The 72,089-nt window shown below is 46.2% G+C and overlaps 3 protein-coding genes across 3 annotated transcripts; 2 read left to right on the forward strand and 1 right to left on the reverse strand.

Annotated features, from left to right (window-relative positions):
- Positions 1 to 11,108: 11,108 nt before the first annotated feature.
- On the reverse strand, positions 11,109 to 14,589 carry Lce6a (late cornified envelope 6A). Its single transcript, XM_078027869.1, is given in 3 exon segments — positions 11,109 to 11,132; positions 11,268 to 11,556; positions 14,081 to 14,589. Coding segments are annotated over 2 exon segments (294 nt in total). The 5' UTR covers positions 11,538 to 11,556; positions 14,081 to 14,589.
- Positions 12,812 to 53,305, forward strand: Smcp (sperm mitochondria associated cysteine rich protein). Its single transcript, XM_078027538.1, has 4 exons — positions 12,812 to 13,006; positions 13,167 to 13,403; positions 51,042 to 51,126; positions 52,459 to 53,305. Exon 4 carries the CDS (start codon positions 52,480 to 52,482, stop codon positions 52,699 to 52,701), a length of 222 nt encoding a protein of 73 aa, XP_077883664.1. The 5' UTR covers positions 12,812 to 13,006; positions 13,167 to 13,403; positions 51,042 to 51,126; positions 52,459 to 52,479; the 3' UTR covers positions 52,702 to 53,305.
- LOC144368510 (uncharacterized) lies at positions 35,609 to 41,496 on the forward strand. Its single transcript, XM_078027536.1, is given in 3 exon segments — positions 35,609 to 36,622; positions 36,625 to 38,642; positions 39,164 to 41,496. Coding segments are annotated over 2 exon segments (2,718 nt in total). The 3' UTR covers positions 38,329 to 38,642; positions 39,164 to 41,496.
- Positions 53,306 to 72,089: the final 18,784 nt, after the last annotated feature.

A 72,089-nucleotide genomic window follows, 5' to 3' on the forward strand; every position in this document is an offset into this window, starting at 1 on the left:
TACTGAGATAATGAAAAAATCACTTATCCCGACAAAAACTTTCTTGTAATAACTTTGGAAACATCACTTTAAGGATACTAATTTGTTTATCGGGTGCCTACTGTAGGCAGGGTTTTGTGAATTCACAGAGTAATATACGTTTTGATCTGAGGGAATGGTATGATATGAGGGAAGGAAGAAGAGCGTTAACATTTATCCTCAACCCCTCATCCATCAAATATGTTTGCATCGCCATGCAGTGTTGCACACTGGCTCTCCGAGCCTCTTATGGTTAATCACATTAACAGATAAAAAGTGTCTCAGACTCAGACACATCAGAATATCCATGATTCCAGTGCCTGAGCCCTGATTCCAGACCCATGTTCTTCCAGATTTTATGTGACGTGAAGACGTGGAGCCAATGCAGAGAATTGGAAGCAGCCTGGAGGGGGGGTGGGTGCCCGAGGACATCGTTGCCTGCTCTCCGTGGTGTGTCTGTGGAGGGAGAGCCTCCGGAGCTGGCCAGGCAGTGACGGGGAAGGGCATTCTGGGCAGAGATGGGAATGAGCGAAGTCTGTTCTGGAAGCAGAGTGTGCCATAATACGGGGTGCGGAAGAATAAGAGATGGGACACTGGTTGACAGAAAGGAAGGAGGGAACCCAAACATAAAGAGCTCTCCTTGCTGGTTGGGTGATTTTGGCCTATAGCCTGTTGGGTTGGGTGATTTTAGCCTATAGTTTCAAGGCTATTCCTTTGAACCTGTTGCCAAAGGAGGCTCAACTTCAGCCCTTCTGACAGCCACACCTACAGACAACAGGATTCACTGTCCTCGGATCAATCAGTAGGATTCCCCCTCCTTGCCTGCACCATGGACTATCGATTAGCCTTCCCGTCTTTAGTCTCTACGTGGTGTAAAAGCTGAAAGAGTCAGCGCATTGGTATTTGAATCATGGGCGTGTGTTATTTAATGTCTTTTGAGCTTCACTTTTTATTAATCTGTAAAATGAGATGAACAATAAGGAACATATAGACCTTTTGTATTGCATAATGCAAATAGTATTTGTCACATAGAAGGTGGAAAATAAATTTTAATTTCCTTCTTTTGCTCATATCATCTTTTTATCTGTTGTTTTATAGATGTACATGACAGGAGGGTATATTTTGACATATTTTACATACGTGGGGTGCAACCATTACTATTTTGATCCCACTCTTGTGGTTGAACGTGATGTGGAGTTACACTGACATGTGTTTCCATAACATAGGAAAGTTATGCCCAGTTCATTCTCCTGTCTTTCCTATTCCCATTCCCATTGCCTTCCCTCATTCCCCTTGGTCTGATCCAATGAACGTCTAGACTTTTCCACTTTCCTCACATCATCTCACAGGAGAGTCCCACAAACTTACGTTCTATTTTAAAATACCATTGATTTTTAATGTTTGACTATTCAGACAACCTAAAAGGGGGAGCCCCAGAAGACGAGAATCTGGGTTGGCTTCCTCTCTGCGGCCATCAGAGAAGGAACACAGATGATTTGGTTTCAGAATGGGATCATGCTGCCTTACAACAAATTGACCAGACACAATGGGCCGTCCCTGACCATTTAGGCGAGGGAAAGGGATGATCAGATTTTCCTTTTAGGGCGATTACTAGGTCAGGTGGCCTTCATCGCCTTAATTTGGGTACTTAACAAGCTGAAGTCTTTAGTGGATGGCCAGACTGAGGTTTGATTTGGGCATCAGAGCTGGGCTCGGGAAAGCTCTTTATTGATGAACTTCTAGGGAAGAGATGTGCTGGAAGGGGATGGAAGGGCCCTAACTGGCCAGGATGCTCTGGACCCGGCTGTGCATTCCTGGACTCCTCTCTCACCTGCTCTTGCACTTCCTCGCCATCTTGCCTGCCTGAGAAGGATTCAAGAATGTATGGATTCCTCCCTGGCTTGGGTGTGCCCCTTAATGGAAGGGTGAGGTCCGCTGGGCCAGCATGGGCATGCATGAGATTCTTATCAAGCTCATCCCTCAGTGATTAAAGACTGGCACACCTGGATCCTCCCTTTGCCTGAGCGGTTGGCCCCTGAACCGTCCTCCTACAGGCCAGAGGAACAGGAAGCACCTGTGGGTCTAACTCTGGCGCTGGAACAGGACTCGCGGTCTCCCAAAGGCAATGGGGACTCACTGGGGGACCAACGCTGCTTGTGCTTCTCTAGGTTTAGGGAATAGTGAACAGAAATCAGGACTTGTTTAATGTGGGTAGAAGAAAGGGACAAGGCTTATTCAGCAGAGCACATTCCCAGCATTTTTAGGAAATGGTTTGAAAAGCCAGTCACTCCAGCCTGTCTACACAGCCTGGTCAGAGTCAGGCTCATCATGTATAATGTGGGTGGTTAAAAGAAATAGTGTGAGCAAAAAAAGCTAGTGGTGTCCAGCACCCAGTGGGTGTCGTAGTTACACGCACAAACGTTATTGTCTTTTAGAGTCTTAGGTGTGCTCCAGCTGCAGAGTCCTATCTCTGTGGGACTCGTGTCTCTGTCTCTGTCCCCAGCTGCAGAGAACTTCCCTGGGAAGAAGGGGCAGGTCATCCTTGGAGCACAGACCTCCCCCTGACACTGACCAGCTGCGGGTCAGTTGCCCCCTCTGGGCCTCAACCTCTTCACTTGTAAAATGAACATTGCTGATTTATCTTGATCTCTGAGGGCTGACCAAGAGCAACAGCTAAAACATCCTCTTAAAAGAATATGTTTACGCATGTGACCGCAAATGATGCCTGTTAGTCCTCAAATAGGAGGGGAGGAGAAGGCGCCTTCTGGCTTATCTTTTTCCTCCAGGCAAAGACTCAAGAAGGTATCTCTGAATCTTCCCAGGAAGGAGATTCTACACTCTGCACTGATGAACCTTTCCTACTCCTGTGTGACCTCATCCCTTCCTGCGCTGTTGTGGTTGCACACACCTATGATCCTAGTGACCTGGGAGACCGAGGCAAAGGATGGCAAGTTCGAGGCCAGCCTTAGTAACTTAGCGTGACCCCCTGTCCCAAAATAAAGAAAATAAATAAAAAGACCTGGGGAAGTAGTTGAGTGCAAGAGTACTGGGTACGGGGTTCAATCCCCAATACCAATAAAATAAAATAAGGATTTCTCCCATGGAGGTGAGCTGAACAGATTCCGGCTGCACCCCTCCCCTATTCTTAGAGACTAATATCTCTGGCTCATCACAACTAACGACTTCCCTTCCCACTGTTCTCTCTTCTATGCCAAAAGGAGATGAACCCACTCTACTGTATCTGTCATCCTCCAATTAATATCTTTAAAAGAAAGACAAAGAAGGCGAATCCCTTCTGCCCCGACCCCTCACCTCAAAACCTGTTTCTAGTTGGGAAAGTAGTGTTATCTCGACCTAGGGGACCCAGCACTGTACCCTCTTAGGGAATGGGGGAGCTATTAAGAAGTCTTAGACATGTTGTTCCAACTTGTAGGGACGGTATCCTCATCTGTGACAGCAGAACTCTGTGTTCTGTCCTTCTGAGCCTGTAGTTTTAAGCCATTCAAACTTTTAGAGAAGGCGATCACACGTTTCCCATGTTGTGTTTCTCCTCTTAGCACTGTGAGTTGGGTATGCTGCACATGAAATATTGAAGGTTGGAGAGTTGAAACACAAGTGCATATCACACATTGTCTCCATTCCAGAGCAATTGGCCAAGCCAGCCAGGAGCTGCAGGAAGCCAGGAAATCGCCCTTCCAGTCTTCCTTCTTGTTCTGTTGTGGAACAGGGATTCCAAACTGGTGGAACTGAGCCGCATGGGAAGTACTTTAAAAATGCAGATTCCTGGCCCCTAACTAAAACCTACTGAATCACAAACTTCGAGGAGTGAGTCTAAAACTTTGGCATAGCTTACGTATCTCCTGTGTGGTTCTACCTAGTCTGAGAACCACGGCTCTAGAGTGTTCTGGTAGAACCATAGAAACCGAGTCAGTCCTTGGCTGGTGACAGAGGGACCTCAGGCTCCTGGGGGGATCTGGATGGAGGGTTGAAAGAGGCGGGAGGCACAGGCAACAGGTCATTCAGCCTTGGAGACACTTAGCAAACGTCTATCAAGTTCTCACACCCTGTCTCCCACATGCCTGATGATGAGCTTTGTCAACAGAAATGCTTTCAGTTGGATAATTCGTTGCCTCGAAAAACAGCACCATTTCTCCTTCTCCTTCTCCTTCTTCCCCTTTCTCCTCCTCCTCTCCCTCTCCCTCTCCCTCTCCCTCCTCCTCTCCCTCTCCCTCTCCCTCTCCCTCTCCTTCTTCTTCTTCATTGGGAATTGAACCTAGAAATGTTTAACCCCTGAGCCACAATCCCATCCCCTTTTATTTTTTTGACCTAGGATCTCACACAGTTGCTTAGTGCCTCCCTAAGTTGCCGAGGCTGGCCTCAGTCTTATGATCCTCCTGCCTCAGTCTCCTGAGTTTCTAGGATTCCAAATGTGTGCTACTGCCCCTGGACAAAGCAGCCCATTTCTATTCCAATTCTTTCTTTGTTAGAGTTATTTTCTCTCATGAATATGTAGGGTCAAATACTAAAGAAAGAATGACAATAATACCTTAAACATGTAGCTCGGCTTAATTTTTTTTTCTTTTTTTGGTACTGGGGTTTGACCCCAGGAGAACTCTGCCCTGAGCTACATCCCCAGTCTTTTTTGTTTATTTTTTTAAATGCTGGGACAGATTCTGGCTAAGTTGCTGAGGCCAGCCTCAAGTTTCCTATTTTTCTGCCTTAGCTTCCCAAGTTGCTGGGATGACAGGTGTGTACCACTGCCCCTGGCTAAAAATGAAGGCTTTCTTTTTTTCCTCCCTTCCTTTTTTTTTCAGTACTAGGATTGAACCCAGGCCCTTGTGAATGCTTGGCAGGTACTCTACCACTGAGCTATATTCCCAGCCCCTAAAAATGTTGGTACTTGCTAAAGGTTTGTTGAATGAGTGAATTCGTTGCAAATAAATTTTTTTGTTTGGCTTCATTATATGTCATCACTTGACAAATGAGGGTTGAAAACACAGAAGTCATCTTATCCAATGCTCAAATCAGGGGCAGAATCAGGATAAACCTAAGGCCAACTGATTTTCAACCCAATGTTCATGCTCAGGGCTGGGCAGAAGAACACAGAGGACAGAGGGTGACTCCATGCCAGTTCTGTGCTCTTGGGGACAGAGCATAGTGGCTAAGTGTCCAATGTTTGTGGTCAGATCACCTAGCTTGAGATCCAGGCCCCCAGATTCAGGTTTGTCACTCAACACTCTGCCTCAGGGGCTGATCTGTCAAAGGTGGTAACCGTTACCTCTGCTCCACAGAGCTGCTGTGAAAACCAATGAGTACCGTGCATGGACCTGAAAGAGTATGGATACATAGTGAACTCTGTATGAATACTGATGGTTACTGTTCTTACACTCCCTATCATCATCATTGCTATTATCACTTGGCTAGTTCATGTCCCTCAATGATGAGGAACTGCCTTTATTTCTCCAAAGATTTATGAATACCACGAATGCCAAGAGAGCATGTCGGTGACCGGGCAAAGCTGGTTTCACAACCATCTTCCCACCCTACCCACAGGAACTCCGTGATCCCCTATAACAATCCCACAAGCCACGCACGGGTGGAGGCTGTATCTGTGACCATGGATCCTGGGAATGGATCAGACAAGGATTCAAGGTTGATGGGAGTCAGATATTTGGGGAATGGTTCTCATGTGTGTGATGAACACAACCAACATCCGGATCCTGGCTTTTAACAAAATTTCCAATCAAAGAAACTGGGGCTCACTAGAGAAAAGGCTCAATCTAGGTCTAAGACAGAGAATATAAAAGACGGACCTGAAGCATCTTGTAGTTCCACAAAGCCACGAAGTGCTCCAAAAGGAACCAAGGACACTATGTCAAAGGGACACAGGAGCCAACTACAGAGCTCCCAAGGCTAGAACACTATCAATCACAACATTAATAATACAGTGTTAGATGATAACTCCAAGTATGGTAATTGTAGGCATCCAGTGTCCACGAGTCCATTCTGATATAAATAAATCATTGAATGGGTTAAAAGGGGGAAGAGGACAACAGGTCTCTCATAGAGAATTCCACCTGGTTTCTACAGAGAGTAAGCCCTCCCAGGAGTGGAACACTCTCCCACCTCCCACGGACTGCACATTGTGACTTTCTTCCAAGGGAGGGTACGGGAAGGGAAAGAGAAGGGGTGACTTTAGAGTGGAGAAACCTGAGGAGCGCGGTCCCAGCTGGCGGATCAAGTCAACATCCACGCTGGTGTCGCGTTATGAGCATACAACCTCGATATGGTGAGACGACAATGGCACCTGCCCTCTTTGGTCTTGTTACCTGGAAAGAAGGTTCTAGCGCTTGTTGCTCCACTAGAACCCAGGAGACGGAGGTTGGTGAAGGGAAATAGGCTTATTCAAAGCTGGCTTTGAGGAAGACAGAGGAGACCATTCCTGTCTCAGATTCCCACCTCTGGGGAGCTCTGGGGTGGACGCCTTTCACAGAGGAGAGGGGTGCATGGGAGACATGGCAGGGAACGTACACATGCGGACCTACCTAGGCTGTCCTGGTTAGAGCCTTCACGGTCTTAGTGTCCTTGGTACCACCAGGGCCAGGCGTAGCTTCTCAGTTTCCGTCCTCAGAATGCAGAAAAGCAGTTGCCGAAAAGTTGGGGAGCAAAACCCTTTTAGTGCTTTTAATTTCAAAGTGGCTTTGTTACAGTCTTTCCTACCAAAGTGAATGATCCCATCATCATTGTGAGAAAAAACAGGAGAGAGACCCTCCTGTTAAGGGAGATCCTACAAAATGTCCAACCCGTAGGCCTCAAAGCTGTCACGGTCTTCCAAAATAAGGAAAGTGTGGGAAACTGTCAAGAGGAGCCTGAAGAGACAGATCTTTGGATGTAAGATAGTATTATGAATGGGGTCCAGGAACACAAAACATTAATGGTAACAAACATACTGATAATGTAAGATCTTTTTTTTTGGTACCGGGGATAGAACTCAGGGGCATTCAACCACTGAGCCACACCCCCAGCCTTATTTTGTGTTTTATTTAGAGACAGGGTCTCGCTGAGTTGCTAAGCACCTTGCCATTGCTGAGGCTGGCCTTGAACTTGCAATCCTCCTGCCTCAGCCTCCTGAGCTGCTGGGATTATAGGCGTGCATACTGCGCCTACTTAATGTAAGATCTTGAAAGGGGAAAGTGGGTGAAAGTATACAGGAATTCTTTACTATATTTGCAACTTTTCTATAAGGCTATTCTAAAATAAAAGGATATTTTTTTAAAAAAATAGAGTAGACCCCAAATGTATGTTACAACTAACATTTATTGACTTTAAAATGTACTGAGTACAGCACCTATGATATCACATAACTGCCTGCACATTCTTCCATGGAGAAATTATTGACTAATTAACCTAATTTTTAGGTAATTTATCTAATTTTAGATAAAAACTAATTTACCTAATTTTTTGATGAGGAAACTATCTAAAGTCATACCAGGGCCCAGAAACTTTTTGTGAGGTCACAGAGTTCTGACTGAATACTTACTCTGCTAAGGTAGGTTTGGCCCAAGACCCTGCAGGTACAAATAAAAACAAGATGTGATTTTGTTCATTTAGTTTATTATAGAAAATTAGTACATTGACATGAAATGGGGTGAGTCTGCCATAACTTTCCTATGTACATATATGAATATACCACAGTGAATCTCTATATCACGTACAACAAAAAGACTGGGATCCTAATTAGAATAAGGTATGCTCCAAGTTCGTATACATAAGTCAAATTATACCTACTGTCACGTAAAACCAAAAAGAACAAAAATTAAAAATAAAAAAAACCAGGTATTCCAACAGGTTGAAATTTGAAAATCTTAAACCTCATTCTAAATAATCTGCAAATATATTTCTTTCCTTCCTGCCTGCTGGCCATGTCTAATACTTCCTCAAAGCAAAACCAGGGCTTAGCCGCATGCTCACTTTCCCTTCTTCACTTCTACTAATATATTTAAACATGACTTTATTTTTAATACTATAATTTGTTACCCTAGTAACATTAAATAAAACTATAAGTAAAACTATTTCTTTACCCATCAAGAAAAGGTAGTATTTCTTGACTTTCCAGAACCTAAGAGAAGTGATTGGAACTAAATATTTCTTTCACATTAGGATGATTTTTATTTTATTTGTGACATCTTCACAGGAATAAACGAAAACAATGACTGATTATTTGTGTTATGTCATGAAGGACATAGTATCAAGAGCACAATATTCTCTGCAGACATTGCAAAGTGAATGGTGCTTTGCAAGGTGTGCTTAGGGAGCGGCGAGGCCAGCCTCGGTAGAGTTCACCCTGGGCCAGGTGAAAGAGGTTACACAGTCCTGACTGGAGACGGTGAGCTGGGCAATGGACCATCTGGAGTGAGAGATCCCGGGACTCAGGTTCAGTTCCTGTGCAAGACCTTGCTTGCCCGAGGCTGGGTTTGAGACTTAAGGGGGGACAGAGCACCAACACGCTGGGCAACTTCACCCAGGGGCCTTTCAAAGTCCCTGGAGAGCTCTCTAAACCCCTAGTAACTATTTATTAAACTTTCACATTCTTTATTTAGTCCAAACAATACAACATTTAACATTTTCCAAAAAGCAAATTAAACATCAAATGTATGAAGTTTCTCTATCAAAATGATATTTTTTGAATTAGGAAATATTAAAAAGTTAGATATTTTATTACGAAAATTAAGCAATGGGGCCACTTACCTAGTTTTGTTGTTCCTACAAACTGTTAAAATGTTGTATATAGGACATTAAAATATGTGTATTTATTTATTAAGTTTGCAAATAAACATTGTATACATTTATCAGGTACATGTGAATTTGAAACAGGAGTTCATTGTGAAATAGCTAAAGCAAACTAATTACCATGCATTAACTCAATATCTATCTATCTATCGGGAATCCTAGGACTAAAGAAATTTGAATAGGGCCAAATATTAAGTAGTATTCTTGTTAAAGGAAAATAGTTTCTGTCAAACTTTTCAAAAACTATTGTTTTGGGCTAGGGATGTGGCTCAAGCAGTAGCGCGCTCGCCTGGCATGCGCAGGGTGCAGGGTTCGATCCTCAGCACCACATAAAAATAATAAAGATGTTGTGTCCACGGAAAACTAAAAAATAAATATTAAAAAATTTCTCTCTCTCTCTCTCTTAAAAAACAACGACTATTATTTAGTATGTGCCTTCAATAAAGAACAGAAATAAAATGTAGAAAAAGAAGATATTCTTATACAGTGAACTTAATCAACCAAATGTTGATATTTTGGGGATTCTTTCCAGAAACCTTTCACATAAACTTATTGACCATCTGAAATCATTATTTAAAAATCTGTCAGCTAAATAGAGCAGTTCAAACAACAGGGTATTGTACTTATAAGCCAGTGTTTATACAGTGTATAAAATGAGTGTAAACTGGTCAAGTCTCCCGGGAGTGTTTTGGATTGTTTCCCCTGTCAGCCGGGATAGTCCTTTAACATAGTACTGACTCTTGCTTTAGAAAAAAAGACATTCCTTCCCAAATGGAAGGAATGGAGCAGTCTTAATTGCTCCCCAAATGCAATCTTCCTGGAGAATTTTAAAAAAAATTCATGGTTTTTGACGATTCTAGAATTCCAATTCTAAAACTTTATCCTAAGAAAATTGAGAATAATCACCGGTGAGAATATTTACTTTCTGTGAGTTTTCAAATATAGCTAAGAAATTATTAATCATGATTATTTTTAGATGACAAGATTTAGATTGGTCTTGATCATTTTACTTATGCTTATCTGCATTAACAAATCCTTTCCTTTTTCTTTTTTGTGGTGTTGTGGATAGAACCCCCAGGGCCTCACACCTGCTAGGCAAGTACCCTACCACTGAGCTGCACCCTCAGTCCCCTGCATTAACAAATCTTCATACAAGTATGGGTCATTTGTTTAATGAAACAAATTACACATATAAAATTATAATTACAATAATTATGACACCTATCTATACATAGATATATGACAAAGGTAAAATCAGGTCCCGGCATTATTAGACTTGCTAAGCTCTGGAGATGGGCATGCATTATATTAGAAATGACAGGCTGAAATTGTTTTCTGAGACTGGTCAATAAAATCTATTGAGTTGAAGAACTGCCAGAAAATGTCTATCAGTGAAAAATCTTTTTAAAATATTTATTTATTTATTTGTTGTAGTTGGACACAACACCTTTATTTTATTTATTTTTATGTGGTGCTGAGGATCGAACCCAGGGCCTTGCACGTGCTAGGCGAGCGCTCTACTGCTGAGCCCCAACCCCAGCTCCTATCAGTGAAAAATCTTACCTGAAACTTCTATTGGTATGCCACAGAGTTAAACTGCAGCCCCCTTGCAGACCCCCTATAATATATGTCAGGTTTCCATTCACCAAGGCCTCTAGATGCTGGGCCTGAGTCCAGACTTTGCCCAGAGGTACAATCCTTTGGTAGATGGATTTTTATTCTTGAAATTCAGAAAGAGCTGGTTTGAATCCCAGGAGGAATCGTCATCATCTCACTCCAGCCAAACTGAGATTCACTCTATTGCCACGTGTCCGTTTGGCTCATCTTCCACCTGGAAGGTGCTTCCTCCTCGCACCACATCCCCTGAAAGTCCACTTCCCACCCTATCAGAGAATCTCTCGCTGCTGCCCTTGACCTTTTGTGTTTTTTCCTGCTTTACGTTCTTTTAGATGCACAATGAGGAATGACAACAACAAGTTAATCCGCTTAAAATTGTATTTATTGATCCTCTTGTTTCAGTCTGGAGGGTCCACTGCTGCTTCTACGGGGTGGCAAGCTTCTCTGTAAGCACGGTGGCTGGAGCACAGGAGGGGCTCGGTGTGGGGCTGCAGTGCTAGAACCCTGCAGCGACCTTGGTTGACATGAGAGGCTGCTGAGAACAAGGGCCCGAACCTCTGAAAGCCGTCTCTTTAGGACCTCAGCTGTCCTGGGGGCAAGGAGAGGCAGCACCTCCACTGAGGGGGCTCAGTGCCTCTGAGCAAGGACCACAGAAGTGCCAGCCGTGCTCCAGGCAGACAGCATCACTGCTGCGGGGGGCTGCGGGGCTAAGGGACGGGTGGGAGAGCAGCAGGAGGGAACCCTCTCGGGTGCAGGGGGCTGGGAGTCCCGCACCCAAGTAAGAGCCGGAGGCTGGGTTTCTAAGTGGAGTCAGAACCCCAGGCCCAGGAGGAGCAGCTGACCTGTGCCACCTCCTTGGCTGGATCTCCTCAGCACTCCTCCTCTTTGCAGGGGTAGGTAGTGCCGCCGCTGAGGCAGCGAGGCTGGCGGCGAGCCCTCCTGACGCGGGCCGGGCTCTGAGCTCCAGGCCTTCGGGACTGGGAAGGACAGACTCCTGAACTGGGAATCCCACCAGGAGCAGAGGAGAGGTGTCGCCAGGGGCTTGGGCCTGGGGCAGGGGAACCCTGAGGAGCACTGGGAGGCTGCGAAGACTGCTGCTTCTCCTGTGACATGGCTCAGCTGGTGTGGAATCTGGAAGAGAAAGAGTCAGGGTTAGGGCAGGGAACCCGTCAGCTGGCCCACAACGGAGCAGCACGCACTAACAACCCCTGGAAGTCCACCCCAGGAGGGCCGGGGTGGGGTGAACTGAGAAGGGCTCAACATCTGAGCAGTAAATCCTAATGGAAATTCCTAGGGGACTCCCTCACCCACAACCAAGCCGATAACTTATTCTTTCTTTTAATAAAGAAAAAAAATAATAAGTGAGCCACCGAGTCGAGCTGACAGTCTGCCTTTCCCAGGCCCAGGCCCACCACTGCACCATGGTCAGGTGTACAGGAGAAGGGAGTGTCGGCTCTTTCTCCACCTAGGCTGGTCCTGCCCCGAGACCCTGAGCTTACATGTCCCCTGGTTCTCCAGTTCACTGGCCTCTCTGATTTTTCTCCCAGGTTAGATCATTTAGAGTCTTTGGTAGGGACTTACACTTCCCTTCTTCTCCCCCAAACTTCTACCTGCTCATCAACTCCCTGGGAAGAGAATAGGAGAGGTCAAGATGCCTTAGCAGCACCCGAGTGACGGCAGACAAGTGTCTCTCCACCCAGAGATCACCTTAGCCTAGAGGAGGACAGGTGGACCAGCCATCCCAGAAGTCTGGAGGCCTTGTGGGTGGGCAGAGAAGATGCTATTCTATATATCCTCCGGTTGAACCTCCAGGCTCCCTGTTATTGGAGGTCAGATATGCAATGCAGGATGATGTATCCGGATGTTTCGCAATTCCCAGGCTGGATTCCTCAGCTACACACAGCTGGGATGTGGTTCAAAGGGATTTTCATGTGAGTGAGCGACCAGGTGGCCGGAGCATTCGGATTGGTCCGGGTGGAAGTGAGTACCCAGGCCAAGTCTTGCGACATCCCTGGTGGTGATGGGGTGTTGGGTAGGGTCCAAATCCTGCTGAGTTCAGTTTGGGCCCAGAGAAGGAAGATCAAGTTCAATATCACCCAGAGCCTAAAGAAGGCCATTTTATTTGTCCCACTGACCATGACTCAGCACTCAGGGCCCCCATGGGACTAGACTGGTTCCCTAGCCAAGTCAAAGTTCCACACCCTCCAGCTCCCTAGACCTCCCTCCCAGCCTCTGCAGTTGCTCTTGGTCCTGGTGACCTAGATACATATCTTATCTCCTACATTAAACTGCTTCTCGATGACAGAGACCTTGTCTTTATCACTTCTGCATTCCTACATGCTGAGGTTGTCCCTGACACCAAGAATATGCTCATTAATTCTTGTTGAAGGAAACTGTCTACATGCCATTAGAATAGGCTTCGTGTTTCAGAACTTAAAAATAGAAAAAGAAAAAAAAAAAAAAAGGAAAATAAAGCCCAGGTCATTTTTGTTTTGCAGATCAGATCTTCACCTGTCCTGTGCACCGTTCTCACCTAAGGCATTTGTGAACACCCTTCCATGACATCTTCACAGGGACACAGGTGGGTGGACCTCACCCTACACAGCAGGCTGAGAGTGGAGAGTAAACCATCTACAACAACCACTGTCTCTTACATGCAAAGTGGGAGCTGCTGGTGTGACTCTCAAGGGACCCTGTGGAGAAGCCCTTCGCAGAGTGAAAAACTTTCTTTCATGTTTCAGGAAAATCTCGTGCTAGTTGTGCTTTATGTGAGCATGCTCTCCACCTCCGAACCACAGCCGATGTGCACAGCTCAGCAAGGAGATTCTGATGAGCTCTCTGCCTGGCAGGGAGTCCTAATGCCTGGGACAGCACTGCATCTAGGAAACGACTGGCCAAGGGAGAAAGGACGAGCCGTTATCAGGGACGTTCTTGTTGTGGGAGGCCTCCGAGGCCTTCAAATCAGATACGAGACAGAGGTAAGCAGGGGTCAGGGGCGATGCGGATGAGAACTGACCAGGGTGGGAAACAGGACCAGGCTGGACAAGGAGCTGCGGTTGGACCCCCAAATCCAGCAGGACCGGACAACGGGCGGGGCTCACCTCCTTCTGGAACAGCTTTGGTGTGTAGTTTGGATGGAGGGAGAGAAACTCCCCATGAGCAAAACAGACGGTGGGAGAATGCTGTAAAGCCTGTGTCACCCCATTCCAACAGGACCCCAGAGAGAGAGAGAGCACCTGATCTGGGGGGCCTCAGAGGTCACACCCCTCTTCCTTCCTTCCCTTCCTCCTTATTCCTTTTTCCTTCTCCTTTTCCTTGTCTCCACCTCCACAGGTATCAAAAACAACTCCGATTGCTCCTCCAAAGTGCTCCCCAGCAGGCGGTCAGCATTGTAGGAGGCAGTGTGACTTTGACCGCCATGTACTAGTTGTTACTTTTCCCCACCCAAGACCCGCGTCACGTAAACCCCAGCTCCAGAGACCTCCCCTGTCTCAAGAGCACTTCCTTGAGTTTGACCTGTATGGCTCCCACCTAGGGGACGAGGGTTCTCTCTGGGGTTCAGCCCTGGGTGAACTAAGCACCCTGCCTCCTTTACATCGGCTCCAGACCACTGCTCACAATAAATTGCCTGCAGAAATCGCTAGGTGCCGCCTACCGTGAATTCTATCACTTATACAGTGCTGCTGGGAACTGGCTTCAGAAGAAGTCTTCTCGAGTTTCCCAAGAGGCACTGTCTTCCAGATGGACTTCTAAGTCCACCCACTTATCAGCCAGGATCCCAGAATGTTGAGAGCCACAGCCAAAGGGGCCCCAGCAAACTTCTAGCTGCCAGCAAACTTCCAGCTGCCGGCTGATGATCCAGCTGCCAGCAAACTTTCAGCTGCCGGCTGATGATTGGCTCACAGTGGCCCCAGCAACATCTAGCTGATTGGCTCCTCTGCGGTGATGTTCATTGGGCTGTTTCCCTGACCTTCAGACTGCCAGCTGATGATTGGCTCACAGCGGCCCCAGCAACATCTAGCTGATTGGCTCCTCTGCGGTGATGTTCATTGGGCTGTTTCCCTGCCCTTCAGACTACCAGCTGATGATTGGCTCACAGCGGCCCCAGCAACATCTAGCTGATTGGCTCCTCCACGGAGCTGCTCATTGGGGGACTTCTTTGGCTCCGCCCACACAACCCAGCCAATCGGCCTCAGGAGCAGGAGGATTGTGGGAGGTTGAGAGGCTGGTGTGGGGGTGAGAGGCTTGTGGAAGCCGGTGGTGGCAGTTGGGCTCTGAGGGTTTTTTCCTGAGGAGCTGTTTTGTTTGGCGTTTGTAGTTCTAAAAATAAAGTTAGTTTCTTTTGACAAGTGGCTCCTGAATTGTGCCCAGCCAGACTGCGGCACCAGAAATGTAAAGTTCTCCTTCACTTCTCCCCGCCCCTCTTCCTGGTTCAGACTGTAGGATTCTGTCATTTGGTATCTGTTAAGCACCTGCTAGGGAATGGGTATAAGGGGGAAAATAACCCCATGTTACACTCAGAGTTTTCACCTGGAGAGAAAAAAAAGACACATTCGTAGTAAGACACGGCAGGAACTGGCCGATGGGCCCACAGGGAGGCCGGTGAACTCTAGCTCAAACGGATCCAGTCAGAGAGTGACCACAGAGTCTCAGCTCCCACTACTGTGAGACCTCACCCTGGAGACAGGACGCTATCCCTGCTCATCCCTCGTCACCATCTGTGACCCTGTGTCTCAGAGCACCAGACACCTTCGGGTCCCATCCTCAAAGGGAGCTGCTCAGCTTCCTCACCGTCTGGACTTTGGTCCCTTGTTTTCTGGGACTCCAAATCTTTGAATCATCCTGAAATGACTCCCGAAATACTTTTTAAAAACTGTCTTTTATCTTGTTTAATTTTTCCACGAATAATTGCCCTGGCCGATACATGATCTTCCAGAACATTCCAGTGTCTTCAGGATACACCTAAAACCCTTTGGTCAGCATTTAAGACTCTGTATCCTGAAGCCCACCTGTCTCTGAGTCTCCTCTGATGAAGGGCTGGACTCCTGTGGGGTGGACTCCTGTGTGGGTGGACTCCTGTGTGGGGTGGACCTGCTTAGTGGGGTGGACTCCTGTGTGAGCGGACTCCTGTGTGGGGTGGACTCCTGAGTGGGGTGGACTCCTGTGTGGGTGGACTCCTGTGTGGGTGGACTTCTGTGTGGGTGGACTCCTGTGTGGGGTGGACTCTCTGTGCGGGGTGGACTCCTGTGTGGGTGGACTCCTGTGTGGGTGGACTTCTGTGTGGGGTGGACTCTCTGTGCGGGGTGGACTCTCTGTGCGGGGTGGACTCCTGTGCGGGGTGGACTCCTGTGTGGGGTGGACTCCTGTGTGGGTGGACTCCTGTGTGGGTGGACTTCTGTGTAGGTGGACTCCTGTGCGGGGTGGACTCTCTGTGCGGGGTGGACTCCTGAGTGGGGTGGACTCCTGTGTGGGGTGGACTCTCTGTGCGGGGTGGACTCCTGTGTGGGGTGGACTCTCTGTGTGGGGTGGACTCCTGTGTGGGTGGACTCCTGTGTGGGGTGGACTCTCTGTGTGGGGTGGACTCTCTGTGTGGGGTGGACTCCTGTGTGGGGTGGACTCACTGTGTGGGTGGACTCCTGTGTGGGTGGACTCCTGTGTGGGTGGACTCCTGTGTGGGGTGGACTCTCTGTGTGGGGTGGACCCGCTTAGTGGGGTGGACTCCTATGTGGGTGGACTCCTGTGTGGGTGGACTCCTGTGTGGGGTGGACTCTCTGTGCGGGGTGGACTCCTGTGTGGGGTGGACCCGCTGAGTGGGGTGGACTCCTGTGGGGAACCGGCACTGTCTTCCTTGATGTCTGTCTCTCTCCATGTTCCTCACCCTCCCTTCCATCCCGCTCGGCCTTTGTCTCCTTTTCTCCCTCCCTCCCTCCCTCCCTCCCCCTCTTCCCTCCTCCTGTCACCAGGCAGACATCCCCTCAGACCTGGAGAAAAGTCCTTTCCACAGTCTGTGTTCTGATCCAGACCAGCCCCCTCCATGCAGACCCCCAGGACCGCAGTGGCTATCGAGAAGCCGAGGGAGGACACCGGACTCCACCCTGAAGGAGGCCGTGGGGACCTGCCATCCACCCCCGGCCACTGCCCTCTCGTTACCTGGCCCCAACGGAGTTCCCCCTGAAGCAGGGCCACAGCAGGATCACAGAGAGCAGCCCCTCCTCTGCAGGACAGCCCCAGCCCCCTCCCCAGGACGTCTCTGGTCGTCCTCCTCCTTCTTAACTAAAAGCCACCTTTCTCCCCAACTCTGAAAAGGGACCCTCACTTCGTTCAGGGAGAAGCGTATCTGAGAGTTATTTCTCCTGGATTCTCCTGATTCTTTGGTCAAAGAGTAGTCTCTGCTTCACGGTGGAATCCGATGCTGGTTTTGTCATTGGTCCCTTGATTCTGAGAGGGAAAGGAATCCAGTTTGGGTCAAAGCCGGTATCCTACATCCCCCACCCCGTTCCTTCCTTTCTCCTCTCTCTCCTTCTGTGTTTTACTGTCTGTGTGTGTGCCAGTTCCTCTTCTGAGTAATCTGTCTTCCGGGGGCCAATTCCAATCCCCCATCCTCTGTAATTGGTTTGTTGGCAATGCCTGGCCAAGAAAAAAATCTTCCTGAGCATTTATTGTTTGCTATATCTGCAATTTATTATCCCGAACAATTGCTTTTTTAATATGAGTTGTAAGCACTTTGAGCATGGGCTAGGACTCCAATCGTACGTCCCCTTTCAGTGTATGTGATCATTCATTGTATGTATTAGCCATCAGGTTTTTAAAAATCTCATGACAAACATTTGCAAAATAAAAATGCACACTTTACAGCATACCTTCCAATCCTTTGTCCTGAATTTATTAATTCAGTAAAACATGGACTGAGGCCAAGAAAAAAAAAAAACCAGACACTTACAATGAGGTTGAGATGGTCCATATCACATTTGTGGACCCCTCAACTGTATTTCCTAAACACTGTGATATTTTTACATAGACTGCATCCATGAATTCAGTTTGTGAGGAATGCTCAGGAAATCTATACCACGACTCCTACAAGTACTTCTTATTTAAAAACTCACATTTTCGTAGGAAGAAGAGCTAAGAGATCGTTTGGCCCTAGCTTTTCCTTCAGATAGAACTGGACACAAACCATCTGGCTTAATCTGACTTTTTCTAAGCTATCACACCATGAGAACTGTCATCATATTATCATTGGCTTGTTATCATATATCACTGAGTTTCTAAATGGTTTCGTTTCTATTTCAACGGAAGAAATTGTCACAAGAAAAAGATGGGCACAGTATAATCTTTACTTCACCAAAGGGATCAGTCTCTTGTTCTCTCACCATCCAAAACAAGAAAGGGAAATCTTCTGAGATTTGGAGAAAAATAGCTAAAACTGGTGCCCATCCAAATCACCAAACAATTGGAAAAACCAACAACCCTGAGGACCAGGAGGGATCACTATATAGTGATACTACCGTGTAGTATTAAAAGGGACAATTTTTAAACAAAAAGCTTATTATGTGTGCAAATAAACAGAAAAGCATGACTATTGCATAAGAAGAAGCAGTCAACAGAAATTTTCTGTGAGAGACTCCAAAGGTTGGACTTAATAAACAAAGATTTGAAAGCAGCCATGATAGCTATATTTAAAGAATTATAAAAGTTGTGTTTAATTTGTAAAGGAAGGCATGGTCAAGTTATATGAAATAAAGGCTGTCAATAAACACGTAGAAATTTTTGGAGTTCCTTTTTAAAAAATTAAATGGAAATTCTGGAGTTAAAAAGGACCATAACTATAATGAAAAATTTACTAAAGAAGCTTAATTTGAACCACAGAGGAGAGAGTCAGAAAACAAGATACAACAACATAGATCGATCATACACTATAAAGAACAGAAAGAAAAAATGGAGAAAAGTGAGTAAAATCTTAGTAAAATGCAGGATGCTAGTAAGCATACCAACAGATATACAATATGAGTACAGGGTGTAAACATTTTGACTCTTTCACTAAAAAAAAAAAAATTATCTTTCAACAAATGATGATAAGGAAACTAGAAATTCACAAACAAAAGAATGAAAATGATTCCCACGTCACAACATTTAAAAAATTAACTAAAAATGGATCCAGAATCTAACTGGGGGAAATAAAAGAAGAAAACACACAAGAGTTGGATACAGTGGCACAGGTCTGTAATTCCAGTAACTCAGGAGGCTGAGGCAAGAGGATCACGAGTTTAAGGCCAGCCTCTGCAACTTAGTGAGACCTTGTCTCAAAACATAAAGAGGTCTGGAACTGTAGCTCAGTAGCGGAACATACCTGAGTTCAATGCCTAGTACCAAAAAAGGAGAGAGGAGGAGGAGGAGAGGAAGAGAAGGAGGAGGAGGAGGAGGAGAGGAAGAGAAGGAGGAGGAGGAGGAGAGGAGGAGGAGAGGAGGAGGAGAGGAGGAGGAGGAGGGGAGGAGGGGGAGGAGGAGGAAGAAAAAGAAACTGTACAAGAAAATCTTTGTGATCTTGTGGGGAAACACAGTCTTGACTCTCATGGGACTCTGTTCTGACGTAGGGAGCACCCAGTCTAAGTGGGTGAAAGACATACCTTAGAGTGTGTCCAGTCTCATCCCAAACATTACTTCTTTTTTTGGAATGTCGGGTTCTTCTGTTGGGCAATTCCAATTGACAGATCACAGTACTCCTGGGTCAGCCACTCGGGCGGGGCAGCCGTCGGTTCCACACCTGTTGGGAGTCAGCCGAATTCTTTGGAGAAGATTTCCAGTGTGTGTGGTGGGTGAACTCCCTCTTATTATGACAACCCAGGCAAACAGATGCCTCCTCTAACTTCCTAGAGCGGTCCAGGAGCAGGCGTAGAGCACAGGATGGTGTTGGGGACGGTTCCTCCTGGGACGCTGAATGTGGAGTGGCAGATCAAAGGCACAGGGACATCTAGAGGCCATGTTAGTCATAGCAATTGAGAGGTGAGCACCAGTCCCTTCCTGGGATGTGCCCCTGCTGGTCGGTGGTCGGCCAGACACCTGGGTGTTTTTCTCATGGATTTAAACATCAGTGCAAAGAGGAACAGAGGCGACGGGTGCAGAAAGGCTGCACTTCTCAGCGGCTCTGGGGCTTGAAGTCAAAGCAGCAGGAACGTGCTTCTCAGCAAGGGGTGGGGGGGGATGCTGAGGGAATTCACTGAAATTCCACACTGGAGAGTTGAAAACTCAAGGGGATCCCGAGATTTTGTACAGAGGACAAGAGAGAGTCCTCTGGGGCCAAGCTGGGTGCAGCAGCAGAGGTGGGTCACCCCAGAAGGGGGGGGGGACAGAAAGAAAGACAAACGCAGTGGGCAAACTGGGCCTGGGAAAACCTGTAGATCAGAAAAGAAGTCTGAATTCACCCAGCAGAGATCAGCATCTACACGGCCCTAAATGGGTGTGGATCACATCTCTCCTGAGCAGGTGCGACCTGGCAAAATTTCAAAGTTCTGATCAGAGCCTGACCAGAGCCACCCGAGAGTTCCACTTAGAACCCTGCATCGGCCCAGCCCTGGGAGCACAGGGATTGCCTCCAACTCACAGCACTTCCTAGCATCCTGCCTTGCGCTGGTGAGCAGGCCCCCCCCCCACCAGCTCTTCAGCTTCACACGTCGAATATCCTAAGCTTCCTTTTGCCTTCCTATCCAACTTTCTTTTTTCACAATGAACTCTATTTTACCCTTTTTTTTTTAGAACTATGTAGTTTAGATAACTCTGCACCCACCGTTCATGTTGTTGCAGTTGTGAGTACAATGGATGCTGTAGTTGGCACCTGCTGTTCACTTTAATGCTAGATCCAGTTTGCTGTTGCTGTTTGCTGACTCCGTCATTCCTGTTTTTGTGGTTAACAGAGTTGTAGGTATTGTAGTAGGTACCTGGTATTTATTTTAATGCTGCATATTGTTTGATACCAATGTTGTTTATCCCCCCCTCTTCTGTTAGCTGTTGAGAAAATAGCATGACATTACGATTTCATGGGGTGGATACTCTGCTGCTGCGCTTTCCCCCGAGCCAACTAAGAGACAGCACACTTTGCTCCACACACAACCTGACCCCATCAGACTTCAGCCATAATTCAACACAAAGAATACGGGAGGGACTGGGGATGTAGTGCAGTTGGTAGAGCGACTGCCTCACATACACAAGGCCCTGGGTTCAATCCCCAGCACCACCAAAAAAAATTTATATATATATATATATATATATATACAAAAACCCCAAACCAATAGTGAGTCCCCAGGTAGGAATGGTTGAGGGCAGGTGGCACTCAGATCCACTCAGGGACATCTGGGCTTGTAGCAGCAGTGTAGAGAACAAACCACAAATACTGTGGACACCACGTCTTCAGGGGTCCTTCCTCTAGATTTCTCCCTTTTAGAATAGACACAGTTGTCAAGTCTAGAAAAGGAATTGCAGAGGGTGGAACTAATTTCAATCCTCCTCAGATTATTGCATGGAATTAAAAAGAGTGAACTCTCAAATTGGTTCTATGAAGCCAATATCACCCAGTTACCAAAACCAGACAAGGCTACATCAAGGAAAGAAAAGTACAGGCCAATATCCCGATGAACCTAGATATAAAATGCTTAATCAAATATTATCACAGATTGCATTCAACAATTCACTAAGAAGGTTGTACATTATGATCTAATTGATTTTATCCCAGCTATGGAAAGACGGTTCAACATGCACTAACCAATAAACGTATTTTGGGCTGGGGATGTGGCTCAAGCGGTAGCGCACTCGCCTGGCATGGGTGCGGCCCGGGTTCCATCCTCGGCACCACATACAAACAAAGATGTTGTGTCCGCCGAAAATTAAAAAATAAATATTAATAAAATTCTCTCTCTCTCTCTCTCTCTCAAAAAAAATGTATTTCACCCCATAAACAGAATCAACAAGAAAAATCACATAACCATCTCAACAGAAACAGACAAGATCTTTCACAAAATTCAGCACCCACTCATGGTCAAAACATGGGGGAAACAGAAAGCATTTTCTCTCAAGGCGGGAGCAAGACGAGGAGGTCCACCGTCACCATTCCTATTCAAGATACGAGGTGACATTTTGTTCAGAGAAACCAGACAGAAAGGGAAATAAAGGGGGAAAAAAAGAAAAGGAAGAAGTCAAATCATGACTGTTTACAGATGACAGGATCCTACACTGGATCCCAAAACTCCACTATTATGTATTTCTAGAAAATAAACAAATTCAACAAAGTAGCAGGATACAAACCTAATTTACAGATATCAGTACTTCTCCTACATTCCAATAATGAATTCTCTGAAAAAAAAAAAAAACCAGGAAAACAATTCCATTTACAATAGCCTCAAAAATATTAACAACCTAACACTAAATCGAACCAAGGTAGTGAAAGACCTATAAACTGAAAATGGTAGAATACTGACAAAGAAGTTGAAGAAGGCTCAAGCCCAGGGTAAGACGTCCCAGGTTCATGGATAGGCAGAATGAATAAAGGGACAGCTACAGATCCAGCGCAATTCCCATGGAAATACCAATGGCATTCTTCACAGAACTAGGAAAAAACTGTCTAAAATTCATATGCAAGAATAGACCCAGAATTTCTAGAGATGTTGGACTTTTTAAAATATATTTATTGCCCATTCATATTTCCTCTTCTGAAAAATGTCTGTTTAGTTCCTTTGCCTGTTTATTGGCTGAGTTATTTTGTTTTGGTGTGTGTGTGTGTGTGTGTGTGTGTGTGTGTGTGTGTGTGTGTGTGTGTGAAGTTTTTTTAGTTCTTTGTGTATTTCTGGAAATTAGGGCCCTATCTGAGATGCAGGTGGCAAAGATTTCTTCCACTCTATCTCTCTTCATGGTCTTGATTGTTTCCTTTGCCACGAAGAAGCTTTTCAGTTTGATGCCGTAGCGTTCATTCAGTACTGATTTTACGGCTGGTGCTGCGGAGTCTTGTTGAGGAAACCAGTTCCTAAGCCAACCTGTTGGAGTGTCGGGCCTACATTTTCTTCTAGTAGGTTCACGGTTTCTAGTCGAATTCCTAGGTCTTTGATCCACTTTGAGTTGAGTTTTGTGTAGGGTGAGAGACAGGGGTTAAATTTCATTCCACTACATATGGGTTTCCAGTTTTCCCAGCACCATTTGTTGAAGAGGCTGTCTTTACTCCTCTGTATGTTTATGGTACCTTTGTCCAGGATGAGGTAACTGTATTATTTGGGTTTATTTGTGTCTTCTATTCCATCAGTTTTCATGCCTGTTTTGGTGCCAATACAATGCTGTTTGGTTACTAAGCTCTACAGTATAATGAATGTCTGATATTCTGATGCCTCCTGCTTCGCTTTTCTTGCTAGGAATTGCTTTGGCTATTCTCAGTGTCTTATTTCTCCAAATAAATTTTGTGACTGTTTTTTTCTGTTTCTATGAATAATATCATTGGAATTTTAATGGGAATTGCATTGAACCTGGATAGCACATTTGGTAATATGGCCATTTTGATACTATTAATACTATTAATTCTGCCCATCCAAGAACAGGACAGATCTTTCCATCTTCTAAGGTCTTCTTCAATTTCTTTCTTTAGTGTCTTGTGGTTTTCATTGTAGAGAAAGACAGCCTTTTTCACAAATGGTGCTGGGAAAACCACATAGCTATATGCAGAAGAATGAAACCAAATTGCTGTCTCTCATCCTACATGAAAATCAGCTCAAAATGGGTCACAGACCTGAGAATTAGACCAGAAACTTTGCAACTTTTAATAGAAAATGTAGCATCCACAACTCAACATAGAGGCACAGGTTATGACTTCCTCAATAGGATTTCTAAAGCTCAGGAAATAGTACCAAGAATTAATAAATGGTTGGTGTCCACTTAAAAAGCTTCTGCATAGCAAAATAAATAATTAAGAACATAAAGAGAGAGAGCCTACACAATGGAAGAAAATCTTCACCGGCTACTCTTTCAACCGAGGATTAATATCCAGAATAGAGAACTTACCAAAAAAGCCCCAAATAACCCAATAAATAAATGGATAAATGAACTGGACAAATACTTCTCAAAAGATTACAAATGGGCAACAATTATACAAAAACATTTTTAACATCCTTAGCAATTAGGCAAATGCAAGTCAAAACTGCACTGAGATTTCATCTCACCCCAGTTAGCATGGCAGTCCTCAAGAGTATAAGTGCTAATAACTGTTAGAGAGGACGTGGGCTAAAAGGTACACACCTATAGAGTGTTGGTAGGATTGCAAACTATTACAACTGAGGTAGGATGGAAGAAATAAGGATAGGTAGGAAGGAGACAAGGAAGAAAACCAGAACGATACATTTAAAAATATAAATTTTTAAGTTTATACATTCCATTCATGCCCTTACCTTTATCCCATTTTCCTCCAGGCCTACATTATTAAAAGGTCCAATAGATCTCACAGTAAGTCTAATTAATATCCCGTTTGGTTCCAGAATGCATTTTAAACTAGAAATAACCTCACACATGATATAAGCAAAGTCCAACTTCTACATACAAACCAGGTGACATCCCCCTGAGGATGCTGACCAGAACCAGATCACTATGGCCAGCTCTGGGCTCCACAGCCAAAGGCAGTGAGCTCACTGGGCTGATGCACTCCCTCATGCTTCCCATGTTCACCATTAACAAGGTCTCCTTCCAAAGAAGAAGCCTGAGACCCCCAGTGTCTGTCTTACCCTACCCCCTGCCGGTGCCCCTCCTCCCTGTGGGTGCATGTCCCGCTCTGCTGCTTGGTTTCCTGAATCAATCTCTACTTGTGTCTCTTTTGACTTCTCCCCAATTTCCCTTCTATGTGCACCGTATTTCATCACACGATCATGGCCACCACGTTAACCGCACATTCACGAGTATTCTGTGCATCCTGATCTTACACCAAAGACAGGTTAGCAGTAGATGATTTTAAAGTAATACTGTCACAATAAAAAACATAGTTCACATAATGGTCACTCTCCATTTTTTTTGGAAAAAAACTGTCATAAAATCTGCAACAATCATGCTGTGAAATAGAGTAAATCAAGAATGCTCCATGTCTGGGTTGAGGTCCCCCTTTTTCATTCTGGGACCTCCTCAGCCCTTACCTAGATTAGTGATATGACCAACATGGAAATCAGTGTGTATGTTTCTCAAAAGACTGGAAATGGAACAACCATGAGACCCAGGTATACCACTCCTTGGTACTTGGCCCAAAGAGTTAAGGTGTTCATTCTATGGCATGTAATCCATGCACATCCATGTTCACGGCAGCACAATTCATAATAGCCAAATTATGTGGCTACCCTTCGTGTGCGTGAATGGATAAAGAAATATATGTGTAATATGTATGTGAGTGTATGTTACATATAAAATCATATAATATTATAATAATATATATATGAAATTAAGCTATATTTGGCCATAAAGAAAAGTGAAATCATGTCATTTGTAGAAAAAGGGTTGGAACTTGATATTAAATGTTAAACAAAAGAAGTCAAGTTCAGAAAGTTAAGGGTCAGATGTTTTCTCTCCTATGTGGAAGCTTGAGAGGAAAAGGGTATAAACGTGGGGAGAGAATCTCTTGCAATTGGAAGGGAGATTGGTAGAGAGGAGGAAGGGGACCGGGGGAGGGAGGAAGGAGTGAAAGGGGACATAGGGGGGAATAAAATCCATCAAATTCTGTTGTGTGCATGCGTGAACATGTGACAAAAATCCCACTAATATATATATATATATATATAAAATCATAATGTACCAACAAAGCATTAAAAGAAAGAAATCCACTGCATGAAGAGATTGCTTACAAACAATAAACGCAAAGTAAAATTAAAAATGATAAACCTTGTTTGGAATATGTAAATGAAAAAATTTTGCTGAAAAATCAGCACTTTGTTACAAAAATATAAAGATAAAATATTTAACCTGAATATTGTTCTTGGAACTTGGGAGAGACAAGGAAGAGGTGGCTTAATTTTAAGGTCTTGATTTTTTATGGATTTTTATTTTTATCATATTTATCATGTTATGTTCATATTTCTTGTTAAAATTCATTCAGGTTTATGGTTTATTTGCAGAAAGTTCATAAATAATTTTCTAAGAAATTTCTAACAGGGCTAGAAATTTGGGATGGAGTACCATAAATGGCAGGAGGGACAGATCAGCACAAAGCAAAGCGACATCGGGATTTATCTGACAAAGCAGATGGTGGCAGATTCCGGGGCAGAGGACCACGTTCCTTTCTCCTCAGCCTTAACTCCGTGACTGTATATCTCTGATCACCATCACCTTCAGGTAGCAGGACAATGACTCCCAGTGAAAGGAACATTGGACACACAAACAGTCCAGAACAAGATGGTGAGGAGGCGTCTTGCTTTATTGAGGATGTAGACAGTAAGGGATGAGCAGGGGAAGGAGGTGGAGCCTCATAGACTTGGGGGTCCCAGAAGAGAGAGCACAGTTGGTGTCAGAGGTCATCCCCTAAATTTCTGGGGGAAGACTCAGGCTTCTGGATCCAGGACAGAAGGATCTACGAGGCCAGGATATGTTAGTGCATGCCCAGGAGGAGGAGGATGAGGAGGGAACATTTGTCCGTGTGGCTGGCCCCAATCTTCTCTACTGGGTTCAGGGTCCCTTTTTAGCAGCAGCCTCCAGACTGCTGGCTGCTGCCCCCTCCACAGCAGCCCGAGCCCCCTGAGGGCTGGCTGCAGCAGCCAGAGCTCTGCCTGTGGCGGTGGGACCTGCGGGGCCTGTGGTGGCTCAGGCAGCAGCCCCCACCCCCAGAGCTGCAGCAGCCCCCAGAGCTGGAGCCACAGCAGCCCCCACCCCCAGAGCTGCAGCAGCCCCCACCCCCAGAGCTGCAGCAGCCCCCACCCCCAGAGCTGCAGCAGCCCCCGGAGCTGACACTGCAGCAGGAAGGGGCTGGAGGGCACTTAGGGGGGCACTTCGGGGGGCACTTAGGGGCCTGGCACTTTTGAGGGCACTTGGGGGTCACTTGGGAGGGGGCTGGCACTGCTGCTGGCTCTGCTGGCAGGACATCCTGGCAGGCGGGTGTTCAGGAGCTGAGGGAGGGACAGACACAGTCAGACCAGGACACAGAGTTCTCCTGTCTTGTCTTTTTACCCTCATTTTCCTCCTTACACTTTTCAAACTTGTTCAAGTTATGTCACAGAGAACGACCCCTAGCGTAGTCTGTCAAATGCTTCTACAGCATCTCATTGGAAACTCAGGATGCTTTCAGAGAATAGAAATGGACTCTCTTCTTTCAACACAGCAAGAAAAGGAGAACAGCTGAATCAACACACTGGCCCAGAGGGACATCCTTTAAGTGGAGAAGGCAAATTGATAGCCACAAAACTGGCTCACGCCTGCTACTGTGCACCTCTCAGAATCTGAAAATAGCCTATCCAGGAGCAGTTTAGAGATGCAATTCTCTCTGTTTAGGAAAAAGGAAAGGATTTCCCAGACAGCCCTGTTAACAGACACATGTTATTATCATATATGTGAGTGTATACATATGACATATATATTTCATTGTCCTACAGCTGACAATATATACACTGCACTACAGTCAGAACTGGAGAGGGCCATTCTTGGAAAGCATGGTCCCGAATCACTTTATAAATGGAGGAAGTGGGACTCCAAGCTAATTGTGGCCTCCAGGTCTGGTGATGCCCACTCTGCAACCCACAGCCTCCTCCATCTATCTCCTTGGCATCATGAACTTCAGCCCTTCCTCACTGTTCAGCTTTGGGGCATGCGACATAGATCCCAGGTACCACTCCTGACCAACTGAATGTTACCTGGTGAGGGTGGGGGTCACAGGTGTCTGAGCTCATCAAGCCCCAATCACACCTCCCCTGGCCCCCAGTATTTGAAAACAACAGTGATCCCTTCCAGGCTTGGGGAAGGGGTTTGGCTGATACCCAAACCAGCTCTTGTGAATGAAGAATTAATGTGACCTCTCTGGAATACGAGAGTCAAAGGACACAGGATGAGTCTAGAGCACGGAGCACAGACACACATCACCAGTCGTCCCGTCTCTCTGCCCCCAGCTCCTCCTCCTCCATGAGAGTTTCCAGACATTCTCTCCTCTGTCCTCGGAGCCATCCCTCTCCTGGAGGAGCTCCAGCCTCCCTCCTGCTCTGGGCTGAGCCTCCCTCTGGGAAGGTCCTGCTCCTCTTCCCTCTTACCTGGTCACAGGCAGCACAGGGCCGTGGGCACCTCAGGTGAGTGGATGAGAGGCTCCAGGCTGGGGCCCTTTTATCCTGGCCTTGGGCTCTGCCCTCAGCCTGTGAGACAGAGCCTGGGCATGGGAGGGCGCCTCCTGACGCCCACGTGGCCCTGGGGCAGTGATGACGGGCGCCGCTCACTGCCTCCATCCATGGGCTCAGGGCAGAGGCTGCGGCCTGGAGCCTGAGCTGGAAGAGGGAGGGCGGAGGTGACTTCCCTGACAGCCTGCCCTGCCTGTCCTCGGTGGGGCCTGCTTCTCAGCCTCCTCCTTGGAGTGGGGTCCAGGCGTCCCATCTCCCCCCCCCCCCCCCCCCCGCCCCAGTGCTGATTCTTGAGCTCCAGGGCTGCAGGCTCTCTCACAGGGGCCTTCCCACCTTGCCACTGGGAGTCAGTTTGACCCCGTATTGTGCACCTTCTTGTTTGTGTGTCTGGAGTGTGGATTAGGGTGATGTTGTGTGGACCAACCCTCCAAAGGAGACCTTTTCTGAAGATCAGTTTGAGTTTGCAAAAGTTACTTAGAAGAAGGTTTTGGGGACAGACATCCTTAGGAAGTTCTGTTCCTCAGTTTCCATAATTGAAAAACGGGGATTTTGATAACTTCCACTTCACTAGCTTTTTAAGGAGTGATAAAAGATATAGGTTGCTTAAAGCTCATCTCAGTTTTAATTTAAAAAAAATTTGCATTAAGGTTATATCATAGAGGGGTTCAATCCGATAACATTTCTAAATGCATATCACCTGATTTTCTCCATTTCAATCCCCAGCCTTACCCTGTTTCCTCTACTCCTTCCTTTCCTTATTCTACTGGCTTTTCTTCTAGTTATTTATTTTTAACCGGTGCGCTACAGCTGTGTGTAGAATTGGAAGGCGTTGTGACGTGTTCCTGTGTGCACATGGCACCGCTTGGTCCACTTCACTTCCCAGTTCTTCCCCTTCCCTCTCCTCTTCCTTCTCTCTTGGGCCCCGGCTTCCACTTTACTGATCTCCGGTTTCACGCACACTAAAACCTGCTGCTGTTTCTCTTCTCCTTCTCTGTCCCCTTCTTTATTTATCATATTCTATAAGCATGCTGGGATAGTCCATAGTTAATTTTTTGGTCAGGTGTGAAGCCCACATTTGCAGAGTTCTTTAGAGTTTACAAATAGTTTCCCAACCTGTCAGCAGGAGACCTGGAGCACACTGGTGACGACACACCCTGCAGAGATCTGCCTCGCGCTGCCAATGACTCTTCTCAGGGAGAGGTCAGGACACCAATTCCTTGGTCCTCATAAGTCAGTCTTAGGAGTGGAGCTCACTGCGAGCTTTTATGGCTCCTGCCTCCAGAGGCACAATCAATCGGCTCTAGATTTGGAACCTCATGAAGATTGGTGTGCTTGTCTTGACAGCCTGATGTCAGTCACTTGAAAATTCAATTCAGTAAGATTTTTTTTCTTTTTTGAGAGAGATAATTTTTTAATATTTATTTTCCAGTTTTCGGTGGACACAACATCTTTATTTTATTTGCATGTGGTGCTGAGGATCGAACCCAGCGCCCTGCGCATGCCAGGCGAGCGTGCTACCGCTTGAGCCACATCCCCAGCCCCAGTAAGAAAACTTTTATTAAGAAAACGACTGGCTTTCTTGGTCTTCTGTTATCAACAATGAGAGTGAATGTGCTTGAGATCTAGAATGAAAAGATGAGGCAAGTCAAAAGCAATGTGTGGGTCCCACGTGGTAATATTATAGAGGTAACTGTGAGCATTTCTTTTCCAGGTGGGTTTGACTATGTATACCTGGTTACTAACTGACAAATTTTTGAAAGTGTTTAAATTATTTTAGAATCATCCTGAATTTTATACTTAGGGATATTTTACTTTATTCTCTAGAACCAGTGCCAAAAGCATTAGTGAATTATTTTCATCTATCAAATCCATTTTTTTTTTGGTTGGGTAATATACCTTACTAAATACTACTCTTAAAGTAATAAAGAAAACATAGTTGATTATTTCTTAGGCATGGGAACTTCCAAAACCATTATAGAAAAAAATAAGGTGATTAAGTTTTATCCACTTCCAAATAAAATATTCACATGGGACATAGGAGTATATAAATAAATTTGAAAGAGAAATGACTCATTAGAAATTATATGACATTTCAAGGGATAAGATTTAAAAAGTTCATATACAAATATTTTCTTCAAATTAATGTGAATAAAGCATGAAAATAATGTATAAAAGAGAGAAATATAATACAAAATATTATATTTATATATGACCCAAAATATGTGGAAAGTTAGAAAAACAAGGACTTATTTTTATTTTCTACGATCACATGCATGAGTTCATATTATCATGGCAATGATCTAAAAATCTATCAACCAAGAGTGTGGAAGAAAATGTCATATGGTTAGAATTGTTTTTTCTGAAAGGCAAAGTCTATTCATCCTGGTAATTTTTATTGGTAAGTAAAACATTAAAATATTAAATGTAGATGTATCTGTACCAAACAAGTCCAACTTTAGAGCTTTTATTTTGTGGAGATTGCCACAAAAATGTGAGAATCTGAATACCAAGGTTATTAATCATGATATTTATGAGAAGTTGGAAACACCTTAATACTTATAATAAATTGTGACACACACATACAAAGAAAAGTGTGATTGTGTTAATTAAAATTATTTTATGGTTCTATGGTTATGAAAATATATTTCTTGACTGAAGCTGTTATGCTATAGAACACTTATTAGCAAAACAATCAGAAAATGTTATTGAAGCATAAAACCATATCTAGTCATACATGGCTTAGAAATGGGAATAAGTTAAAAGAACTGCATCCTCAGGTCCATTGGTGACTTCCTCTGTTCCAACATCACAGAGTTGGCACAAATCTGGATGCGATAGCCTACTGCACATCGAGGCTGTGTGGTCTAGCCTGTTGCTTCTAGGCCACAAACCTGTAGACCCTAGTGCTGTACTGCACACTGCGGTTAATCATAACCAAGGGGCAGTACAAAGATACGTAAGAATATTATACAAAAGATTAAAAAATGGGAATCTGCACGGGGCATTTCTATGAGTGGTGCTTGCAGGATGGGAAGTTGCCCTGGGTGAGTGTGGGTGAGGTGGAGTGGAGGACTTTACTGTACACTACTGTCGGCTACACTGAACGCTTGGGCTACAAGTGGAACACTTGGGCTTCCTTTTCTCTTCCTCTTTTTTAAATGTATTTTTTTCTTCAATGAAAAATTAATTTGAGCTTACTGTGACCTTTTTGCTTTAAAACATTTTAAAAAAGGTTTTTAATTCTTTTTTTTATTATTATTCTTGGCTTTAAACCAAAACGTGTTGTATAGCTCTAGAAAACTATTTTCTTTCTTTATATCCTTATTCTTAAAGGCTTTTCTCTACTTAATTCTTTTTTTAACTTTTAAACTTTCTTATTTTTTGAAGGACTAGAGATTGAACCCAGGGACACTTTATTATGGAGCCACCACCCCAGCCCTTTTTAAATTCTGTTTTGAGACAGGGTCTTACTCAGCTGCTTAGGCCTCACTAAATTGCTGAGGCTGCCTCAGATCTGCCACCCTCCTGCCTCAGCTTCCTGGGTGGCTGGGATGACAGCATGTGTCACCATTTTGGCTAAAGCCACTTTGTTAAAAGCTGAGGCACACAGTTTAGCGTAGGCCGACACAGGTCGGGCTCCTGGACACCACTGTGGGCCCCCTCCACTCCTTGCTCCACTGGAAGGTCTTCGGGGGCAGCAATTCACAGGCAGCGGTCATCTCCTATGGTAGCGACACCTTCCTCCGGAATCTCTCCTGCAGGACCTCCCTGCTCTCTCCTGGAGAAGGCCTCATCCTTCAGAAACACTGTTGTTTGCCTGGTTTAATTTTTAAATCATAGATTTGTTTGTCAGCAGGTGAAGCACCGTGAACATTGACTCCTCTCTCGCAATGAGACCTTTCTGGTGCTGGGGCCCAGTGTGTCAGGAGCCTGTTTAGGTCTCCAAGGGCTTTGCTAGCCCCTCACCGTGAGTCTCTCTGGGGTTCCTCTTTTTCTTCTTGGGCAGTTGCCTTTTCTCTTCCTCTTCCTCGGCTATGTTTTCCTGTTCCACTTCCCACAACTCCTCTTAGTCAACTCCTCAGGGACACCTCGGGAGTCCCTGCCTGTCATCCCCATTCACTTGAGTGTCTTCTTCTAGATGCCACTTGCATACTCCTTGGTGACGTCACCCGAAGCCCAAGCAGGGTTTTGGATGCACTCATAGATGCTGTAATCCTTCCAGAATTGCATCAGTGCCTTCCTCTGATGTAGCCACAGCCTGGGCCAGTGTCCTCCTCAGGGGCAGGCTCTGGAGTCTGCCATAACCCCTTGATCCATTGGTCGGATCAAAGAAGTGGTGTTTAGAACCATTACTTTTCTATTGGGACGAAGATCTCCAATATGAGGAGGGTGTGTGTTACCAACAACAAGAAAAACACTGAACGGTGTTATTCTCCAATAGTGCTTCACTGGCACCGCAATCCTAGGCATCAAGGAAGAGAAGCTGGGACATCCGTGACTTCCTTTTGCTCCTGAGGGACACGGCAGTGTGTGCTTATCGACATGCTTGAAGGCCCTGGGTTCTCACTGGGCCATACCACGGTGGGTTTCTATTTGTATCCTTCAATATTTCCCCCAAGCAAGTCTTGAAAAGTGGCCCTCGATTGGTATCCCTCAGGACAAAAGTCCATCCCACATCTAATTTCCAGAATACGGAGTTTTCCCTCCATGGTGAAGATTTGCTCTGGCAAGCAATTCTCTTTGCCCCAGTTTCCAAAATCCTTCAGCTTCCGTCACATGAGCACGTGCAGACTGTCTCCTCCCTTTCACAGTGTATCATGCACAGCATTTCCAGAGTCACTTAAGCCACCCAGAGCCAGCAGTGACTCAACATCACTGTCAAGTTCAGCCATTTCCTTCAAAACCACAAACTTTGCTTTCACTGTGATGGTGGTGCTGAGCGGGATGTGCTTATGTGTCTGGTCTCCTATTGAAGTCTTAGAAGTACCTCCATGTCCGCTAGAGAACCTTCTCAAAGTTGTCCATCTCATTCAATAAAGCAGGGCCTAACAGTCTCTGTCCCCTAGTGTTTCCCGATTCAGTTCATAACTGTGTGAAATCAGCGCCGCCTGACCAGTGAGCAGGGACATCACGGATGTCCCACCTTTATACTCCTTAATCCCTTTTGATTTCTTTTCCAGTCAGTCACTCCATGTGGCTTCTTACTGATAACACCACCAGCGGATCTGGTGTGCTTAGCAGCCATTCCGAGTAGAAGAGCTGGAGAATGGATCAAGCATATTATTTGATCCATTCAGGAGATTCCTTAAATATGTAAGAACAACATCCCGTTGTACAGTAAGATATATATATATATATATATAATTAAGTATAAGGAGCATGAAGTTGAGAGGATACTGATTACCAGAAGCTGGGGACGGTGGAGGAAGCAACGCAGAAAGGTTGATTAGTGGGGCACTAAGTTACGGTTAGATGGGAAGAAGGAGTTCTGGGGTGCTATCACACAGCAGATGACAACTGATTAGGGACTCTATACTTTTTAAAAGCTAGAGGAAAGAATAGATTTTTTAAAATCATGAATGATAAATATTCGAAGAGGCAGCTATTCTTAATTTAATTTAGACATTACATGATGTATTCATTTATTGAAACATCACATTGGTATTCCAAAAATGTATGATTTTTATATATCAGTTTAAAATGACAATATTTAAAGTGGTAATAGAAATCAGAGTATAGTAAATATATAAACCTGTAGCAGAGTTATTTATCATCATTATCTTACTGAATATGACTGTATATACTAGAGTTTTTTATTTAAAATATTTTTTGCAGTCTAGGGCTATAGCTCCCTGATAGAGCACTTGCCTGGCATGTGTGAGGCCCTGAGTTCAATTCTCAGCACCACGTAAAAATAAACAAATAAATAAAATAAAGGTGTCCATCTACAACTAAAAAGATGTTTAATTTTTTTTTTTTTTTTTTGCAATACTGGGTATGGTAAGCCAAGGGTGTCCAATCTCTGAGCTACATCTTCATCCCACTCCTTGGCTGTTTCTGATAAGGACATTGCTCCATTCTGAGGCTGGCCTCAAACTTGCAACTTCCTGCCTCAGCCTCCTGAGTAGCTGGAATTGCAGGCATGTGCCACAACACTTGGCTTACACTCAATTTTATATCATTGGTAGGCTCTCCTGCATCAGCAGCACCACAAGTGTCTGAGTAATGCAAGGTACTATGAGGTTATAATGGCTATGACTTCACTAGACCGTAGTAACTTCTCAGCTCTAATATTATGGGATGTCTGCCACATACCTGGACTATCACTAACTAAAGTATCATTTGTTATATAGCATATGATTGTACATTGACAACAAAAATATGAGGTATCTAGGAATAAATATCTTAAAAGGTGTGCAGATGGAGAAAATTAGAACTCTTCAGTTAAGGTTTTTAAAGTAGTTTGCAATAAATGGCAAACCCTGCCACCTGTGTTGAAGATGCTCATGATCTCCAAGTCGTCCTCTGGATCCCACTCAATTCCCATCAAACCACTAAAGGAAATTTACAGGAACATCACACACGGACTCCACGACTGATGTGAAATAGCAAAAGCCAAAAAGAGACCAGAGACTCATGGGGAGGAGGAGCAAAGCATGGGGACTCACCTCACAAGCTCTGAAGCAAAAGTACAAAGAAATCGCCCTTAAGACCCTGGTGAAGAAGAATGGAACAGCCACAGGAAGGGACAATGAACTCACGTACAAGAGAACATTGGAATGTGCTGGAAGAGGATCCCACCAGGGTGCCGTGAAAGCTAGCTCATTGAAAGGTGCGGTGGCAAGGCCTCCCGGAATTTGGCTAGGTTCTTCAACAGTTTTGAAATATTTAACAAACATAAGAATCAAAATATGCAGACTTTCTCTTCAATTGTATTTGGTGATACATTTGTCAGTCAGAAAGTTAAGGTGCTTAGAAATTGAGGCTGGGGATGTGGCTCAAGCGTAGCGCGCTCGCCTTGAAAGGTTAATAAAATAGGTACTTGTCACTCTGTTTTTCCATATGCTTAACAAAACACTGTTGAAATCTTGTTCCCAGGATGTGTTGTCCCCAACTGTGAACTCTTTGCTAATCTTGTTCCCAGGATGTGCTGTCCCCAACTGCCAAACTGCAGGATGCACTCCCTCACTCGGTTACAGGCAAACTGCCCACTCACCCTGACCCATCAATGAACTTCCCTCCCTGCCCTCTCCAAGAAAAGTATATAAGCTCTGCTTGTTCCCAGGATGTGTTGTCCCCAACTGTGAACTCTTTGCTAATCTTGTTCCCAGGATGTGCTGTCCCCAACTGCCAAACTGCAGGATGCACTCCCTCACTCGGTTACAGGCAAACTGCCCACTCACCCTGACCCATCAATGAACTTCCCTCCCTGCCCTCTCCAAGAAAAGTATATAAGCTCTGCTCAAGCGGTTCTCAGGGCTCTATCTCTCTTTGCTATAGAGAGAGCCCCAGCATGCTGGTCTCCAAATAAACCCACCCTTCTGCTGTTGCATAAGAGAGTCTCTTGTGGTCTCTACTCCGACGTTTCGCCATACCCTTACATTTGGTGCGTTGGCCGGGAACTGCGCATCGCCGGACAGGGAGACCTCAACAAGACTCCTTTAGGGGGGGTAAGTATGGCGCCTTATCTCCTTCTTCTTCTCCTCCTTGTTTTTCCTTTGTGATTGTCTGGCTTCTGGTTTCTGGCTTCTGGTTTTTGGCTCAGAGAAGAGCGAAAGCTCTCAGAGCTTCTGGGGGGGACGGAGGTGCCCCCATCTGGGAGGGACGGAGGTGCCCTCATCTGTCTTCTGGTTTTCTGGTTTTGGGTTGGCAGAATGTGGTTGTCAGCGGAGAGCGTAAGTTCTCCCTGGCGGTGGTGGATAGACGTGTCCCTGAAGCCACAGACCACGTCTCCTCAAGGGACGCTTTGGGAGACTCTGGGGGGGACGGAGGTGCCCCCATCTGGGAGGGACGGAGGTGCCCTCATCTGTATTCTGCTGCCAACCCGTCTGGTTTTGCCGGCAACTATTCTTTCTCTCAGGTTGAATTCACTGTCTGTTTTTAATCTTTGCCTCTGGATTTGTGTTACACGTTTACTGTTCATTGTGTGTTCATTGTGTGTCCGTGTTGGTGTCACATTTGTCATTTGTATTGTCCCTGTCTTTGTTCAAGTAACTTTCATTATGGGACAGAGTCATTCCACGCCTCTGTCCCTGACCCTTGATCACTGGGCTGAAGTCCGCATAAGGGCTCAGAATCTTTCTTTTTCAGTAAAACGTCGGACCTGGCAGACTCTTTGTGCCTCAGAATGGCCTGCCTTTGGAATTGGATGGCCTCCAGAAGGATCTTTCTACTCCCCACTAATTCGAAAAATTAGAGATATTGTTTTTCAGCCGGGGCCACATAGCCATCCAGATCAACAGCCGTATATCTTAACTTGGCAGGCCCTTTGTGAATCTCCTCCTCCCTGGGTGAAGGCTTTTCTTGTCCCTGTTCCTGCTCCTCCCCCTCCCCCTACGATTCTATCTCTCAAACCTCCTCCTCCACCCTTTGTTCTCCCTGAGTCTCAAGATTTGACTCTGCTGGACTCTCCTCCCTTTCCTTATCCCCTGCCTTCATTCCCCAACCCCCAACACCCTCTAAGAGATTCCCCTGCTGCTGACTCAGCTTCTCCACCACAGGAGGTTAAGCCAGCTCAGTGCCCTACAGATGACCCCCCCACGGCACACATAGCCCCTCCTCCCCTGGAGGAAGCTGGCCCGGCTAAAGGAACTCGCCGGCAGCGAATGATTAAAAACCCTGAAGCCCCCGTGATACTTCCCCTCTGTCCTTATGGGCCAATGATAGAGGATGAAATGGTGGAGAAATGCAAGCCTACCAGTATTGGCCTTTCTCCTCTTCAGATCTATATAATTGGAAAAATAACAATCCCCCTTTTTCCGAGGACCCCACCCGGCTCACAGGTCTGATCAAGTCATTGATGTTTTCACACCAGCCTACTTGGGATGACTGCCAACAACTCTTAGGCATTCTCTTCATGACAGAGGAACAAAAGAGAATCCTCCTGGAAGCAAGAAAAAATATCCTTGGACCAGATGGGCGACCAACACAACTTCCCAACATAATCGAAGCTGACTTCTCCTTGAACCAACCCAACTGGGACCCCAACACCTTTGAAGGTAGGGAGCATCTGTCCACTTATTGCCGGGCTCTAATAGCGGGTCTCCGAGCAGCCGCTAGACGGCCAACTAATTTGACCAAGGTAAGAGAGATTATTCAGGGGCCTAATGAATCACCCTCTATGTTTCTGGAGAGAATTATGGAGGCATATAGGAGATATACTCCTTTTGATCCTCAGGCAGAGGATCAAAAGGCATCTGTCATGATGGCCTTTATTGGGCAAGCTGCCCTGGATATTAAAAAAAAGTTACAACGCTTAGATGGATTACAAGATATGACTTTGAGAGATTTAGACAGAGAAGCCGAGAAGGTATACTATAAGAGAGAAACTGAGGAAGAGAAGGAACAAAGGAGGGAGAAAGAAAGGGAGCAAAGGGAGAAAGAAAGGGAGCAAAGGGAGGATGAAAGAAGCAAAAGACAGACTGAGGCATTGACTAAGGTCCTGGTCACAACAACAAATAGGCCAGAAGTTAAGAGACAGGGAGACAGAAAGAGATACCTGGGTCCACGCCAGAAGCCACATCTGGCCTCAGATCAATGTGCCTACTGTAAAGAAAAAGGACACTGGGCCAAAGACTGCCCTAGAAAGAAACAGCCACGCCAGTCAGCCATTCTAACTCTGGAGGATGATTAGGAAAGTCGGGGCTCGGATCCCCTCCCCGAGCTCAGGGTAACTTTTGAAGTAGAGGGGACCCCAGTAAACTTTGAAGTGGACACAGGGGCAGTATACTCAGCCCTCAAGGCCCCATTGGGCCCTCTATCAACTAAAAGGTCTTTAGTTCAAGGGGCTAACGGCAGTAAATATCGGGCTTGGACAACTAAAAGGACCATGGACCTGGGAAAAGGAAAAGTCCATCACTCCTTCCTAGTGATCCCAGAATGCCCAGCCCCATTAATGGGCAGAGATCTGCTCACCAAACTCCGGGCCAGAATAACTTTTAACCCTGAAGGCCCCCAAATGGAATTTCTAAATCCTTCAGTAAAAACTCCTATAGTCATGGCCTTAACTATGTCAGTAGAAGATGAACATCAACTCTTCACACCCCCCAAGACTGATCAAACAGGCAAGCTATCCCAGAAATGGATAACAGATTACCCAGATGCCTGGGCAGAAACTGCTGGGTTAGGCCTAGCTGTAAAACAACCTCCAATAATGGTGGAATTAAAAACCTCAGCCTCCCCAATTAATATTAAACAATATCCTCTGAGCAAAGAAGCTAAAGATGGGATAAGGCCCCACATTCAGAAATATTTGGCCTTAGGGGTCCTAAGGCCCTGTCAATCGGCCTGGAACACTCCCCTGCTACTATTGCCCCATTCAAGACCTAAGAGAGACCAACAACAGAGTGTAGGACATTCACCCCACAGTACCTAATCCATACAATCTGCTTAGCACCCTTAACCCCGAACGAAAATGGTATACTGTCCTGGACTTAAAAGATGCTTTCTTTTGCTTGCCTCTGCATAAAGAACGTCAATTACTGTTTGCTTTCAAATGGGTAAACCCAGAAACTGAAACGTCTGATCAACTAACTTGGACCAGACTCCCACAGGGGTTCAAAAACTCCCCCACTCTTTTTGATGAAGCCCTCCACAGAGATCGCAATAACTTCAGAACCATGCACCCTGAAGTCACCCTACTCCAATATGTGGATGACCTGCTACTGGCAGCAGACACCAAGGAAAACTGTAAGTCTGGGACCCAAGCACTATTATCCGAGCTTCTGCCAAAAAGGCCCAAATTTGCCAGCAAGAAGTAATCTTCCTGGACTATTCCCTTAGGGGCGATAAACAATGGCTCACTGAGCCCAGAAAACAAACTGTTGTGCAGATACCACCCCCATCTAACAAGAGGACAAATAAAGAGGCTAAATTGACAGCCCTAAACAGAGTAACCATGTTAACACTTTCCATATGGGGGAACATAAGTCAGGAGATTTAACTACGTCGGAGCACCCCGACAACTTAACATCTGAGGACACTGACACTGAACTCCTTGACAACACTGAACCCAACTTGCAATTTCAGAAAGCCCTACACTACATTAAGGATGTACATCAACTCACTCACCTTGGTTCAAAGAAACTGCAGGCATTCCTAAAAGATCAAGAACAGATTTTCCACTAACCAGCTCACAGCGAAAAAAATTAGCTGAATGAGTAACAAAAGCCTGTCGGGTCTGTCAATTGGTTAATGCTTACCCCTTCAAGCTTCCTATAGGAAGGCGCCTTCGAGGAACCAGACCAAGACAATTCTGGGAAGTGGACTTTACTGAAATTAAGCCAGCAAGGTATGGACTTAAATATCTCCTAATCCTTGTAGATACATTTTCAGGATAGATTGAAGCCTTCCCCGCAAAAAAAAAAAAAAAAAAAAAAGAAACGGCGCAAATGGTGGTCAAAAAGATCCTGGAAGATATTTTTCCAAGATACGGCCTGCCTAAGGTAATAGGGTCTGATAATGGACCGGCGTTCATGGCCCAGGTAAGTCAGGGGTTAGCCAGGACCCTGGGGATTAATTGGAAGTTGCATTGCGCTTATAGACCCCAGAACTCAGGACACGTAGAAAGAATGAATAGAACCATTAAAGAGACCTTGACAAAATTAAGCTTAGAGACTGGCATAAAAGATTGGACTATGCTCCTGCCTTATGCATTGTTTCGTGCAAGAAATACTCCCTTTGTTTCTTTGTGTAACCTTACCCCCTATGAAATTCTCTATGATGCCCCTCCTCCAATAAGGGACCTGACCCCAACTCTAAGACCTAACGATTCCTTTCACACCCCCTTGCTTGACAGACTTAAAGCTCTTGAAAGAACCCAGCGATACCTGTGGAAACAGCTGGCCACTGTCTACCAACCTGGGGACGAAGGGACTCCACACCGATATCAAGTGGGAGACTTCGTCTATGTAAGACGACATCAGGTGTCAACCCTAGAACCCCGCTGGAAAGGACCATACCAGGTGCTACTTATCACACCTACAGCGGTAAAAGTAGATGGAATCACTTCCTGGATCCATGCCTCTCATCTCAAGCCTGCGCCTTGTCCAGACTCTGGCTGGAAATTAAAAAAGACTGAGTGAAGTCAACCCCTTTCCCTGGAGGCTAATTGAAGGAGCCTTTGCGGTGCTGAATTTCACACAGCCAGACCTCACTCAGTCCTGCTGGCTCTGTCTCTCCTCTGCTCCTCCTTACTATGAAGGGATAGCAATTGATGGGACTTATGTAATAAAAGCGCAGAGTTCCTCCTGTAATTGGGGTGAAAACCCTAAACTAACCCTCCCAGAAGTAACTGGGGCAGGCTTATGTATAGGGTCCCCACCTAAAAGTAAACAACACTTATGTATCCAGACAAAAAATATTGACATCACACAGGGCTTCCTTACTCCTGATAATGGAACTTTGTGGGCCTGTGACACAGGGTTGACTCCTTGCATTTCAGCCCAGATATTTAACAACTCTGTAAATTATTGTGTAATGGTGCAGATATTTCCCAGAGTGCTCTATCATGATGCAGATTCATTTGAAGATCAAATAGGGGGGCATACAACCCGGTTTCGCCGGGAACCTGTATCCCTCACTTTAGCCATCTTATTAGGAATGGGAATTGCTGCAGGGGTGGGCACAGGGACCACCGCCCTGGTCCGTGGGACACGACAAATGACCCAATTAGAAACAGCAATGGACCAAAACTTAAAGATATTAAAAACCTCCATCACAGCTTTGCAGGAATCTTTAACCTCTCTCTCTGAAGTTGTTTTACAGAACAGGCGAGGGTTAGATCTCCTCTTCATGAGAGAAAAGGGCCTTTGTGCTGCATTGAGGAAAAAATGTTGTTTTTATGCCGACCATACTGGAGTTGTAAAAAAATCTATGAGTAAACTAAAAAAACGCCTTGAAGAGCGCCAGAGAAAAAGAGATGCCCAAAAAGGGTGGTACGAGTCTTGGTTCACACAATCCCCCTGGTTAACTACACTTTTATCAGCCCTGGCCGGCCCTCTAATAATTCTTATATTGTTGCTAACTCTAGGACCCTGTTTGCTCAATCGTGTAGTTTCCTTTCTCCAATCCCAAATTGGACAAGTCAAACTTATGGTAATCAGACAACAATATACCCCACTAGCAGACACAGAAGGTGACACCCCCCAATGATCACTTTTATGATTAAAAGTAGTCAGAAGAAAAAGTGGGGAATGAAAGGTTAATAAAATAGGTACTTGTCACTCTGTTTTTCCATATGCTTAACAAAACACTGTTGAAATCTTGTTCCCAGGATGTGTTGTCCCCAACTGTGAACTCTTTGCTAATCTTGTTCCCAGGATGTGCTGTCCCCAACTGCCAAACTGCAGGATGCACTCCCTCACTCGGTTACAGGCAAACTGCCCACTCACCCTGACCCATCAATGAACTTCCCTCCCTGCCCTCTCCAAGAAAAGTATATAAGCTCTGCTCAAGCGGTTCTCAGGGCTCTATCTCTCATTGCTATAGAGAGAGCCCTAGCATGCTGGTCTCCAAATAAACCCACCCTTCTGCTTTTGCATAAGAGAGTCTCTTGTGGTCTCTACTCCGACGTTTCGCCATACCCTTACAGCCTGGCATGCGTGCAGCCCGGGTTCGATCCTCAGCACCACATACCAACAAAGATGTTGTGTCCGCCGAGAACTAAAAAATAAATATTAAAATTTAAAAAATAAAAGAAATTGAGGGTGTCAACTCTGTGACTTCAGGTTAATTTGTCTAAGGAAGTTTAAAGTTGTTAAAAGGATCAGTCATTTCTCCAAAGTTCCTTGAAAAAATGTTAAAGTTTCTACACTTTAATTAAAATAATAATATAATACTAATTACTTGAAGTATTAATCATAGTCCACAAAAGGCAATGCTGTCATTTGTAAGTTTAATAGATTAAATATGGATTCTATAAACCAAAATCGCCTTCCACCCCCCTTTGTGATGCACAACCAACATTCCAAGACATAAAAGCCACCTGTGGCCATGAGGAGAAATGGACAACCAGAGACACAGGAGGGGTGGACAGGTGGCCGCGGGTCTAGAGATCAGCCCAGACCCTCTCAGGCAGAGGACCCAGAGAGGAGGAGGAGAAGGAGGAGGAGGGAGGAGGGAAGAGGTGACAGGAAAAGGAGAGGACGTCATCAAGGGCTGCACAGAAGGTGGCTTTAATCCTCAGAACCCATCAGCCTGTGGAGATCCCGCCCAGGACCACAGGGGACTGTACCCTCCACACCCTGCTCTCCCCACTCAGAGGCCTGTCTCCAGCTCATCCATCCCACCTCCCAGGGCGCCCTGCCACCCCCTGAGAACCGGCTCTGCATGTCCTGCTGTGGCCCAGGACCCACAGGCCACCTAATACCCCCCTGGCTGTTAGGGACAGAGAGCTCTCAGAAGTGGGGAGACAAGGCCTTGTGGACCTCTCAGGGGACATTTCTAATGGCTGGGAAGGTCCCAGACCCACAATCAGGTTATCCACCTTTCATGACCTTGACAGTCACCCCAGGTGGGGGACAGACCCTCCCTCCTTTCACAAAAGGGTGCTTTGCTGAGGAACCTCCAGACTGTGGCTGGTCACCTCTCACCTGCACCAAGTTCCAGCATTTTTGCTCCAAGAGCTGAAACTCTTCAGTGCACCTTGTTATGTGAGGTCCCCAGGCGACTAGTTCCCCAGAACATTTGCAGATAAGCGACATCCCTCCCCCACCTTTTCCCAGCAGTCCTGGGACTACCTGAAAGACAGGTGTGTGTTCCATCCCCAAACTCTGAAACGCAAATACAGAGTCAATGACACCTAGGGCCACTCCTGGGTGGGGACTGTGGACATTGAAGATTCCTGGGTGCAGGACCCCGACTCCCGTTCTCCTCAGGTCCGTCTGTACCCCTCACAGGCTGGCAGTGAGCCCTGTGTAGGAACCACTCACCTGCTGGGCCCCTGAACCTCCACTGCAATGCGGACTCCCCTCCTGTGCCCCCACCCCACCAGCTCCATCACCACGGTGCACGGCTCAACCTTGTGCTCCCTTTTCCACTGGAGAGGGGGCAGGTACCACGCCCCACATTTGGATAATGAGAAAAGTGACCCCAATCCTTTCTTATTGATCCCTAGGGAACAACTACCCTCCACTTCACCAGTAGCCCAGGTGACACTCCCCTCCCTGTGGGACACTTATCAAAGTCTTTCTTTCCAGCTGTTGGTGGCCCTGTGAGTGTGGCTTTCCACAGTAGGCGGCACAAGGCACACGCATCACACAGGAAGTTAGTGGTGACCTGAGCTTCCCTAAGACGACCTGTGCCCTCTTTGTCTCTGTCCAGTGACCTCTGCTCTTCCTCCCAGTCCTCAGACGCCCCGTCCCTGCCTTCCAACCCTCTATATCCACGTCTGCTCCTCCATCAGTCCCCACCAAGGACTGGCTCCTGCTGTCCTCGGTGACTTGTCACCTTCCTCTTACTCTCAGCTCTGACCACCACCCCCTTAAAGTCTGTGACCCACACCTCCAGGCCACAGACCACCCTCCAGCTCCTCCTGAACCCACAAAACTACTGACAGCCAAGAGATGGGACAGGAGCTGACTCCACTCCCCCTTCCTGGTCCGTCAAGGTCCTGATAAAACTGGTCTCCCATCAGAGTTCCTGGGCTGGGAAGGCCTGTCTACTCTCCAGACGCCCCGTTACGCTTTTCCTAACGGCTCTTTCCATCCAGGTCCACAGAGGTCTCTTCTGGGGGCACCCACCACGGTTCACAGCCAGTCCTCAGGCTTGCTCTTGGATAGCTTTAGAGCTCGGGAGGCTCAGGTCCTGCACCCCCTGCCCTCCGCCTACCAGCCCCTGCACGTGCTCTGTCCCCACCCAACAGCTCGGCCTCCGTGGCCCCTTAACGGTTCTCTACCACCCAGGACCCAGGGGCACTGTGGGAAAGGACCTCCGCAGCCCCTCCTCAGGCTGCCTCCCTGAGGAGCAGAACACTTGCTGGAGGCCGGTTTTAGGCCCTTTGGGTGTGTACCAAGGAGGGGGTGACTGGTCACATGGTGGCTCCTTCCTAGTTACTGAGGACGCTCCACCCTGCTCTCCAGAGGGGCTGCACCAATTTGCAGTCCCACCAGCAACGTGTGAGTGGACCTTCCCCACATCCACCTACACTTATGGTTACTTGTGTTCTTGATCACTGCCATTCTGACTGCAGGGAGACAGATCTCATGTGGTTTCAATTTGCGTTTCTCTAATTGCTAGGGATAGAGAACATTTTTGCATATATTTGTTGACTGATTGTGTTTCTTCTTCTGAGAAGTGCCTGCTCAGTTCCTTTGCCCATTTATTGATTGGGCTCTTTTTCTTTCTTTCTTTTTTTGGGGGGTTAATTTTTTTATCCTTTATATATCCTGGAGATTAATTTTCTGAGGGGCAAGTGACAAAGGTTTTCTCAGACTTAAAATGAGCACACTAGGGTAACACAGTTACATCAATATTTATAGAAACTCAGTTCACAATAGTGAAGCTATGGAACCAACTGAGGTGCCCTTCAACAGCAGAATGGATAAAGAAAATGGGAGAACATTACTTGATAATAAAGGAGAATGAAATTATGCCATTTCCCATTACATGGATGGAAATGGAGAACATCATGTTAAGTGAAATAAGCCAGTCCCCAAATCCAGAGGACAGATTTCTCTCTGATATGTGGATGCTAACACACAAAAGTGGAGGTGGGGGGAATAGAAGTTCATTGGATTAGACAAAGAGGAATGAAGGGAAAGGAGGAGGGAGAGGAACAGAAAAGACAGGAGAATGCGTAAGACACCATGTTCATATGTGAATGAGCCACTAGGAATCTCCACGTCTGTACAACCACAGGAATGGGATCCTAATTAGAATAACCTGAACTCTCAGGTGATAATCTGTCAAAATACACTCTACTGACCTGGGTATCTTTATCTAGAAGGAAGGAATAATTTAAAGAGAAAACTTGTAGTAACTCAGCCCCTGCCCAACTGGATATTTCCATACAAAGAAGTTGGACAAGTCATTTTAAAACCTAGAGGGAGGCACCCAGGAAACAGGAAACTGAGGGGGAACCCCCTTTTTTTTGGAAGCTGGACTAGGCTTGGGATCAAAGGTTCAAGACTGAGCCCCCTTTATTCATTCAGTCCCCTCCAGCAGGAGGCTGAGTGAGAGACGGTGACCGAGATCTCTCTACAAGGAGCAAGACCCCTGAGTGCTGGGCCAGCCCTCATCTGGGCTGGAAGGTGTGTGGCGAGGTGGAGAGGGACATTGTCTTCAAGTGCAGTGTTAGAGGAAGAAGTCAGCTGGGCATGGAGACAGGTCAGCACAGTGTGATTCCAGGATCAGCTTATGAATCTTGAAACAGGATCTTGAAGAAACATCAGAGACGAAGAAACTGAGTCGTGGGGACGTTGGATGACTCTATCCTGACTGCACAGCTGGTGTCAGGGTGAATGCAACGTCCAGGGCTTCGCATTTCCATCTCATGGTCTTTTTCCACCAAGAAGCTTTGTTTATGAGGATCTGAGGCCAAATCTGAGATACTTGGACACAACAGAGAACAAACTTCATGTGAGGACCCAGACACAGAGTTTGCCTTAGGGTTGGCACAGGAGGCTGAGGCAAGATGATCACAAGTTCAAGGCCAGCCTGGGCACCTTAGAGAGACCCTGTCTCAAAATTAAAAATTAAACGTGTTGGGGGTGCAGCTCAGGGGGAGAGCACCCCTGGGTTCAACCCCAGAAGCAAAAAAGAGGAGGAAGAGGGAGGAGAAGGAGGAAGGAGAAGAAGAAATAGTTTCTGTCCCCAGGAACCATCCATATTTGACTCTCTCGACTACAGCTGCACCCACCAGTGTTGGACAAACGGAACCGCTGCTGGACCCTCCTCCTCTAGTCCCCAAGAGTCCTCTTGACCCTTGTTCAATGTCCCCTAAGAGGAACCAGAACTAGACACCAGTTTCTGCTCAGCTCTGACCCACCCACAACCGTGAGCCACAGGAAGAAGAGCAGTCACTCAGCCTAAAGATGGTTCTTTCTCATGTTAACCCCAAGGTGTGTCCTGAGGGCTAGGAGGTGACACTGAGCAGAGAAGCTGGGGCAGTGGGCAGTGCTTAAGAGCCCTGCATCTGGAGAGAGGGACTTCGACCCCAGTCCTGCCGGTCACCAGGCAGTACCCTCCACGGGCATCATCTGGCCTTCTGCCTTCGTTATCTATAAAGTGCAGGTGATCCTGGTGCACACCGCACAGTGAGCCTAGGTGGTCCCCCGGCCCTCTCCCCAGCAGGTACTGGATGTGGCCTGTCCTGGGGAGGTGTGCTCCTGAGCTCTCTGCAGCTGAGGCAGATCCTGGAGGAACACACAGCTCCCCAAACTGGGGAAACACACCATTTCTCTAAGGGGAATCTGGGCAGAACCTCTTTGTTTTGCTGAACTGATGGATCCTACTTGATAAGGATCTTCATTACATCTCAGAGTTTTATGGGCCAAATACTCAGGGGAACTTGACGTATGAGGCCCCAGGTGGGACTGACTGGGACCACGTGGCAGTGCTCCCCTGGCCGCTGGTCCATGTGAAATGCTCACGATGGGGTCACCATGCACCTGGTACTGGGCAGGGACAACCAACAGGCCAGACACCTCTCAGAGCAGCTCAAGGTGCCAAGAGAAGGCAGTGGAACTGACCTGGTGTCACTTACGCCATAGTCTATGGGTCAAAGCCATCACAGGACTCCCCAGATTCCAGGGGACAGGGTGTAGACACCCCTCAACCTCTGCACGAAAGACTGTCCAAGAGACTGTAACCATTTCAATGCCCCATCTGCCCACCTAGGGCCCCTAACTGCTGTCCCCCTTCTCCTGAGTCCTGTCTCTTCAAAATCTGGCCATTGCCTCCCAATCTCTACGCACCCTGACCTCTGCAAAACCCGGAACATGGACCTCTGCTGTCCACATGTTCCTGAGCCTCACCCTTCCCAGACCTCAGACTCCGCCCTCCATATAGCCCTTCCCATTTCCCCAAGGATTCCAGCCCCGCCCTCTGTAAAACATCTGCCTTGCCCAAGAGCACACCCTCCCACAGGGGCCACATGCAGGGCTGCTCAGGAGGGGCACAGTAACGTGCCACCTAGCTCACTGTGAAGGAGAACCATCACTGAACCCACACGAGAGACGACGGAAGGAGGTTTAGAAAGATAATGTACATTAGGGCAGCGAGGGCTCATGGAATTGAGGCAAATTTATTGGTGCATTGTTATACATAGAGTAGAACTCACTGTGCTCTGTGCCCACATGCTCAAAACATCTGATGAGTCTCTTCCCCAGCACCTTTCCTTTCCCTCCCTGATTCCCTTGCTCTACCTACTGATCTCCTACTGTGATGATTGTTTTATTTTAGTGTCTGATAAATAAATATATATGTGTGTGTGTGCATGTGTGTGTATATATGTATATGCATGTGTGTCTATATATATATAAATGAGCAGGACTCTGTAGCATGTTAATAAATGGGTATAGCATAGTTATGTAGATTTATATCCCAGTATTTCCCCACACCCTCCCCTCCTCCCTCTCTCTTGATCCCTTTCCCAAACTCTGCTCACAATAAAATATACAGAGCTTACAGTTTAATGAATCATGACAAATATTTATGCCTTATCTATGTTTAAGTGAACACCTAAATTTCAAATATCCCTTTAACAGCAAATATTGTATTATCTCTACCTATACAACATATCAATATTTATCATGTCAATCCCTCTGCACACATCTACAAATTGGCCTCCCTTCTATTATTTTAAGATAACTTTTTAAAATCATTTTTCTCTCTTACTCTCTAACTCCCACTAGGAGAGAAAACTTCTGGCCCTTGACACTCTGAATCTACTTTACCAGCAAATGACACGGCTTCACTTATCTATGGCTGAATAGACCTCCTGTGTGTGTGTGTGTGTGTGTGTGTTTGTGTGTGTGTGTGTGTGAGTGTGTGTGTGTGAGTGTGTGTGTGTGTGTGTGTGTGAGAGACGTTTTCTTTATTCATTCATCTGCTACTGGACACTAGGCTGGCTCCATAACTCGACCATGTGAACTGCAATGCTGTAAATACTGATACCCTTGTATCACCATAGCATGCTGACTTTAGTTCTGCTGGATAAATACCAAAGCATGACGTAGCTCGGTCACAGACTGGTTTCACTCCCAGTCTTCTGAGGAGTCATTTCACTGCTTTCCAAAGTACCTATTATTAATTTACAGTCCCAACAAGAGTGTATAAGTGCACCTTCCCCCCAAGACACACACACACACACACACACAATTGTTGCTCGCCAGCAATTATTGCTCTGTGTATTCCTAATGATTGCCACTCTAGCTGGAGTGAGATGAAATTTCACTGTAATTTTGGTTTGCATTTCCTTGATTATGAGGGATGTTGAACACTTTTTTTTATATGTATTTGTTGGCCATGTATCTGTCTTGATGAAGGGTTTTATAAAAACTGTTCATTTCCAAATCAAGAAAATCCAAAAAGTGAATGTCATCAAAGTTGAATAGGCGTAGGAACATAAGAATGCTCCAATGTCACCTGCTGTGTTCTCCAGTCTTAGGTCCATTTCCATAGCATAATGAGGGGAAAGACTGAAGCAAAGAGGAGCTGGACTTCTAGTTCTATACCGACCGTGAAGTCACCATGCGACCTGATGTCTCTGAGTTTCCAATTTTTCTCTAAAATATTTTATCTCATGGTATCATTAAGTTTTGAAATCAAGGGATAACCTGTTCACAATAAAATACACAGAAATTAAGTATATACTTTAATGAATCATGACAAATATTTATGCTTTATCTATAGTTAAATTAACACCTAAATTTCTAATATCCTTTTAATAGCAAATATTTTATTATTCCTACCTTTACATCATATCAATATTTACCATGTCAAGTCCTCTGCACACATCTATAAAGCAGATTTGGAGTTCAAACACCCAAGGTCCTAAAGTCCCCAGGAATTTGAATAGGAAACCCAGGGGCCAGCTCACTCAACCATCTGCTGCTGTCCTCAGAAGATTGAAAGCATAAAGAAGGTCCCAGTGTGGGTCCTTGGACTCTGGACTCAGGTCAGATGGAGTTTCTGCACCAGGGTATCCCAGGACACGTTTTCTGAACTCATGTGTCAAATTCCCTCTTTGCAGTGAAAACTTAGAATTGACCCCATTCCCCCAGCTTTCTAGTAGAGAGCCGTGGGGAAAATGCAGGAAAACTATATGATGTCTCCAAGGGTCTGATGGAGACGATGCCCATGCCCCTCTGCCATCTGGGCAGGAGCAAAGATGGAGAAGTGAATTCACCCGTCCCTGACACAGTGGGGCAGGGCTGCCCAGAGCAGAAGGCGTAATGCTAACCCCCTCCCAGGGACTTCTGGTTCCTTCCACTTCATCTGTAACCTCCTGCCACACAAGAGCCGCCCTGACTCAGGAAGGATCGAAGTCACTTGAGGAGCCATAAAAAAGAATAACCAAAAAGCAGTCTTAGGTTCAGAGAGGAGAATGACTGCCCTCAGTCCCCAGCACCCGGTGTCACCCTGTCACCAGCACCAGGCTGAGGAAGCCAGTGCTGACAACAGCTAACTGCAGGGTGACTTCCCTACAAGATGGCAGCTATCCCACATGGTGACCTTAATCCCTTCCCATTTCACCTGGGCCTTCCTGCTGTGGTGGGAGCCAGGAGGAGCACACTCCCGCCATTTTGCCCTCAGTGAGACTGAGAAGCAGCCCATTCGCTCCCTCAGGGGGAGCCTTCTCCGGTTCTTCTGTGAGCCGCTCTCTGAGTGGCCAGCAGTTTGGGGGACATTGGCTAATTAAGGGTCAGGGGTAACTGCTGGGACTTTTAGGCAGATGGAGACACACAGGCAGCAGCCAGAGCCCCTCTTTCTTCCTCTGATACTTGACTCTGCTCTTAGCCCTAAGCCACAATCAAATCAGCCTGTCCTCAGGATGGTAAGGTCACTACGCTGCGTTTTCCTTAAAGATGGGCTTTCACTGCACCCTGAGATGTAGGTTCCTTCAGGACTTGAACTCTGGACACTCTTGGTCTGTTGCACTACAGACTCTGCCAAGGCATCCTGAACTACTAGGTAGGAAGAGATGGTGCCAGGACTCCAAGGACCAGGTCTCTCTTGCTGAAAGGACCCCCTCAAAAGGCACAAAGACTCATGGGACCAAAACATGGGGGTCCGGGACCAAGGAGAAAGTCCTCCTCCTCCTTGGATGTGTAGCTATGACGTGAGCTCTCCCGTGTCGACCAGTCTTGGAGAGGGGAAAGAGAGGGGCAATGCCACTTTGCAGATGGTGGCTCAGGAGAAGGGTGGAGGCTGGTGCAGGAGGACTGGGTCAGGCCCAGAGCTCAAGACGGCTCTGGGACAATACCCACATAGAATCCTGGTGGGACAACCCCTCCACGTCACCTCCCAGGTGGAAAAGCGGCAGCCCACTGAGGGTGTCTGCCTCCTGCCACTGTCCCTTCCCTCTGGGCACTCTCACGGTCCCCTGCACCATGAGCTCTCCTGGGCCTGCACTGGGCCTCAGTGACGTTGACCTCCCACTCTCAGGACCTGGTCACCCAGCAGCCTGCTCAGGGTCTCTGGGTAAATGACCTTAGCTTCCCTGACCCCACACGTCAGGGCTGGAGACATTGTGTGTGACGTTTACTCTGCATAAAACGTGAGGGGAAGCCTCGGGTATGGAATATGAATGCATTAAGATCCATCCCTAAAATCCCTAGAAAAAGCCACAGCTACAGAAATCCAGCCCAGAAATTTCTTTCTCTTGTGTCCTCATCTCATCCCAACTCCAGGAAGCCCTCAGGTACGCGAGAGGAACATGGATCTGACCTCACGTCCTCCACCCTACCCATCACACACACACACACAAATCCTTCCAGAGGAAATAGGAATACTGTTATCCACCAAAGAGCTGCAAAACCGGACTTTTCAGTGCAAACAGGGAGTTGGGCAAGATTTTCAGGAACTGGGTGCAGCATCAGGACGCCAGGAAACGGTGGGGAAACCCCTTTGTTTCCTCCTTCCCAGGCTGAGCCCAGGATAAAAGAACCTGCTCCAGGCTTCTCCACTGCCTCGTGGATCCCTGAGGACAGAGCAGCCGGGAGAGCAGCAGGTGAGTGGGAGCCGGCGCTGGGAGGGAGAGAGCCTCACAGGACCAGCAACAGGGTCCCGATGGGCGTGACGAGGAGGCAGGGTAGAGCCTGGGTTGGGTGGGATGGAGAAGGGACAGAAAGATCCTCAGAGCAGTAAGATGAACAGAGGCACAGGACAGAGAAGAAAATAAGGACCAAGGGGGTCAGCAGCAAGCAGGGAGAGAGAGGAGGAGACACATCCAAGGTCAGTTGTAGTCCAAAGGCCTTGGCAAACCTACGTCAGCCCCAGGCCACTTGCCACCAGTGTGTATGACACCAGGGTTTCACTGGGACACGGCCCTCATGTGGGTTTAGGTACTTTCTGTAACTGCTTTTCTCGACAATGACAGACGGGAGGAATTCTTACAGACATTGGGCTGCCACGCCTACATGTCCCCTCTCTGGCCCTTGACAATAAATGTTGGCTGGCCACTGTCCTAAACCTAACGTGACCTTTGAGATGGAGGAGGTTAAGGATTCAGTGGAAGAGGACAAAATGCCGGGCCACTCAGTGGACGTTGGGGAAGCTGAGGCGTGAAGCAGCTTGTCCATCACGTTGAGTGTTTCTCACTCAGTGACTGAGCTCGGGACCCAAGATAAAGCCTAATGAAACCCAGCGCTTAGGATTTGGGGTGCCCCACTGGGGCTCCCTACTGACCCAGGTGTGCTCCTGGATTCTAGTGCTCACTGCGGGCCACCCCAGGGAGGCTGGTTGTCCCTGAAGGAGCAGGATCAAGTGGCAAAGTGGTGGGAGACACGAAAGGCCTGGGGAGTCACCAGAAGGCCGCTGAGTCAGGAGAAGAGACGACTTAGTGGAGAATGGGGGTACAGCCACCCAAAAAGGGAAAATTACGACCCAGCCTCCCTCCAAGTTGGCTCTGCCTCCACAGATGGTTAAATGTCACCGTGTCCTGCTGTCCCCAGCCTTCTTCTCCTGAAGCCAAATTTCCAAAGACATTCCCCCTTTTATCTCAAGGCCCACCTTCCAGAACTTTCCACATTTCTTATTTCCCTGGTTCCTTGGAGGGTGAGAAATGTTCAATTAAAGAAGAGCACACAGTCCAGGCACAGTCTCCTGGGAGGGGGAGGCCGAGGAGACACTGGCCACCTGTGGGCAGAGCCACCAAACTCCCCATGGTTGGCGGCTGAGGTCCAGGGAGGTCCCTGTAGGGGACAGTCTTAGGAACAAGGGCAACGTGTCTCCATTGATATTTTAAGGGTGAGGGGAGAGGACGCTTCTCCCTTGTGGTCACTTGGGGATCGCTTCCTTCCCTAGTGCAGTCTCAGTCTAAAGTGCCTCTTCTTTCTTTCAGTTCACCTTCAACTTTGGAGAAATGTCCTATCAACAGCAGCAACAGTGCAAAGTCCCCTGCCAGCCTCCTCCCCAGGTCCCAGAGCCCTGTCCTCCCAAGGTCCCAGAGCCCTGTCCTCCCAAGGTCCCAGAGCCCTGTCCTCCCCAAGTCCCTGAGCCTTGTCCTCCACCCTGCAGCCAGCCAAAGTGCCCCCCTGTCCAGTGCCCTCCGTGCCAGCAGGACTATCCCCCAAAGTGGAAGTAGCCTCAGGAGCCAGCCCTCTCACCTGGACATGCAGACCCTGCCCCCTGCCCACCTCCTCCAGCTAATTTCCAGGAACTACAAGGATCACCTAGAAGAAGCTTCCAGTTCAGAACCAAGGAGAAAGTCAACTGGCTTTTCCTCCCCAGATCCATGCCTCCCTCCACCTCCTCTGCCAGGAGGCGGCAGGGTTAGACAGGAGGGTCACCTTCTCCGGCCTGTGACCCGTGGTTCAAATATGCCATTATTTTCACTGCGACCTCCTCCACCACCCAGCCTCCTGCTGATGCTGTGGATCACGGTAAGAACTCAGAACTCGCTCCTCTCTCCACCTCCTCGGGATTCAACAACCTCATCAAGGTTTCCTGAGCAAGGAGGACTTGAAAATGAACACAAGGAACTGTTTAAACCCATGGGAAAAGGCCTAGAGCCTCACAGCCCAGCTCCACGCCCTGTGAAGTCCACGACGTCCTCTGGTTCTGCTTCCTACTAACAATCTCCACCAACCCTGACGCGGCTCACCCCTTTCTTTGAACTCTGATCTGGAATATTCTGAGACCTAAAAGGTTTCTTCTTCTGTGACCCCAAATTTAAAAAATCAAATCCATGGTTGACCTTGTGCCTGTTCTCTTGCTGGGGATGGTGGACGTCACACGGGGACAAAGGGCCAGTGGAGGGCAGCAGAGACTGAGTGGGAAACCCTGGGTAGGACCTGGGGAAACCGGACCTTGATCAGTTCCCAGCCCCAGTATCTATGGTAGCAGTAGTAGAGGCAGCAGTCGCAAAAGAACAAGAGAAGCTTCCCTTTATAGGAGATTTACCATATTCTGGACATTGAGCGCTAAGGGCAGTAACCTCTAATTACTGCTTTCCAGGAGGAAAAGGACATGAAGACAAGCATGTGTAAGTTACAGCTGAGCAATGGTGCATTCTTCAGAACAGGGGAGTTGATGGGGAAATATGAATGACTAATCTTAGAAGAGAAGTTGGAAACAATTCCTGTTGCATCTTCAATGCAGTTCTTGAAAAGCACAAGAAGAATAGCTTTATTCTGTAAAGACCATGGTTACCAGAGGTGGAATGACAAGTTGAGATGTGTGATATAGGAAGTGTGTTCAGGAAAGAAGGAGAGGGTCTACTGGAGTGGGAGGAGGACGAAAACCAGGGTTTGCTGAAAGATTAGTGAGAGAGGAGTGCTTCCATGTGCATGTGTCTGGAAATAAGTCCATTGCAAAAAGAGAGAGTGGGAAATATGTATTTTCAAAATGTATTTAAGGGATGGATGTAGGTCAGGGGTAAAACCATGAGCTCACAGAGGGGCAGGACACAGAGAGGCAGGTTACAGCCCTGAAGGGGACCAGAAGCAAAGGGGCTTGTTATCCAAAAGGCATTTCAAGCAAAGCGGCGTGGGGCTGATCACACAGGCAGACAGCACTGGGGCATTTATCTTCCCCACCCTGCTCTCCTTCCTCCCCTGCTCCTCCCCCTAAGGCTCCAAGGCCACCTGTAATAGACGACAGAGGGAGGAGAACAATGGCCGCCCAATAACAGAGTCTTTCTAGAACAAGATGCTAAGCAGATGCCTTGATTTATTGTTTTAATCAGTAGCTACACTGTAAGCAGTAAGACGCAGAGTGCATTAGGATCTTCAGCATGGAAATGGGGGGTAGCCACAAAGACGGAGTCTGAGACCCGTGGATGCATTCAGGAGACTTCTGAGTTTCTGGGTCTCAGGAAGGATGCACTCATCCCAAGGTCAGAGACTTCTCCTGGACCTTGTCTGAGGCAGGCCTGCGGGTGTCCTCTGAGGTCTGCAGTCCTCAATTCTGCTCCTCCAGGCTCAGGGTCCACTTCAGCAGCAGCCTCCAGACTGCTGGCTGCTGCCCCCTCCACAGCAGCCCGAGCCCCCTGAAGGCTGGCTGCAGCAGCCAGAGCTCTGCCTGTGGCGGTGGGACCTGCGGGGCCTGGGGTGGCTCAGGCAGCAGCCCCCACCCCCAGAGCTGCAGCAGCCCCCAGAGCTGGAGCCACAGCAGCCCCCACCCCCAGAGCTGCAGCAGCCCCCGGAGCTGACGCTGCAGCAGGAAGGGGCTGGAGGACACTTAGGGGGGCACTTTGGGGGGCACTTAGGGGCCTGGCACTTTTGAGGGCACTTGGGGGGGCACTTGGGAGGGGGCTGGCACTGCTGCTGGCTCTGCTGGCAGGACATCCTTGTAGGCGGGTGTTCAGGAGCTGAGGGAGGGACAGACACAGTCAGACCAGGACACAGAGTTCTCCTGTCTTGTCTTTTTACCCTCATTTTCCTCCTTAAGTTTTTCAAACTTGTTCAAGTTACATCACAGAGAACGACCCCTAGTATAGTTTTGTTAGGGTCTGTAAACAAGTCAACATGGCGCCTGGCATTTTGCAGAGGGAGTGGTTTGTGAAGTAACACCAGCGAGCCATTAAGTGTGGAGATTCCTTATTGGTTGACTGCTGTATCTAGTTTATGTTAATTAAGATAAGCTGTGTGGAATGTGTATATACCCCTCCTGTCCTGCAATAAATGGCTCCCACTCTTGCTGTATTAATGTACACAAGTTGCTCATCACCCCCTGGTTATTTTGCTGCAGCCGGACTGCAGCATAGTCTGTCAAATGCTTCTACGGCATCTCATTGGAACCTCAGGATGTTTTCATAGAATAGAAATGGACTCTCTTCTTTTAACACAGCAAGAAAACGAACAGCTGAATCAACACACTGGCCCAGAGGAACATCCTTTAAGTGGAGAAGGCAAATTGATATCCACAAAACCTGGCTCACGCCTGCTACTGTGCACCACTCAGAATCTGAAAATAGCCTATCCAGGAGCAGTTTAGAGATGCAATTCTCTCTGTTTAGGAAAAAGGAAAGGATTTCCCAGACAGCCTTGTTAACAGACACATGTTATTATCACATATGTGTGAGTGTATACATATGACATATATTTCATTATCCTACAGCTGACAATATATACACTGCACTACAGTCAGAACTGGAGAGGGCATCCTTGGAAAGCATGGTCCCGAATCACTTTATAAATGGAGGAAGTGGGACTCCAAGCTAATTGTGGCCTCCAGGTCTAGTGATGCCCACTCTGCAACCCACAGCCTCCTCCATCTATCTCCTTGGCATCATGAACTTCAGCCCTTCCTCACTGTTCAGCTTTGGGGCATGCGACATAAATCCTGGGTACCACTCCTGACCAACTGAATGTTACCTGGTGAGGTGAGGGTCACAGGTGTCTGAGCTCATCAAGCCCCAATCACACCTCCCCTGGCCCCCAGTATTTGAAAACAACAGTGATCCCTTCCAGGCTTGGGGAAGGGGTTTGGCTAATACCCAGACCAGCTCTTCTGAATGAAGAATTAATGTGACCTCTCTGGAATACGAGATTCAAAGGATACAGGATGAATCTAGAGCACGGAGCACAGACACACATCACCAGAGTCGTCCCGTCTCTCTGCCCCCAGCTCCTCCTCCTCCATGAGAGTTTCTAGACATTCTCTCCTCTGTCCTCGGAGCCATCCCTCTCCTGGAGGAGCTCCAGCCTCCCTCCTGCTCTGGGCTGAGCCTCCCTCTGGGAAGGTCCTGCTCCTCTTCCCTCTTACCTGGTCACAGGCAGCTCAGGGCCGTGGGCACCTCAGGTGAGTGGATGAGAGGCTCCAGGCTGGGGCCCTTTTATCCTGGCCTTGGGCTCTGCCCTCAGCCTGTGAGACAGAGCCTGGGCATGGGAGGGCGCCTCCTGACGCCCACGTGGCCCTGGGGCAGTGATGACGGGCGCCGCTCACTGCCTCCATCCATGGGCTCAGGGCAGAGGCTGCGGCCTGGAGCCTGAGCTGGAAGAGGGCGGAGGTGACTTCAGTGACAGCCTGCCCTGCCTGTCCTCGGTGGGGCCTGCTTCTCAGCCTCCTCCTTGGAGTGGGGTCCAGGCGTCCCATCTCCCTGCTAGTGCTGATTCTTGAGCTCCAGGGCTGCAGGCCTGAAGGAAAACACAGATTCCTCCAAACTCTCTCCCATGTGACCCCCAACTTGGCCATTGACCCTTATTATCTGTGTTTGCAAATCTCTCTATTTCCTAGTGCAGTGTGTGCTACTAAATGTGGTGTGCATATATTTTGTCGTTTTCATTTTAATAGTGCCACTTGATGAGCAGAGGTTTTGTTTTTCCACATAGCTAAACCTTATTGTTGGTACTTTTCACATTTTAAGAAATCCCAGCTTTTCATGAAGTCAGAATCTGTTGTTTCCTTTTTCCTCTAAAAAATTGTAAGATTTGTTTTGATTCTTTCATTAAGGTCTCTGTTTGACCCAGAAAAGAATGTTTGTGCATTTTATCTTTACTTTAACATTTTCCCAAATGGATAATCAATTGTCTCAGTAGCATAATCCAATATTCTGCTTTCCCTGATAATCTAAAATACTCTTCTGTCATAACCACACATCTGTAGATTGTAATTGGGTGGATAAGCCTTTCGCTGCCAGTTTGTCTGACCCTGTGGGACCCTCCTCCTGCCTTCATTACCTTAGATGTGAAATCAGATGCGATATCTAATCACTCGGGTCCCTTCATTTCTTAAGATTGTCTTGGTGCTTACTAGAATTTTGCTGTTTCATATGAACTTTAGTCAGTTTTAATACCCTAGAAAATGAAAATAAAGCAAAACATTTGAATTTCAATGAAAATTTTGTTGAACATATACATTAATTCATGAAGCATTATATTATGTTGCCATATTTTCTTTCTGTTCATCCATGAATATAGTATATTCCTCTAATGAATTCAGTATTCCAAGTTGTCTTTGAATAAAGTTCACTTGTTTTATCAAAATATTCATTCCCAAATTATATTTTAGATATTATACATTTTTGTTATTTTAAATATGAATTTTTAAAATTGTATTTCTGAGTCACTTATTGCTGATATAAATTTATTAACTTATTCTGTAGTCTGATATTATATCTTATAAATTTTCTCTTACTGTTATTTTATTTCCTGTAGTAATCATTCTTACTCATACATTCTTTATTGAAGTTTCTCTGCTTAACTTGCATAGTTGGAAACATGACTGTTGTACAAAAGCATATGCTCATTTTCATTTTAATTTGCACATACTAAATAATTTTCTGTTGTCTAATGAATCACCAAATTTCCATCTTAATTGGTTATGCTAGTTTATATTTCCAAAAAGCATAAGACTCATTTTCAATACCTTTATCAATAACTGGAGTCTTTTCCAGTTTAATACAAAGAAACCCAAGAAGACTCATCCCTGGACCATCCTTGTTTTCTACATATTTCTTAGATTATTTATATCAACAAACTTAAAACAATAATTTTGGAAGTGTATTGGTAATTTGTATTTTATAAGCTATTTGTTTCTTCTTGTGCTTTGTCCATTCATTGGTAGACAAATTTGTTTCCAATAAAATTATAAGAACTTGATATTTTTGGATTTTAATACTATTTCTGACTTGTGTATTTTCATTTTCCTTAGCTAGTTATTTTTTATTTTTCCTTAGTTGGTTATTTTTTCCTTTTATTTTTATTGTGGTTTCTGGAATGCAGTACTATTTTTCACTATGTGGTAAGACTTTAAAATGGTTTTTTTTTCCCATGATTAAAATATTTTACTCAACTATTTATAAAGAAATGGTTTTACATTATTCTAATGATTTTGAAGTACTGATTTATCATTAGTATATAAACAGGAGTTTACTATAGAAAAAGAGGAAATTAAAAATCACTCATGTAGTGCTGGTTCTGGGACACAGTAAAATTCACACAATGCAAATTAATTCTCACCAGGTCTTAGCATTCTTCTTTCCTATACCCTGAGATTAGGAGACCTTGAGGATGTAAGAAACACACTCAATCACTCCTGTCCTAGTGCACATTGTTAATATCAAAACAGCAGCCAGGCCATCAAGATCTGATCCTCATGATGTCACCTCATGCTAGCACCTTATTACCTAATCCCATGCAAGATAATTGATGGGTGCTGCCCTGGTGGTGAACAAGGCATGGACAGAATGGTTTCCAACCTCGTCATCCTTGGAATGATGGGCTTGGCTTCTGGATTAGAACTATCTGAGTAAGCTGAGTAACCAATGCCTTGACTGTTCTTGAGATGCACCCTTGGGAATGGCCTGAGCCATACCCAGGTAATTCAGTGCCAGATTTCTGCAGGGTGATAAGACGAATACGCTATACTGTGAATGTCCCAGAGAGTTCTGATGATGATGGCTTCAGTCACATATAAAGTCAATGGTAGTATTATTAGATTGACTTTTAAATTGGCCACCCATTGAATGCACAGCCTCACTTGGCAGCCTGATGAGGAATAGGTAAATACAAAACCCCAAACTATAGAATCAAAGAGAGTTCATTGTAAACCTTTGAAAGATGACTCACAGAGCAAGTTATGTTAGAACAACTTGTTTTAGAAGTACACAGATTAGGGAGAAATCTTCAAGAGGGAGAGATGAATTCAAAGAACCAAGCCTTGTAGCCTAAGAACGTTTCTGAAGGGAGATAGCAAAGCTTAAAGTGGGGGTGGGAGAACGCGTCACCATGCACAGGCCTCAAACAGAGATTAGGGCCCACTGTGAACCCACTGGGATCCCAGGATGAGATTCCCTTAATGACCTGGGGCCATTTTTTCCTGTGAGTGAGAGATGGAAAGAGAACAATTTTGAAACTAAATGGAAGTAGAACAGGAGGGATGAGGCAGATAAGAGACAGAGCAATTTAAAGAGCAGGACACTAGGAAATACCAGTTACTAACAGAAATACGGAACACACACACCACGTTTTAGTCAAGAGCTGGCAGGATTCACACTGAACAAAGTGACCTAGATATTATCACCATCTATCTGGGATCTAGGGAATTCCAGGGTTCTCCTCCAAGCCTGGAGAAAGTAGGCTTTCTTAACACAATCCATTGTTCTCAGCTCTCATTCTCCTTCATTGGAAAAGTTAGTCTACTTGTTAAACAGCATTTTGGTACCATGTAGGGATTCTTGTTATCTGACTTACTGTCTTAACCCAGATGCAAACTCTAACCTTTTCCCTTAATCTCCTGAGAGTATGAACATCCCAATATTTCTTGCAAGAAAAAGTCTGTGTTAACTGAATTGAACCTCCAAGAGACCAGAAGTTGAGATAAGCTTACGAAATGAAAGAAAAATATGTCATATGAAATATCTGGTACTCCTGCTTTAAACATCTACCCCTCTCCATGCCACCGGGAGGTCTCTCTCCTGGCTCATTACACCAGGCAGTGTCCCAGCTTTATGCAATCTGTCTTCTCTACCTTTTATTGTCCTCCTGGATGGATTTTTCCAAAGCCCACCCAGGTAACTCCTGAAAAATCTGAATTTTGACTCTGATTAGATGATCAAGTCATCTCTCTCTCCTTCACAAAACTTTATTCTGTTATATTTATTTTGAATATTTCTTCTTTCTTTTTTCTTTTGCATTCCAATTCTTAGCTCAATAGCCTCTCTCTCTCTCTCTCTCTAAATTCTAAATTTCTAAATTTCCTAAATTCTCATTAAAAACCTCAATAAAAGTTTCTTTCATTTTCTCACCAGATCCCGTCTCTTTAGAAAGCAGTTGTACCTTAAAAAATAGATGGGTTGGTGTTTGTTTATAAAAATCTGTCAGAAATTTTCTTTTTGCATTAGCTCATTGACTCAGGCACCCCTGGAGAGTTATTTTCATATTATCTCTATTGTAGAGTTGCCAAATGAGAACAAAAATAATGAGGTCTTTCATTTTTCTTAAGTCTCATGGGAAATAGATGGTACAATCTATTCTTTCTAGGTTTTTTAGACTTTTTAAGCCAGCTTCTTAATTGCTATAATACACACACACACACACACAGGGGGGGGGGAGAGAGAGAGAGAGAGAGAGAGAGAGAGAGAGAGAGAGAGAGAGAGAGAGAGAGAGGCTATTGAGCTAAGAATTGGAATGCAAAAGAAAAAAGAAAGAAAAGAAAAGAAATATTCAAAATAAAAAATCTCCCAATCAAGCAAGGCAGGTGTTTTCCAGGAAGAACGAGGTGAAATGGTGGTAGGACTTTCTGACCCCACCCACCCCTGTTTCTGCCCCATGCTCCTGGCTGGGAGCAGCTGCTCTGAGCCTACAGAGGAAGTCAGGGGAGGCAGAGCCAGTCACCACAGGTCACAGGGCCGTGTGGGTTTCAGGAAGTGGGTCCTCTCATGCCCAGGCTCTGTCTCACACACTGAGGTGGAGGACAAGGCCAGGATAAAAAGGTTCAGGGCCAGAGCACCTCCATCCACTCTCCTTCTGAGGTGCCTACAGACCGGTGCTGCCTGAGACCCGGTAAGTGTCACTGGGAGCAAAAACCGGGCTTCCCCAGAGAGATGCTCAGACCAGAGGAAGAGGGAGGATGGGCAGGGTCCTAGGAGCTGGGTCTACCTTGATAGAGAAGAGAGACACGGGAAGGTGAAGGGAGGCTGGGTGGAGGAGCCAGGGGGAGCTGGCCAACTGGAAACACAGAGAATTAGACAAGGGCGCCTTTGTGCTGTTCCAAATTGATCAGCTGCAGGCTGTGGCTCTGGGGTCAAAGGGATTGAAGCCCCAGTGACCAAACTATGAGGACAGCTTCAAGAGGAGCTTTGAAAGTAAAACTGTGGCCCTTCTTTCCTCGATGAGCTGGAAGTAGTAGTCCTCAACCAGTAGAGAGAGAAAGAATCATGGAGCCTTTGGGGCTTTTCCAAACTCTCTCCCTATGGATCTGAATTGGAGTTGGGTATCTCGTTAAGTCCAACATAGCGACTGAATCACTGCACCCAGCTGTCAGTGTGAGGCCTTGGTACACTGAGAACAGCAGCACATCAGACCAGAGCAGGTCCCTGAGTTCAGAACCCACATCTGCACAGGAAACACTGCTCTTCAGCTTCTTCACTAGCAACAGGGGTCAGCCACACAGGTGAGCTTCAGCAACACTCACGATCATGCATGCCCAAGGTTTCACAGAATTCACATAGGACCTTGCTCCAAGAAAGAATCTCTGATATTCATGCTTCAGGAAAATATTCATACCCCCAGGTTCCGAGAATAACAGTCCCAGGGTTCCAGATGACAAGGTGAGAAAATGTGCTGTCTTTAATTGCTAGATGTTAATTTTAGCAGGTATTTTTCTCATGTAGCTTACTGCCTGGGTTTCCCTGTAAAGATTACAAGAACACTTGACAATTCTAGAAAGAAACTGTGGGACTCAAAACACATAGTGCCAGAGCATTTGACAAACTAGGAAAATAATACAACATCTAGTGATGAATTATCTAGGATTACACTTCAACGGTTCTTCACAATGAAGGAACTAGAAATGAAGCAGAAAGAACAAGAGTGGGCAGGTGGCCTGTGTCCTGGTCTGACTGTGTCTGTCCCTCCCTCAGCTCCTGAACACCTGCCTGCCAGGATGTCCTGCCAGCAGAGCCAGCAGCAGTGCCAGCCCCCTCCCAAGTGCCCCCCCAAGTGCCCTCAAAAGTGCCAGGCCCCTAAGTGCCCCCCAAAGTGCCCCCCAAAGTGCCCTCCAGCCCCTTCCTGCTGCAGCGTCAGCTCCGGGGGCTGCTGTAGCTCTGGGGGTGGGGGCTGCTGTGGCTCCAGCTCTGGGGGCTGCTGCAGCTCTGGGGGTGGGGGCTGCTGCCTGAGCCACCACAGGCCCCGCAGGTCCCACCGCCACAGGCAGAGCTCTGGCTGCTGCAGCCAGCCTTCAGGGGGCTCGGGCTGCTGTGGAGGGGGCAGCAGCCAGCAGTCTGGAGGCTGCTGCTGAAGTGCCCTTGACTTGGTCTTCCTCCAGAGGCTACAGGAAGTGCTGAGAGACTTAGGGAAAGCCTGAGTCTGGCCAGGAGCATCTGTCCAGCCTGGTGGGCAGCAGCCAATGACTTTCTCTAAAGGGCACCAGAGACCTCCTTCCCCATTTCCATGGCTGCTCCGACAACCTGACGCCCAGACCTAACGTGGCACCGATTGTGCCATTGTATCTGTTGCACAAACGCCAATAATAAACCTTGGAATCTGCTCTCCACTGACCACGGGACTGATTTGTTTCCTGCTTACGTTGCTGTTGTTTATCCCCCTCTGTCTTTTCCTGGTGGTGCTTGGCCTCTCTGAACAGAATGAAACAGACTGGAATTAAGAGCCCTCCTCAAATCCAGGACAAGCTCCTCCTGGTGAGTGAGACAGAGGGGGAGCTGCCTGCCTGGAAGCCAAGGACGGCGAGTGGACATGGGCCTGCCCAGGCCAGTCTAGCACAGGCTGACCTGATATGTAATAGTTATAGACATTCACATACATAATCATAGTTATGTTACATAGTTACGATCATAATCATATATGTCTAATCATATAGAATATATAGAGATAGACTATGTCTAGATCTGCCTCTCTCTATAGAAATAATATCCTGTCTTTTGTTCCATTTTGTGACTTTCTCTCTTTTAAAAGCTTTTCGTAACCCAGAATCTCCTGAAGATGCAAATTTTAACACAAAATCTTTCTTCTATCTTTCCTCAAAACTGGCTTTTAATAAACTTTTTTTTTTTTTTTTTTTTTTTTTTTTTTTTTTTTACCAATTTGACTTCTAATCCTAGCCTCAACCCCAGGGAGCTAATAGTTCAACCCAGTAGGAAGGGGATACAACAGGAGTCAGAAGCAGTTTTTTTTCTCTAATTGCCTTTTCTCCTAAGTCTGTGTTTGGCTGTTAAACTAAAGCACACAGTAGCATTAAGAGCTATATTGCTCTTTTAATTTGCAGTTTCCACCAGATCTCACTCTGTCCTTTGGGGGTGAGCAGAAAGTGGACATCTTGGTCCTTTTCCCCCAGCATCATCTCCTCACCTTGTGTGACCCACACACCACCCCTTCATCTGATCAGTCCTGAGCTGGCTCCTTCTCTGGACGGATGTGTCCACACATTCGCAGGAAATCTGCATCACCAAACTCAATCACATTGCTGCCTGATTTATGCATGGCAAAATTCACAATATCTCAATGCAAAATGTAACGAGTATTTCCAAATATGTTCAGTTGTGTGACCACAAGTGTTATAGACACACAGCAAATGTAGCTGACGATTTACTGCTTATTATTTGAGAAAGTTTTAAAACTATCACAAGTCCACGATCCATTAATGAAAACGTGCTTATGTTTAGCCTCATTATAATTAAATTCTCAGTGGCAGAAAATTACCATTAAAATTACAGAAAGATAAAAATTGAACTTGGAAAAGGGTTCACATAGATGAGATAATATCAGAGTTAATATAAATTTATTATATTGTTAATAAACATAAGGCTCATGTAAATTGATAAACAAGAAAACATTTCTGTAAAATGATGGGAAAGACTCATAAATATTCAACTCTAAAATACGAAATGGAAGAAAAAAATTAATAGCCACTAACATTAGACTATAAAAACTATCCAACCTCATTAATAAAAGATCACCATGATCAAGTGGGGTTCATCCCAGTGTGCAAGGTTGGCCCAACATATGGAAATCAATAAATGTAATTCATCACATCAATAGACTTAAATATAAGATTTATATGATCATCTCAATAGGTGCAGAAAAAGCAATTGACAAAATACAGCACCCCTTCATGTTCAAAATACTAGAAAAACTAGGAATAACAGGTACTTATCTCAATATTATAAAAGCTACCTATTCTAAGCCTCACGTCAATATTATTCTAAATGGAGAAAAACTGAAAGCCTTGAAGTGCAATAAACTAGAAGACTGTGATTATTAAGTTATTATTAAGTCTGAGGGAAAGAAATGGGAAAAGGTGAATAAATCTTATGTAGACAAATGTAGACAAAATAGATAATAGAAGAATATTATGTAATGATAAAAGGGAGAATCCAGCAAGAAGATATAACAATTATAAACATATATGCACCAAACATCAGAGCTTCTACATGTATGAAGCAAATATTGACAGAGCCCGTCTGTGCAGTCATTGTAAGAGGCTCTAAATTCCCCTTTCAATAACAGAACAACCTGCAGACTCTCCACAAGTCCACAGGACGACTCTACCCACCACTGGACCTGATAAGCACATGCAAAAAACTCCACCCCACTCAGCAGAGTACTCATTTTCCTCAAGTGCACATCCACTATTCTCAAAAATAAATCATACAAAGTCTCAAAACCAGTCTCACTGATTTTAAAAATATTGAAATCACATAAAACATCTTTTCAAATCAAAATGGAATGAAATTTAAAAATGACAGCAAAAGGCAAACAGGAAAATTCTCAGATATGTAGATGTTAAGCCATGTCCTCCTCAACATCCACCAGGTCAAAGTGAAAAGTCACCACAGTGTTCTCAGATACCTTGGTACAAGTGCAAATGAAAGCGCAGCATATCAAACCTTAAAACCCACCAAGACGCAGAGAAAGCTGTGCTAAGAGGGACACTTACAGCTATAAAAACTTACATGAGAAAGGGTGGATGACCTCGCATTAATGACTCAGCTTTAAGTAACCAGGAAAAAAACAAATTGAACCCAAATCTAGCATAAAGAAGGAAATAAGGAAGGTTAGACCAGGGCTAACTGAAAAGAGAATAGAGAAAGTCAATGAAATCAAGAGCAGTTTCTCTGAGAAGAACATTAACTATGCAGAACAGCTAGACTGATACACAAAATGAAAGAGTCAAATTGGAAAATAAAAGCAGAAATGAGAGGAGAACATTGCAATTGATTTAGAGAAATAAAAAGATTATTCTAAGAGAATAGTGTGAACAACTATTTGGCAACAAATTGGATATTCCTAGAAACATAACATACCAAGATGGATTTATGAAAAAATGAAAGTTACCAAGAAGATTAAATCACTATCAATTAACTTTCTACAAAGTAAAGTGCAGGACTAGAAAGCTTCATTTATGAATTCTATCAAACATGTTAAGAAAGATTAACGCCAATTTTCTTCCAATTCTTCCCCAAAGCTGAAGAGAATGAAACACGTTAACCTCATTCTATATTGCTAGCATTATACTCACACCAAAGCCAGATGAATATATAAGAAAGGAAGCTACAGATCAATATCCACAGTGATGTTAAGGGCTGACAAAAATCCTAAACGGAATATTAACAAGCGGTATTCAAGAACACATTAAAAGTATGTACACCAAGACCAATTTCAAATTATTTCCTGAACAGCTGCTTCTTCTTGGAAGAAGGAAGTTGGAGATCTTACACTTTCTGATTTTCTAAAATTTATTACCCATCTACAATATCAGTGTGGTTCTGTCACAAGATGGACACACAGACGAATGAAATAGAGTTAAGAATGGAAGAAAGCCGGAAGTGAACCTCACATGTGAGGGCAAATGATTCTCAACAACAAGGCCATCAGTAGAGAACAGTCTTTTGAACAGGTGGTTGGGAAAACTAGACAGCTACATGCAAAAGAGGGGAACTGAATCATTAGTTTATATTATGCACAAATGATAACTCAAATAGGATCAAGGACCTTAAAACATAATGAAAACTTCAAAACTCCTAGAAGAAAACATGAGGGAAAAGCTTCATAATGTTGGATTTGACCGTGAATTCTTTGACACAAACCAAAAGTGCAGGGAATGAAAGTAAAAACAGACAAATTCGACTATGTCAACATTAAAAACCTTCTGTGAACCAATGAACACAATCAACAAAGAAAGAACAACCTTTAGTATGGGCGAAAATACTTGAAAATTTTGTATCTGATAATAGATTAATATCCAGAATATGGAGCAAGCTCCTATAACTCAACCACAAATGAATGAACAATCTGATAAAAATGGAAAAAAGGACTTGAACAGACATTTCTCAAAAAAAAAATTATGATGTCAAGCTCATGGAAAGAAGTTCAGTATCACTAATAATTAGGAAAATGCAAGCAAAGACCACAGTGAGATATCACTTCAAGACGAAAACAAAACAAAAGAAGAAAATGATATTGTTGATGAGGACATAGAAGATTTGGGATCTTTGTGCACTGTTGGTGGGAAGGCAAAGTGACATGAACTGTGAAAATCACTGTGGTGGATCCTTGAGAATTTAACAGGATTAACATCTGATCCAGTGATTTCACTTCTGAGTGAATCTCAGTACACAAGAATTGAAAGCAGAGTTTGAAGACGTATTCGTACATCCATGTACCTAGCAGCGTTATTCACAACTGCCAAAGGTGGAGGCAGCCCAGGTGTGGGCTGATGGATGATTCCATTAACAAAATGTGGTGTATATGCAACAAAATATCATATAACCTTAAAAGGGGAATATACATACATATATATTCATATGCATATGTGTATCCTACAACATGAATACACCTTAAAACATTATGCTGAGTAAGACATCTAGTGACAGAAGGACAAAGACTACCTGACTCACTCATGTGGAACACTGAGTGGTCAAAGTCCCAGAGAGAAGGTAGAATGGCAGTCTCTGGGGGTTCAGGGGAGGAAGAGGAGGGGACTCCTGATTAATGAGGGTTCAGTTTCTGGTTCACAAAATGACATCTGGAGATCGGTCACACAACCGTGTGATCATATTTAACCTACTGAGCTACACACTGAAAAATGGCTGAGATATGTTTTACCAAACTCTTTTGTACTTCTATTAGTCCCTTACAATTCCACATAAATATAGTTCTGTGTGACGTTCTGCATGCAGCAGGGTTGATGTCCCGTATCTGGGCAGGCACACAGCAGAACGCCATGATTTGGTCAGTTTCACCCCCAGCTCTTCCACTCTCCTCCTCCTTCCTCTCCGCCCCCTTCCTCTGACCTCCTGTTATCCCTTCTATTCCCATGACAACCCCTTTTCTTTCCTTCCAGCTTCCACATCTAAAATACAGGATGAGCCCTGACTTTGTCAGTACTTAAAGCTTTTTAAGGAGAATGTTCACTATTTGGGCCTGATGGAGAATCCATTGCCCTCTCACTCTATGGTCTATCCTAAATATGTTAGAAATCACACCCTGGGCAGCAATCAGAAACTATGATTTTAAAAGGTGCCATTTAAAGACTAACTGGATTTTCTTTTAAGGAGCATGGCTTCATCATCTGGCAAGAACCTGAAGACCACCCATTTGCTTGGTGCTGGTGGATGGAAATCTCAGAAAGTCAGTGGTCTGCTAGACAAGATGTTGGTATTAACTGACACCTAAGCCAGTAAAGCCCATGGCCAACTTCATTCCAGTCTTCCTCAGGCAGGAATACTGCTGCTCCTCACCTGTGTCCAGGTAAGGTCAGGTGAGGACCTGGGCGTGGCCCTGTGTGGAAACAGAGGCATGGACCAGGTGGCATCTCACGCCATCATCCTAGAAACCAGGAGATGAGCTTCTGAGTGGACCTGCTGTTGAGAAAAGCAAGGGATCAGTATCCTGACCACTTCCCCATTCCTAAAGCCTTGGGAACGACATGAGCAGGAGAACGAATGTCACACGAGGTGAGACAGTGGCAGGTCTTTCAAGGTGATGTGGCCACACATACCTCCCTACCTTTTTCAGAGTATAGATGCCCGTGAGGGTGACCTAGGTCCTAAGGATTAGCTATTTATAAAGTCAGTGCAATGCTAGTGAGAGGCTTTGAAAATCACGCAATACCATAGTGTGCATAGCCTGGTGTCGAACAAATGAAGGTTAAGAAATAGGAAACCCCGGGGCTGGGGCTGGGGCTCAGCGGTGGAGCACTCGCCTAGCACATGTGAGGCCCTGGCTTTGATCCTCAGCACCACATAAAATACATAAATAAAAGGAAAGTATTATGTTCAACTACAACTAAAAATGAATAAATTTTTTTTTGAAAATGAAATAGCAAACCCAAGCCAGGGTGTCAAGAAATTTATTATAGATGATATGGCACATGAAGAATGAGAAGAAAACAAGTGGGATTTGTCCAGACGGGGCAAAGACCAAGGCAAACATTGCCAAGACAAGTGTAATCAAAGTGCAGAAAATAAAGTGCCTCTTAGAACACTTCCAAGGGCAGGGGGAAAGGCTTACAGCAGAGTAGAGCGTGAAGCCCTGTCTCCTGGAAGGATTGTGGACTTGTCCCTTTAAACAGCAAGCAGCCCTGAACAGGACTGTGCTGATGATTTGCTGTGAATTCTTTATGGGGATGGCAGAATCTTTTCTTGGATCTGGTGTAAGAAGAGAAGAAAAGGCCACAGGTTTTGGAGGCAGTGTTTGGCCAGAGGAGTTTGGGCACGTGTGGATGGCTGCTGCTCTGTGGTAAAGGGAGGTACACACATAAACGTGTCGTCTTTCTCCACTGCAGACCTGTGTCTCTGCGTACGCAGTCTCTGTGTGTGCCCCTGTGTCCCATGGATAGCTGGATGTGGATAGTGTGTACCTCCACTCATTCTGACTGGTTTCACCATGGCCATTGTGGCCCAGCTATTAATTCCAAGGTCTGGGCAGTTCTGGAGTCCACCAGTGTCTAGGGAGAGAAGCCCCTGCCCGACTGAATCTAACGCTGGCTTGTCTACATCGGGCTGGATAAGACTGATTTTTGGATAACCCCCCAGTCGTGACTGCCTCTGCCGCCATCTTGTCCTAGAATGGATGTACAAATTCAAAACATTGCTTTTAGTAAAGCCTGTGACCATGGAGAAGATGAATGGAGACCTGGGGACGAAGGGCAGACAGGGGCTTACAAGTAAGAGCACAAACACATCTGTGGGAAAGGTTAAGGACTATCCTTCTCAAAAGTCACCTGCTTCCCTGTGTGCAGGCACGGGGCCTAGGATTAAAGGATTTCACAGCCTCTTTCTTGTCCTCCTCTTTCTCATGGGTGGCTGTCACCCCTCCTCCCAATATGACCCCAGGAATTCAAACCTTCACCTTCATACAAAGAGCAAAGCCTGCTGCTCCTGCTCCCTGCTAGGAGCCCCCTGCCTGCCCCCTGCCTGCCCCCTGCCTGCCCCCTGCCTGCCCCCTGCCTGGCTCTGGTACCTGTCTGCACCAGGCAACCTCAAAACAAAAACCAAACAAGAGCCTCTCTTTCCAGAAGGGAATGTGAATAATAATAATAATTATTTTTATTATTATCATTATTATTTTGTAAGAGCCTCACCTTCATCCTGTACTCACTAGGGCACGGGTGTCACTAGGGAAGACTCTACTGTGTTCCCATCTTGGTCACGCTCTTCTCCCTCCCCCTCCCTCTCCCTCCCCTCCCTCTCCCTCCCCTCCTTCTCTCTCCCCGCCCCCTCCAGAACTTGTTGTGTGTTACTTCATTGATGTTCACGGTACGTAGATGATACGGATCACGTAGATTTCAGAAGGTCCCACCTCAGCAGGTCCCAGAGCTGAACCAGGTCCCTCTTCCGAGCTCCACCTGTGCAGATGACTAGGTGACTGGCTCGCAGGTAGACAGGTGAGGGACATCGGGCTTTCTGCACTCCCCAGGCTCCCTGGGCAGAGAGTTCTCCTGAAAGAGGCAGAAAACGGAGTAGACTGAGAAGTGAGGCGCTCCCGGGGCAGGTACCTGCTGGAAGATGAGGTGGAGAATGTGGCGGGAGTTGACCTCCTCATCTCATTCCAAGTCCCCTTCCAGGATGGGAGCAGCTTCCAGAACCCCACGGAAGGGAGCGGTGAGCATGCTCAGTCATCACCCGTCACATGACTTACGCGGGTGTCATGAGGTGGGTCCTCCATGCCCAGGCCCTGTCTCACCCGCTGAGGCAGAGAACGAAGCCAGGATAAAAGGCTCCAGAGACACCTCCACACTCACCTCCCCAGGAGCCCACACCCACCTGCCCGTGACCACAGTAAGTGACCCTGGGGAAGGGGATAGGGGCACCAGGAGGACCTTCAGAGGAGATCGGGGCGGGGCTGAGCAGGGCTCTGGGGGCTGGAGGACTCTGAGAGCAGGGGACAAGTTAGCATGACGACAGGGGAGGGCTACAGGGACTCTGGGACAGGCCTGAGATGAGGACAGCCAGGTGACTGGGCCCTGGGCTCTGGAGAGAACAAGGTGCTCTGCAGTGAGGGGGACCCCTCAGAACAGGGGACACTGAGCACAGAGCCTGCTCCTTGGACCAGTGCTGGGAGGGGTCAGAAATTGACTGAAACTGCAGCCCTGTCTCCGCAAAGCAAGAGCTGACACCAGGGCAGGGCACCCGTGGCCGCTCTGGCTTAGGAGACCCACACAGCCATGGGTCGGGCACTCCCTCACTCACTTCCGCTTGACTAGGGGACCACAAGCCTGAGGCTGGCCAGGCCAATTGTGGCCTTGAGCAGGTGGTCAGCAGAGGACATCTGAGCTCTGACCTGACATGAGGGACTGGGGCTCAGGTCAAGGGTGCAGGAGTTGATGGGCTTACCATCTCTTCATTAGCCGAGTGGCTGGCTGACCTGATAATTTTGAAGATCCTTTGCAGTACTGAGCTGCAGGGAAAATCATCCTGCAAGTCACGACAAGAGGGAATGACTGCTTTTCCCTTTTAAAAGTTATTGACCCTGTCATGACCCTTAAAGGGGACATTTTCAGAGTCTGAAGACATTTGAGATCATTTTCTCCTTTACATATAGATCTTTGACTCATGGACACATTTTGTGATATTGTGTGGTCGTAGTTTACTGTACTGGTGCGTTTGTCTGACTTACAAGGGCATCTGAGCTTCCATATTGATGATGAGGATGAGGATGAGGATGGTGGTGGTGGTGGTGGTGTGAGGGGATGGAGAGGGTAAAACTCCTGGAGACGCTGTTTCTATGATTCTGAGCAGTGCTAAGTGGTCAGAGTGGGCAGGTGGCCTGTGTCCTGGTCTGACTGTGTTTGTCCCTCCCTCAGCTCCTGAACACCCTCCTGCCAGGATGTCCTGCCAGCAGAGCCAGCAGCAGTGCCAGCCCCCTCCCAAGTGCCCCCCCAAGTGCCCTCAAAAGTGCCAGGCCCCCAAGTGCCCCCCAAAGTGCCCCCCTAAGTGCCCTCCAGCCCCTTCCTGCTGCAGTGTCAGCTCCGGGGGCTGCTGCAGCTCTGGGGGTGGGGGCTGCTGCAGCTCTGGGGGTGGGGGCTGCTGCAGCTCTGGGGGTGGGGGCTGCTGCAGCTCTGGGGGTGGGGGCTGCTGCCTGAGCCACCACAGGCCCCGCAGGTCCCACCGCCACAGGCAGAGCTCTGGCTGCTGCAGCCAGCCCTCAGGGGGCTCGGGCTGCTGTGGAGGGGGCAGCAGCCAGCAGTCTGGAGGCTGCTGCTAAAAAGGGACCCTGAATCTAGAAAATCTGACTTGGAAGAAGGGAACATCCACATGTTTTCTCCTCTTGCTCCTCCTCCTGGATCTGTCCACGATGCTGAGCAGTCTTGGTGAAGTCATGGTGCTGATAAGTCTAAGCTCAAACTTTG

This window comes from Ictidomys tridecemlineatus, chromosome 11 (assembly GCF_052094955.1).
Source record: "Ictidomys tridecemlineatus isolate mIctTri1 chromosome 11, mIctTri1.hap1, whole genome shotgun sequence".
Classification (NCBI taxonomy): domain Eukaryota; kingdom Metazoa; phylum Chordata; class Mammalia; order Rodentia; family Sciuridae; genus Ictidomys; species Ictidomys tridecemlineatus.

Coding starts and splice junctions, on each gene's coding strand:
- Smcp (XM_078027538.1), top strand. CDS start 52,480: ATGTCCTATCAACAGCAGCAACAGTGCAAAGTCCCCTGCCAGCCTCCT.